The following is a 69,919-nucleotide window of genomic DNA, read 5'->3' on the forward strand; positions in this document are numbered from 1 at the left end:
AGCTCTGTGAAGGCCCAGTGTTACTTCAGAAGCAGAACTGGTCCAGGAGGCTCACGCCTGTAATCCCAGCACTTTGGGAGGTTGAGGCAGGGGGATCACTTGAGCCCAGGAGTTCGATACCAACCTGGCCAACATGGTGAAACCCTGTCTCTACTAAAAATACAAAAAAAATTATCTGGGCATGGTGGCACATGCCTGTAATCCCAGCTACTCGGGAGGCTGAGGCAGGAGAATCGCTCAAACCCAGGAGACGGAGATTGCAGTGAGCTGAGATCGCACCACTGCACTCCAGCCTGGGCCACAGAGCAAGACTCCATCAAAAAAAAAAAAAAAAAGCAGAACTGTCTCCAGATAATATAAGACTGTGGAACTGGATTTTTGTAAACAGCAAATCACACCGATTCTCAGTGCACATCCTGAGTCCTAATGAGCCACTGCTGGCTGGGAAACCTGAACAGGAGCTGAGGCCCTGCTGACCTGGCCTGCCCTGCACACATCGGTATGGCGATGCCTGCTTTGTCTCCATGGTGATGCAGTGACCCCTCAGACAGGCACAGTGTTGTTCCTGTCCCAGCCCTCTCCCCCATGTCATTGCATTTGATCCCCAGGCCAGCCCTTAGAGGGTGGGGGCAAGATGTTCCCATCGATACTTGACCCAGGAACCCCGCTCCCAAAGAAGGGTGACCTGCTGAAGGTCACACACATCCCAAGGCCACACTGGGGCCAGACCAGGCCCTGACCTCTCCCCTAGGGCTCTCTCTTCCACACCCCAAGCCCTGTGGAGGCCCCACAGCCTCTCCTTCTGTCCCACCCATCTTACATCCTCCCCGCTACAGAGAGCCCTCCCCACTCGGCAGCCCCAGCTAACAGGGAGGGGCAAACCCAGGGACATTTCTGTGCAGGGAGTGGAAAAACTGAGCACCTCACAGCATTGTGCTGTGGGGAGTGGAGCAGCTCTGAGGGGGAAAATGTGTATTTATAACCTCCGGAAATGCGATATAACTGTCAAACGTCCATGAGGTCGGCCGTGTACATTATGACTCACAGACATGCAAGGGGTGGGGCGCAGAGGAGCAAGAGGGGCTTCTTTGAGAACTCCCCTTAGCTGTGTCTGACAGGTAGGTCAAGAGGGTGAAACAAGGTTGGGGCTACCAGCCAGGGTAAGAAGCAAGAACAAAGGCATTGCCAGGAACCTGTACTGTTCATGCGTTTAATGGTTAGTCAGTGACTTGCACCCTGCACTCCAAGCACTGGCTAGACTCAAGGATGAGAAATACACAAGGCAAACACTGTCCCTGCCCTCAGGAAGCTGCCAGGCCTATGGCTGAGACAGGAAAGTACACAGGGCACGGAGCTGCGGTGCAGCTGTGTGTCAGGCAGGTGGTAGTTGGGGAGTGGAGGATTGAACCTGTGGCTGCCGGCCGGGGGCAGGGGATATGGCTGAGGTGGGGGTGGGGGTTCTGTGCACAGGTTAGTAGAAGAAAGCCAGAACAGAGGCCCAAGGAGCTTCTCCCAAGGATGAACATGGAGTGGGACAAGACACAGGACAGAAACCACGGAGATGGGGAAGAGTCAACAGGGCCAAAGACCCAGGAGCTGCGGGGAGGTGAGGGCAAGCACAGCCTGAGGCCCTTGGTGACCTCCATGGGAGCTGTGTCAGGGTTGGGGAGCCGTGAGGAAGCCAGGGGCAGTGGGCATGCACAGTGGGGAAGTAGAAACAGTGAGTGTAGACAACTCTTGCGAGTTTAGCTATAAAGTGGTGGAGAAAAATCCAGGCAGAAGTTGGAGGGGACTGTGAGATCAAAGGAAGATTTCCTGTAAATTTGAATGGGATGGAGCTAGTAGCAGGGAGAAGGCAAAGGCTCGGGAAGGAGACAAGACAATGAAAGGAGTAAGGACTCAGAGAAAATGCGGGGTGAGGGGGAGAGGGACCTGTCCTAAACACAGCTCTCGCCCTCTGGGAACTGTTACATAAAGGGAAGCAGCAAACATTTACTTACCTTTGCTATATGCATTGTGCACACTAGTTAACTGGATAGTTGGTGAAGGGAAGTTTCTTTTATATAAATATTCCAAGTAAAAAGATTCAGAAGAGATCATAGAATTAGGCTGTCTTCTCTTTGCAGCTCCTAAGGAATGAGCACATCTAAGACAATGCTCATCAATGGCACAGGAAGAGAGGCAGCCAGACATCTGATGCCTCCTGATGGAAAACGCAACACCTTTGAAATATCCATGCTGTCCAAAGACAGGAGACACTAGCCACATGGGGTTATGAGGTCACTGAACAGTGGCCATCCAAACTGAGATGTGCTATACAATGCACACTGAATTGCAGAGACTTTGTACAGAAAAGCATGTAAGTGATTTTATATAATTTTTATATTGATGACATGTTAGAATATTTTGAATATATTAAGTAAGCTATAATTAATTTCATTCATTTCTTCTTGCTTTTTAAAATGTTACTACCTGAAAATCTAAAATTACATATGTGACTTGCGCTTGTGGCTCACATTATTTACTGTTGGGTGGTACTGCTTTGGATCTAACTACCAGTTTATGGGAAATTCAGAGGGCAGATGAGACTTTAACACCAGGAAAATGCAATCGGAAAATTCCAGACGGTTGGAAACCCCGCAGGACGAAACACCTGGTTTCTCCAATAAATATATTCAAAGAAAAAATACACAGAAGAAGGGAAAACCTATTAACAAGAGACTCAAGAGACATATAAATCAATCCCATTATGAACCGTGTTTGGTTCCTGTAAACTAAACAAACTGAAAAAAAATTAAGGGACAATCAAAATGTAAGCACTAACTAAATATTATATGAAGGATTTTTAATTCGTTTAGGTGCGATAATAGCATTGTGGTTTTGTTTTTTTTAAGTCCTTGTTGCTTAGGTGCATAGAGAAATATTTACAGGTGAGATGCGTCTGTCTGGGATTGGGGGTAGGGTGTGAGTGGGGTGCGAAGGAAACAAGATTGGCTATGGATGATGGGTGAAAGGTGACTGGAGTCCCCTGCGCCTTGTCACACACACCCGGCCCTCCAGCCAGGTGGAAGCACTGGCCATTCCCAGAACGCCCTGCTCCTGTAGCCCTGGGACCTTTGCAGCTGTGATGTCTCTGCCTAGAATGTCTTCCCCCCTAACCCACAGCAAGCCTCTGTCCACCTGCATGCCAGAGCTCAGCTACCCTCCTCTCCTCTTTGAAGTCCTCCCAGACGTCTTCCCCACTCTCCACCCGCCCACTCTCCCTCCTTTGTGTTCCCCCCACTACCGGTCATGCCTCCAGCACAGCCCTCCCTACATATCCCTAAGTGTGTTTCCCTCTGTCACCTCCAGTAGTCCCCGAGCTCCCGCAGGGCAGGCGCAGGATTTAAGGCACAGCTTGTGCTCAAGAAAACTGGATAGATTCGTCCCGGTGTGTTGACTGCCCATTTTACAGAGGAAGCAGTTGAGACCCAGAGAAGTTAGAGTCTTGGCCAAGGTCACAGAGCTGGAAAGTGACAGGGCTAGAACTTGAAACCAGGACCCCTGCGTCATGTCTCTGGCGGGCATCAGCCCAGCGAGCCCCGTTCCCTCCTCCATTCCTTCCTGCGTCTCTTATTGACCGGGCTCCCCCTGTCGGTCGGCACTGGCTGAGCAGCCTTGGGGCGACGCGCTGGGGAACCGCGGGCGCCCAGGAGAGATCTCGGGCAAGCTTTGGGGAGCTGAACTGTAAACTGAGACCTGAGCCCAGACACAACCCAGGCCAGGGCCGAGCGAAGAGCCTGTGCAGGGGCTTGGAGTGGAGAAGAGCACGGCTCCTGTAGAGGAGCCAGAGGCTGGAGCTGGGCGGTGGGCCACGGCGCGGAGGAGGCGCGGGGGCGGGGGGGTGGGGTGGCGATCCGGGTTCCTTAAGGGGTCTACGGACAATGCCCCTCTTACCCGGGGTGTTTTCTGATTATTGTATTTTGTATTTCAGCCTTGAAGATCTTTTTTTTTCTTCACTACCTCACCCCCTCCCAAATGCCCAAAACTGCCTGGTGGTTTTTTGTGTTTTACAAAGTACATCCTGACCCCTCTGGCTGCCCTCATGGACTCAGCTTTAGTGCCCGGCCCATCCTGCTGGCACAAGGAAGCCAGCACATGTGGCAGGGAGTAAACAACCATGTGCAGAAATGTCACCTACGTCCCCATAACTGTCCTCACCCGAGCCTGTTTCAGCTGCTGGCAGAAAAACACTTATCTGGCCACTTCAAGACAACTCAGTCATCTCTAGTCACAGATTATCTTCTATGGGGTAAGTGCTCAAATTCCCCAAATTTCCTGACCTCACCCCTCCTGGCCCAGGTGTGACCTGCCTGGGGTGTGGCTCATCTGGGTGTCAGGGGCCAGCCCCACTACAGAAGCTCTTCCCTGATTCTCACCCTGGGATCCTCTCCTCCAGGGCAAGGTGCACCCAGCTCACTCGGGGCTCAGCCGCCTAGCCCACTTTCCCTCCCTGCCGCCGTCAGGCCACCTGCATGGAGTTCTCCACTCTGCTGGTTGGCTGCCCTGCACCCCGAGGAACGTGGAGGGCTTCTATGAAGGCTGGCCTGGCTCTTCCTGGCAAGCCCTGGGCAGTCAGGTCCCTATTTCCCATTTAGGACCCAGAAGGGGACAGGGACCAGAGAAGAAGTGCTTCTTTCTGGCTACAGAAATCTTTCTAGATCTAGTTCCTGCCTTCCAAATAGTCCCCACTGTAGCTGTTCACACTTTCGCTTCCTCTTTCAAAGGTGAGAAAAGACTCCTACATCATCACCAGTCTGTATTTTTCTCTCCTATATGGCTTTTGTTTGTTTGTTTGTTTGTTTTGATGGTTGTACATTCCAAGTCCTCCAGGCTCTGTCTGGTCAGAACTCACACACCCTCTTCTTGCTCAGCAAAGCCTGACCCTGCAGGGAAAGGCTGGCTTTCCAGACATGTGGTGCTTCAGCTCCCTTTGTCATTCCAGGCTGTATCCATCCACTCTGTCCTGGAGGTAGTAAACAGGGAGATCAGTGAAGGGGGTCAAAGGAATGACCCACACCAAGCTTAAGACCCAGGGATGTTGGGGCCTGCAGCCCAGAGGAGCCCTAGAGATTCAGAGGGACAGAAATAAGTTGTCATTGACCTGCAGTGTGGGCACGTTAAAGGCTGAGGAACTTGCAATGTGGCATGTGGCGGGAGTGCCAGGGTCATGTGATAGAGGGTGATTTAGTTTCAGCCAACTATCATCCACCATGTTAAATGAATATTGCTAATATGAGTTCAGTCAGCTTAGTAGTTTGATGTGGTTTTAATTTGAAAACCTGTTTTGGTTTTACGGTTGTGGGAGAGCTATAGGACTCAGCTTACATTTAGTTTCTGGTGTGTAAAATGTTCTTGGGAGTGAAAATGGAGTGATGGAACAGTCTATAACAATTCTTCTTTGCAATTCGTCATCCCTCCTCCACCCCACCCGGAAAACACAGGACCCAGGAGGAAATGGAAACAGTCTTGGCTTCAGGGTTGGGCCATAGCTGCCCACCCCTGTGATAGGAGGCAGGAAGCCCTGGGAGGGCTGCCTTCACCTGCCCCCACCTTGGTCGTCTTTCTAGGTCCGTGGGTGCCCTCTGTGGCCAGCCCCTCTCCTCTAGACTCTCTGCCTCCTGAACTATTTCCCCGATGCCTTTAACCCCTGGGTTTGCCCCCCTCTTTAAGTTCAACCTTTTCTTGTTTTCAGCCCCTGGAGGGTCAGGCTGTGGAAGGTCTGGCAGTGCACCTACCAGACAGACTCTGGCCATCTGCAGCACCAAGTGGGGGCCCTGCTGGCCTCATCATGCCCAAAGTGTTTCTGTCTCTCACTTCACCGTGGCTGCATTCCCAAATGCCCCCTCTGACTTCTGGCTTCAGTGTGTGCCAGGCTCCAGGAAGGAGGGGGGGAGAAGGAAAAGATCCCACTCTGGCACAGACTTCTTTAGGTGACGGTACAAAGAAGAATCAGGTTTCAACCTTAGGGGGTCTACAGGAATTTTAACCTTGAAATAATCCCTATATTACTTCTTGTATGGTGTTGTAGGTCTCACTAGGGATCTTTTTACTTGATCTTTAGTGCAGTGGGAACCTTTGGAAGGGCTGTAAGCATGGAGAGTGACTAGCATAGGTTTTCTTTTCTTTTTCTTTTTTTTTTCCAAGATGAGTTTCCCTTCGTCGCCCAGGCTGGAGTGCAATGTCATGATCTCGGCTCACCACAACCTCTGCCTCCCAAGTTCAAGTGATTCTCCTGCCTTAGCCTCCCAAGTAGCTGGGATTACAGACACACGCCACCATGCGTGTGTCTGTATTTTTGTATTTTTAGTAGAGACGGTGTTTGGCCATGTTGGCTAGGCTAGTCTCAAACTCCTGACCTCAAGTGATCCACTTGCCTCGGCCTCCGTGTTGGGATTACAGGTGTGAGCCGCCACACCCGACCAGCATAGGTTTTCAAAACAGTGCAGTGGGAGAAGCTTCCTGCAACGGTGGCGGTTTGAAGTGGCTGCATGAGCTGTCCTGCAGATAGCAATTATGGAATTAGACAAAGTATTTTTTAAAAAAGCAAGCATGTAAAGCCCCTGGAAAGTGTTTTAGAAAGACAGAAGACAGAAAAAAAGTTTACTCCTGAAAAATGGCAACAAGAAGAGGTAAGAATCATGGCAGCACTCTCACACCCCCAAGGCTGGAACAGGTGGTGGAAAGTTCAAAACTGTAAGAGCAGCTGGGGCATCAAAGGGGAAATCCTGGCAGTGAGATAACTGCAGAAGGCCGCAGGCCCAAAACCTGAGCACAAACTCTGTCCAAATATTCCGGTGCTAGAGGGCCTGGTGAAAAAGCCAGGCAGGAACCAGAGATAAGCTACCCTCGAAAGACAGCAGCTCTGGACTGGGTAAAATATGTGAGTGTCCTGCTTTTTAAACAGTGAGTGGATTTCCCGACCTGTATACAGAGCAGGCTGCAGAAAGTGGAAACGTCTTACTGCCTTGAGGTATGAGAGGACAGAGTCCAAGCCTGGCAGAGCGGCTGGAAATTTAGGGGAGAATCCACAGAAACAAGAGAACCATCGAAAAATGAGCACCAGATTCTGAATGTAAACTTCCCAGTCCTGGGATGACTGCCCAGTGATAGCTGTAGGGGACCCTTGGGAGCCACGCTGAGAAAAGCAACGAGTGGGAGCTGTAGGAGCGGAGGCTTGTGCCGCTCCGCACCGTGGAGCAGACAGAGCGTGCGGCTGAAACGGGCAAACCACGCCCCAGCAGAAGAAGTACAGCAATCATCAGAGAAGCATGAAAAAACCAGAGTACCAGAATATCTAGTTTCTAAGCTGCACCAAAACAGGAAAATGTGACCCACATTCAGGAAAACAAAAAAGGAAAACAACAGCAACTGACTCAGCGCCACGCATGTTGGATTTAACAAAGGCTTCAAAAGAAGTGAGGGTTTTTTGTTTTTTGTAGATGGAACCTTACCCAGGCTGGAGTGCGGTGGTGCAATCTCGGCTCACTGTAGCCTCCGCTTCCTGGGTGCAAGTGATTCTCCCACCTCAGCCTCCCAAGTAGCTAAGACTACAGGGGCTCACCACCATGCCAGGGGAATTTTTATATTTTTAGTAGAGACGCGGTTTCACCATGTTGGCCACATTGCTCTCAAACTCCTGACCGCAAGTGATCCACCCCCCCTGGCCTCCCAGAATGCCGGGATTATAGGCATGAGCCATCTCACCTGGCTGAAAAAGTGGTCTTAATGAAGGAAAAGAAAGGGATTCTTAGCAGAGAAATATATAAATGCACACACACACACACACACACACACACACACACACACTCCATACACATCATTGAAATGGAAAATTCACTGGCTGGGCTACGCAATAGATTGAAGATGACAGAAAAAAGAATACCTGACTCTGAAGACAGATTAACAGAGATGACCTGATCTGAAAAAAAAGAGAGAGAAAGGATTAAAGAAAAATAGGGGACTGCACTGCCCTGTGTGGGAGCTCCTGAACTTTGGAGGTGGGATGGGAGCCGGGAAAGCCTCAAAGGACAATGATGCTTGGTCTGGGCTGTGAAGGACAAATGACTGCAGGGGTTTTCCAGATGCTGAAAGGGAGGCTGCATTTGTCCTGCCTGATCCAAGTGAACCCCAGACCTGTGGGCAGAGGCCAACTAGAGGCAGATGCTTACTCCATGCAAGGCTTCTCACAGCTGTGGCTGGCCAGGGTGCAAGAGACTCCCCGGAGAGTGGGTGAGCACCTCATCTGTGGGGTGTGGACAGGGGAGCTGGCAGAGGCTGAGCACCCTGGAGGAGGAAGGCGAACAACAGCAACTGACTCAGTGGCACGCATGTTGGATTTAACACAGACTTCAGAAAAAGTGGGTTATTTTGAAAAAGTGGGTTCTTTTTCAGAAAAAGAGAATCTGACCAGGCCAGCCCTGCTCCCTGCAAGATGGGTCCTGGACATGCAGGCTGACCAGGTTCCTTTCCCAAGCAGGCTTCGCTCCTGGCTAATTGATCAGCCACGTGCAGCCCAGCTGCAGAGGCCTGGCAGGGGCTGGGGCCCAGCATCTGCTCCTTCAGAGCCCCTGTTCTCCCGGCCCCACCTGACCCCCTAGGCGCTACCTGCCAAAATGCATCCCCAGACTCTGAAGTGTGTAGAGTTGGGGGAAACATGACAATGGGGGTTCTGAGAGCACAGGTGATGCCTGGGGGTGCCTGGGTCTGGGAGAATCCCTGGCTGTGGTCACACAATTTACAGCCAGAGAAAGAGTGTTGCAGAGGTTGAGCGAGGCTGGGAGGCTTCTTGGTAGACCAGGGCAGATTGAGTTTTGGGAGGCTGAGGCTTGTATGATGTGGAGGGCCCTTGCTGAGAAAAAAAAAATGTTGCCTGCTGTGTCATCTGGAACAGCCGGGCTCCAGCAGAATGGGATAAGCTGGTATTCTAATGCATGGTTCCATCGTGGGATGCGTAAAGCATACAGCTTAGGGCACAGATGTATTTGTTGCTTGTAATGCTGCTGCCGGTTTGCCAAAAACACAGGAATTCCGAGAAGTTGAATTTTGTGTGACTGTTATTAAGAAAAGAGAATAAAGCAAATGGTGCCTTTAGAGTTAAACCTGCAGCTTCACTGAGTGTCCCCAACCGGAGGAAACCTATACATGGAGTGCGCATGGAAAAGAACCAAATCTTCCACTTACAACTTTGCACAACCTGGTGATCGGAAGCCTTTTCCACAGATTAGGGCCTGGCTCTATCCGTTTCATTCCTGGCTTCTTCGCCGCTGTCCACATGCTGCCAGGGCCAGGGGCTGCTGGACATGTTGATGTCCCTCAAGACCTAGGGCTTTGCCCCATGGTGTCATGGTGCTGGTGGCAGGGGTGTTCCTGGAAGCCACTGCACACCAGGGTGGCCAGCAAGAACAGAACAGACATGCAAGTGACTGCAGCCCCATACATACATCCCCAAACCCAAGCCACAGGATCCTCACCTTCCCTCAGCCAGATCCCAAAACTATAGCTGTTCCAGGCAGGAAGGGCAGCGGAAGTCAGAGAGGAGTGAGACTGAGGTCTTAACCCATTGCAGTTACAACATCCTATTCCTGCAGATTTTACAAAGACATAATTGTGTGGACACACAGCTGGGCACTGCCTCTCACCCCCAGCCCTAGGTTTAAGGGGACTCTGATGAGTGCGGGCCTGGAGCCACCCTGTCTCCTCCAGCTCAGCACCTTCCCAGGCTCCCCGACGCCCTCAGGGTAAAGCTGCACTCATGGCCTCTGTGGTCACAGGGCCTGCATTAGCTCCATTTGTGCCTGAGGAGCTGGAGGAGATTTTTGGGGAGAACAAAGTGGGGGAGCCAATGGGCGAACTCTGAGGAGAGCAGGATGACAGGCCTGAGGGGGCACCTACCCCCAGGTGTCTGAGGAAGAGGCTCTGGCACTCTCCAAGGAAGCCTCTGGCACTAACCTGAGAGATGGGGGCCCTTGGGTGGGGGCAGTGCCCACACTCCTCCTCTACTGAGGCCGGTGCAGGGAAGGAATGCTAAGGGCAGGGCCCCATTCTCCTGCGAAATTGCTCTCTTGACCATGGGGGTGTGGGATGGGGGTGGGGGTGGGGGTGAAATGGTGGTGCCGTGGAAAGGACCCCGACCTGAAATCCACAGACCTCAGTTCAAGGTCCTGTTCTGTCTTTTGTTGGCTGTGTGACCTTGGGCAGGTGACTTAACTGCTCTGACTCTGAGTGTCCTCATCTGTAGATCAGGAAATACTTGTTTCCTCTCAGTGCTTTTGTGAGGGGTAAATGAAACGAGGATCAGGAAGGTACCCGTAGGTAGCAGGGTAGCTCCTGGGCCAGCAGAGGACGCAGAACTTGTTTGTTGGTTTTGATCCTGAATGACCCCTGCACCTCCTCAGTAGGTAAAGCAATCGTGTTGACTATTTATTCGCTTCACAAACTCTTATGAGGAGTAAATGTCACTCAGCCCCTTCCAAAGCACCACAAAATCCCCACTTTCCAGCAGCGTCTGCCCCCACATCCCTGCAGTGGGGACCATTTAGGGTGTGGGGGGCACTGAGCAGCAGCCAAGGAGCCAGTGGGGGCTCTGCTCCAGGCCAGGCCTCTGTCTCCCTGGCTGATTGGCGAGGGGCGAGCAGGCCTGAGCCCAGGGCAGCCCCAGAAGCTGAGCCAGCTGGCAGGATCCTGGCCTGGCCCTCTGCGTGGCTATGCGACTGTGGTTAGCTTCTTTCCTCGCTGAGCCTCTGTTTTCTAAGAGGTTAGAGGGGATGCTGAGTTCACGGGAAAGGGCCTTGTCTGCCCTCAGAGAAGGGCCCCTTTGAACAGTGGCCTGGGTGAGTCTGCCCTGAGAAGGTGCCAGTCAGTGCGCCCCTCACAGAGCTCCACGTCCTTCAGAATGAGGTGCCCATGATCAGCCCTCCCAGCATGGCACCACTAGCCCCAGGATGCCCCAGGGGCTCCACCTCTAGGCCTTAGCACAGGAAGGCCCTCCCCGATCTCCACGTGGCCCTGGAAAGCCGCCCCCTCATGTTCTCCCGCCATGTTCCATTTGCATTTTGAACAGCATTTTACAATCTGCAAAGTACGTTCCCTCACCTCTCCTCAAAGCCCTGCAGCACCGCGCATCCTCTGAGGGGTGAATTGCCAGATGAAGAAACTGAGGCTGAGAGAAGGGTGGTGGGTGAGCCAAAGATACCTGGGGAGGGGGGGTAGAGGGCATACTCCGAAGCTGGGGTCTTCTCCACACCTCATGGGGCCTGGCAGGCGACCTGGGATGGAGCAGGGAGCCAGAGTTTGAGCGAGTGATTTGGAGTGCAGATGAGGTGGGAATGACCCAACAGAGCCGCACTTCAAAGGAGCATTTTCAGGCCCCAGAACAAGAGGCATGTAGGTCAGGTCTGGGGTGGTGGAGGCTACAGGTGTTGGAGTTGCTCCCAGCGTATGGCAAAGGCCTCCTGTTGCTGCCTGGCACACAGTCAGGGCCTCAGCACTGCAGGGGTTGGCTGGCAGCCGGTGGGCACGCCACAGAGGCCAGCAGGGACCAGGGGATGAGGGGCTCAAATGCCAGGCACATGACAGAGGCAGGGAAGGATTTTAAGCAGGAGAGAGACCTGAGGCCCAGCCTCCCTGGCAGCAGTCTGAGGACACTGACTGGGCAGAGACCCTTGGTGCCTGCAGTGGGTACACAGCAGGCTGGGCCTGGCCTGAACATGGCCTGGCTGGGAGCTGGACACCTGTGCTCTGGTCCTGGCTGGCTTTCTTCAGTCCCCCTTGTTGCCCCTCCCTGGACCTGGACGCCTCATCTACCAAGTAGATAGTCAGGTTGACGGTTCCTGCCCTGTTTGCGCGGGGACTCCTGAGAGCTCAGAGACAGAGGCCGTGGAGGTCTCCGGGGAGACCGCCTGGTGCTGAGCTCAGCTGGGCCGTCCCGTCTTAGTCTGCGCATGTGCACAGAGGCATCAAGCTCTCCTTGTCCTCCCTCCCAGGGTTGAGGGAGTGAGTGCAGGCGCCCTTTGTAAGCTGAACTGCAAGACTCCTGAGTACCACTGCTCAGCGGGGAAACGGAGACACTGTTCTCTGGATGAGGTCCCCAGGTGTCCTTGGGTTGCAGGGTTTATGGGGCCTTCACTGGTTCTAGTCACTCATTCACCCCTCCAGCCCTCCAGCAGCAACCACGCCCGCCCCTGGAACTGCAATGACCCAGTCTGGGCACTGTGAGGCTTAGAGGTGACTGGGGTGCCACCCCTCCATGTCCACATATGAACACTGAGGTCCAGAAAGGGGCGGGAGGGAGCCCTAGGAGGACCCGAGACAGCCCTGGAGCCTCACACTGCTCCTCCCATCCCCAAGGTGACCTCTGCCCCTGTCCTGGGTCTGCTGGTGTCTCTCCAACTTAGGGTGAGTCCAGTGGGAAGGGGTCCAGGCCACCTTCCAGTCGGGGAGCAACCCAGCCCCTGCCATATAGCTCCCACTCAGGGCCCAGGGTGCGGCCCCCAGGCAGGGGCAGCGGGGGGGGGGGGGGGGGGGGCGGGGGGGGGAAGGTGGGGGTTGGTGGGGGGCTGGCGAGGCTCCGCCCCACGTCGCTCCAGCGCTCATGATATTATCTCTGGCCTGGGCTCAGCCTCCAGCAGGATGCGGCTTTCAACACCTCCCTCCCCTCGGACAGGCCGGGGCTTTTTGAGTTTCTCACACACGGATGGAGGCGCTGGGCCTGGGCAGAGGAGGCCCCCAGCTGAGGCGCCTCCACCCTGAGCCCCAGTCATCAGTCACAGGCCCTCAAGTGGGAGAGGAAGGCTGTGGTGCGTGAGAGGGAGGGGGTTGTAGGCATGGCTCCCCTGCGCGTCTCCCCCGCCCCCTCCCCTCTGCTCTGTTGTCCGTAATCCTGGGCGCCTGTTCAAGGAATTCTCCACCCGTGTGTTAGTGATTTATTTAGACGGCTCATCCCGCCAGCCCGCCCGGCGGGTGACAGGCCCCCACTCCCCACCCCCACCCCAGACCCCGGGACCATTTTCATCTCCAGCACGGCAGGCCTGGCCCTGCTCCAGGCCGCTCCAGATGGTAGGGGCTCTGCTGGACTCTGCAGGCTTTCATGGGACCCTGGAATCTCACTTCTGGAGGCCCAGGTAACCTGCTAACATTTGGGGACCCTCCTCCTCAGTCCTGTTGAGAGCTGCCGTCTGTGTTGGCGATTGTTATTGCGGGGATTTGTTATTAACCCCTCTGGCCCTCCCTGTCCATCGGGGAAGGTGACAGGTGACTTTTAAGAGCAAGAGAACCTTCTCCTCCATCTCCCCATTGAAAACATGGGCGGCTACAGGCCAAGACAGAGCAAGGCCCCAGGAGGCAGTGGGAAGGCCCCAGCCCCATGTCTGGACTGAAGATTCTTGATTCTCTGTTCCCCACATGTGATCTCATCTAAGCCTCAGTCAAACCCTCCCACCAGCAAAGGGTACATAGCCCCATCTGACACCCACACCATCAGGTTAGGAGCAGAGCACAAGCTTGAGTCTGCCCCCATCTCCCTGGCCTCTTCCTGATGTCCTAGGTGTGGCCTCCAGCTCTCAGGGCTGGGCTCCCTGCTCTGTGTGACCGGGATTCTGTCCCAGCTGCAGGCCCCTCCTGCTGGGTGTGCCTGTGGGCACGCACGCTGCACTGTGGGGGCAGGTAGGGTACTTCTGTTCCGAGCCTCCAGCCAGCCACAGCTGCACTCCTTCTCCAGGGAGCACCAGGCTTATGAGCACTGTGGGTTGGTGCCCCCCCTGCCTCTTGCCCCTCAGCCCCTCCTCCAGGCCTGGTGAGCATGAGGAGGGAGCTGGATCATGCTCCCACACCACCTGCACAGGGAGAGATCCAGGTGGGGTGGGTGGGGGCTGAGATACTCACCCACTGCCATGGCCTGTGGCTGCAAAGGGGAGCAGTGAGAAGCCTCCATGTTTCCAGCTCCTCTCTGAAGTCCCCATCCCAGCTGACCTCCTGCCGGGTCCCCTTTGCCTGCTGGGCAGCGCTGTCTGCCCTACAGAGGCTACCGCAGCCTGGGAGTCTCCACCTCCACATGGGCCTGTAGAGGCTGCAGAGCTTTTGGGTCAGGTGCATCTGTGTTTGAGTCTTGCCTGAGACAAGTTATAACAGATTAGGCTCTGGCCGTCACAGAGCATCACTCAAACCCAAGTACTACACTTAAGAAGCTGTGTGGCAGTGGGCAAATCCCTTCCCCTCTCTGGGCCTCGGTTTCCTCCTGGGTAGAGTGGAGTGAAAACTGGGCTAAGGTCATGGGGGTGAACTGCAGAGGGCATGGCCCAGCCGATGGCGTGTTGAGAGCCGCCCGTCTGTGTTGGTGATTGTTATTGCTGGATTCCTTATTAATCCCTCTGGGCCGTGGGCTCAACTTCATGGGGTGAGATTCCTGATTTAGGCCTCACGAGGCCCCTTATCCTGGGAGTGGAAGGGAGCCTGGCTGTGCCTCTCCTTCCCACAGTCTCTCGGGGCTATTCCCCGAAGGCTAATCTGTCAAACAACAGGGGTAACCGGTCACAAACTGGAAACACACATGCAGGTACGTGCCTATTAGTTCAGGGGAGGCCCCTTGGAAGCCGAGCTGTTCACGGGCAAACCCAGCCACCAGCCATCCATGGAAAATCATCCTCTCCCCACAGGATGGCTTGGGGCAGGCACTACAGGCTTCCAGGAGGAAGGCGGGGTTCCCCCAGGGCAGAGGGCACTTTTGGTGGAGGTGCTGGGTCCCAGCCAACTCACACGCAGGCCCTGCACCCACAATGCATTGAGCCTCTGTCCCTAACCTCGGCATGCCAGGGCCTCTCTCACCAAGGCCGCCTATGGGGTTGCTCCCTGCTCTCCACCTTCTCCCGGGCAGACCTGCCGTGGATGGTGTAGGTTTGGGGAAGCCTAGGGTCTTGCATGACCCTCCCTGTTTGTTCTGGGTGCTGGAAGCAGGAGGAGGATCCCACCCAAACTGTGCCAGGAGGTGCTCTGCGTCTGGGGTAGGGGAGAGCAGGGATGGTCCGAGGTGGGCCTGCACCTGGTGGGTTTGAGTCCCCTCAGGTCCCCAGAGCCCAGTGACATGCTCATTAAGGGAACGAGAGACTGATTGAGGCAGTGCCCACTGGTCCACCGTGTTTTTAAGGCCCCTGCAATTGCAAACTCGCCTCCTGGAGCTTCATCCACCTGAGTGGGGAGGCCGGGGAGTCCCCTCCCTCTTCCAAGCCAGCTTTGCTGTCGGGGTGAGGGGTTGGGAGAATGCAGGAGACCACACGATGGGAGTGGGGAAAGGTGTGTACGCTGTTTGCCAACACCAGGCTGGCCGCTCACAGGAGGGCCTAAGGGAGCAAAGGCAGGAGCCAGAGTGGTCCAGGCCGTGAGATAAGCCTGTCTGCAAAGATGAATCCCTTTCCCAGGGTCCCAAGAGAATCAGAGGTCCCACCCTGCAGGGACACCTCCGTGCAACCTGAGCTCTGTAGCCCCAAAGGGAGGACACACGCACAGGTAGGACACATGCACGGGGAGGACAGACACGGGGAGGACGCACGCATGGGGAGGGAGGACACACGCACGGGGAGGACAGATACGGGGAGGATGCACGCACGGAGAGGACAGGCACGGGAGGACACATGCACACAGAGGACAGACACGGGGAGGACACATGCATGCATGGGGAGGGAGGACACATGTACAGGGAGGACACACGCACGCACAGGGAGGGAGGACACATGCACGGAGAGGACAGACACGGGAGGACCCTTGCATGCACGGGGAGGGAGGACACACGCACATGCGCGCAGCTAACACAGCCTCACTAGCCAAAACCTGGTTCTGCATTTCCTCCTCTCTTTTATGAACAGGAAGAACAACAAAGGAAGAGGTGCTGACACCCCGGGACCCCTGAGAGGCTGCGAGGGGCCTGAGGAGGGTGGCTGCCTCCACCACAGTTCTCGGGAGCTCTTCGAAGGTTTGTTGACTACATGAATGAAGGAGATAACAGGGCCAGACTCCTCAGTATGGGGGCCCTGTGAGGGCCTGCTGGCAGCCCTCACCACTGTGACCATATGACACGTGGGCAGCCCCCTGAGCCAACACCCGTCCACCATGGTCTGATGTGGTGGGAGCACAGCTGGAGGCCTGGCCGGGGTCTCCTTCCTTCCTGGCCCCCCTAGTCAAGTTCACTGCGAAGAGAGGAGGTGAGGCATCCAGCCCGCCCTGGGATCCCCAGGGGAGCCCAATTATTTACTGGAAACAGTGAGGGATGAATTTTTGGCAGCTTCAGTCTGTGCGAAGCAGACACGGCTCAGCACCAGTCTGGTTTTGATCAGTTCCAACTGAACAGAGAGCTTGTTAAACCTGAGCTGAAGGCCTCCCTTCTGGAACCCCTGCCCTGTCCTCCCCTCCCACCCCAGGGGTGAAAGGCTCCTTGAAGAGCAGTGGGTCCTGCCCACCCATTTTACAGATGGGGAGATGGAGTTCTCCAAGCTGAACATCTTGAGCCAGAGACGTGACCCTGGCTTGCATGCCTCCCATCCGCCCGTCCCTCCATCTCAGCTTGCCAGCATCTCTCACAGATCAATCTGGGTGCTCCCACCAGGTCCTCTATCTAGAGGACTAGATAGAGACCTCTGGGCCTTCGTGTCCTGATCTGTAAAATGGGTTATCATGATGTGGGTACCCAATTCAATGACAAGGGCAAAGCCCTGCCTTAATCTGGTGCCCCACCTTAACCCCTCCCTCCGTCCAGCCTCATCCTCAGGCCCCTTCCAGTGCCCTTTCCCAAGGCCTGGACCACCAGCTGGGATCAGCATGGTCAGTGGGCCTGGCCCGGCTGTTGGCCTCACCCTCAAGGACCTTTGATCTGCTGCCACCTCTAGTAGCTGGAGCCTGGGGTGGCAGGGCCAGGCAGTGATGGATGTGCCCACCTGGCATCCCATTAAGAAACACTTGTCCACTCATGCAGGTCCTGGGACCTCTGCTTGGCATTTGAGCCCCCAGCCCCGGCCCTCACGGCTCCCTTGCCCACACCCAGCCCTTTTGTCCACTCAATGCCTTCATCTCCCCCGCCATTGTCTCTGCTCCCACCGCCTCCCCCTGCAGAGCCCTCCAGGCCAGAGCCAAGTTCATGAGTTCCTGGCCTAGTTCACAAATGGCTTTCACGTGTGGCCCCTCACTTTATCCCCACCACTACTTATGAAGCAGGTGCCATTGTGATGGTCCCCATTTTATGAGGGAGCTTGGAGAGACAAAGCCACTGGCTGCCGTTGGTGAGCAGGGAGTTAGGCTGTGATCTGTATGTTCACGAGCTGCAAGGCTTGGCCAAGAAGCTCAAAACATCCTGGAATCAGGGCTAGAAGGAGTCTGGGGAGGGGGTAGCATTTCCTCCAAACTCAGGAGATGACTAACACTCAGAATCTTGGAAATGCTCTGTCGGGAAGGACTCTTGCTGGCCACTGAAACCACCCACCCCACCCAGCAGTAGCCTCCAGCCTTTGCTCGGACACTCCCGGGGATGGGAAGCTCACTCCCTCCCACACGTGTCACTGCCTGCCCATGTGGGACTGTTGTGGCTGGAGGAACACCTTTCCTCCTACAGAGCCAAGAGTTGTGTGCCTCCCAGGCCCATCAGAGTCTGGAGGCCACTGTGGAGGGCCCCTGGGTCTTCTTCCTTCCAGGCAGGCAACAAGAGAGGAATGGGGTGAGGGAGACATCTGGGAGTGGGCTGGAGCGGGGGGTCCCAGCTCAGGTCACAAGGGCAGAGCAGGAAGTCCAGCCCCACCTGCCACTGATGTGTGGCCCCCACAAAGCCCCTGCCCCTCTCCAAGTCCTATTTCTCCATCTGGAAATGAGAGAGAGCAGCTGAGGGGCTGACAGGCTCCCAGCTCACGGTGGGTGCTGCGGTCTAGGGGCTGTGGGAATCTCAGGTGACCTTTGACTGCCCTCATTTCCCTGAGCTGGGAGAGGGGGTGCCGCACCGGCGGCTTTTTCCAAGCATTGATTCACAGCTGTGGAGCACCTGGTGGGCAGATGTGGGCTCCCGTCCCCCCGCTGGATCCTGCTTGTGTGCAGGCATGAGTGTTGTGTGTGTGTGTTGTGCACAAGCGTGTGTGAGAGCACGCTGGGAAGTGAGGGCAGCACCCAGTCAGGTGGGGGGAAGGTGCTGGCTCTGCTGACTCACAGCGGGACTCTAGGACGTCCCTGGCCCATCACGCCCAGCCCTTCCCAGGCCCCAAGCACTGCCCTTCAGAGTGGAGCCTCCACTGCAGGCTCAGGGCGCTGGGGCTGTGGGTGCAAATGTGCCTGCTCTGCACCGACCTCCACCTGTGCCAGGCACCGAGGCAGCGAGTGCATCTGTCTCAGGAGGATGCAGCCATGCAGGGCATTTTCTGAGAGCAAAGTGAGCCTGGTGTCTAGGTTGGGCGGAGGGGGTGAGGCCTCGCTCCACCTCCCAGAGTCTGGTTGGAGGTGCAGGGAGAAGGGCCACTGGCTTCCCCAGAGTCAGCCCAAGCAATCTCAATGGCCCTGTGAGGTCAAGGTTGAATTCCCCATTCCACAGAAGAAGAAACCAGGAACCAGGGGACCCAGCCAAGGTCTCCCCGGCAGGGCTGACTCCTCAGCCAGCACTTGTCCACAGAGGACTTCGGGGAGGATTCTGCCGGGCCTGGGCAGCAGGGTGTGGCTGGGGTGCTCTTTGGCCTCCCAGGAACATGGGAGTGAGAGAGGCTCTGGGCAGGACCCTGTGCCCTGCAAACCAGCATCCACACCTCAGGGCTGGGCTTGGTGCTTTCCAGACTCCAGCTGCGAGGAGGTCAGGCTGCAGGAGGCGATCTGGGAATGATTTGGTAATTAGGCAAGAGGCCTTGACAAGCATCCTCCGGGGGGTGCATGCGGGGGGCCTGCGGCCTGTGGTGAGGCTGGCCACTTGCCAGCCCCATCCTCACTGGTCCCCCATAGCCCCTCCCCTCCTGCCCCCCTGCCATCCACCTTCCTTGCTCCTGGCCCCCAGCAGCTCCTGCGAGCACCTCCATGCACCAGTAGCTCTGACCAAGCAAGCAGCGGTTGAGTGCCTCATCCCGTTCGAGCCTCAAGTCACCATGGACGGAGTTCACAGCCCTGTGAGGCCGGTCCTTCTACTGGCCAAAGGGAAAATGAGGCCCAGAGAGGGGCTGCACTTTGTCCAAGGCCACACAGTGAGGCTGGCTTGGGCCATCTCTCTCTGCAGCCCCAGAGAGGCCACAGGGCAGGTTGCAGGTGACGGGTGTCAGGGCTACAACATGCTGTGCCCCTTGCTGGGAGGCCAGGGGCCTGAAGAAACAAGCTATAGAAAAAAAGCTGGGGGACCCAGACCCCCGAGTCAGGACAGGAGAGGGCATGGGGATCAGGCAAGTGTTAAGGCTCCGTCTCTTTGCCGTCACTCTGGGAGGGAAAGGACTGAGACGGGCTGTGAGGGGTGGGCAGACATCATCCCACCCTCCCCGAATGCTAGAGCCCTGGAAGCACCCGAGGGTGCAGGGAGCTCCCTTGGCCTCAGCTTCCTGAGTCCTGACCAGCTGCCTGGCATCCCTCATCCTGGTACCACCTCACCCCTGCCCTGAAAAGCTCTGGCTCTGAACTGCCATCCATCCTGGTATTGAACAAAAAAAGAGATGTGCGGGCCACCCCAACCCCTCCCAGCACCCAGGGAGGAGCCCTCCCAGCCGTCCTGCCCTGGCAATGAGGATGGCAGGTGGGAGGTTCTGCAGGGCGTGGTCATCAGGGCCGGACCCACTGAGGCTGTGCTGACCACCGGTGGTGCCGGGTCCTGTGCTGAAGCCTCACTTGCTTTCTCATATAATCACTCTCAATGGAAGCAAGAGATGTGGCAACCAGTGTCCCTGGCTCAGCCTCGGCTCAGAGAAGCTTCAGACATGCTCAGGAAGTCATCGGGTAGGTGTGGCAGGGCCAGATGGTCAGTAGGCCCCTCTGACCCCGAATCCGTGTTTCCTCCCTCCCCACAACCCCCACTCATGCTGCCCCCCACTGTGTGGTGTGACCTGGAAATGAGGTGTGGTGGGGGCAGGTGCCCACAGACAGGCCTGGGGCAGGGGATTCCATCCATTCTGAAAACAGGTAGGCCTGAGCAAAGGGAGTGGCTTCCACATCCAATGCAGGTGTGGAAAACAAGGGGTGGGGAGTGGCAGTGGGAGGAAGAGGAGGAGGAGGAGGAGGAGGAAGAGGAGGAGGAGGAGAGGGGCCAGGCCTCGAATGCCGGGGTGAGAAGGGGGTTGCATTCAAGACCAGTGGCTCCTTGAGGCCAGGGCGCCATGTCGTGACACTGCCCCCCACAGCTCAGAGCCCCACACCGGACAGGCGCTCCCCAAATCCCTGAAGTTTGTCCAGGCAAGAGCCACTTCTCCAGGGGGCCCTATGAAGTCACGAGGCCAAAAGGCCCCCAGCCCGCTTCCTGGCTAAAGCATTTGGTGGTGCTTGTGCTGGTACCTGACCAATGGGGGTGGTTGGGTGGGAGGCAGTCAGGGTTGAAGGGGATCTTCCTTCTCTGGTGGGCACCCCCATCTTGTGCTTGCCTCTGCTCCAGCGTCAGCTCCAGAACAATCCCAGATGCCTCTGGCACCGCCAGAGCCTTCAGCGTGAAGGAGGCCTCCTCCATCCCTCGGAGCTTCTGGCCACAGCATGCCCTCCATACCCACCCGTGGTCAGACCCAGGGCTTGCCCAGATCTTCGGGCAGCCGATTTGTGTTCTTCCAACCTTTCATCTGGTAGCCAGATCCTCTGGCCTGGGTAGCAGGGGTGGGGGTTCCTCTCCTTTCTCCTGAACCCCTTCTTGGCCCGGTAAAAACATGGCTCCCCGGTGTTTGAGCCCGGCATTTGGAGCCCTGGGCTGGGCAGCCAACATCCAGAGCCAAGAACCACAGGCTCGCCGGAGCGCAGGGCCCGGGAGCCGCTCACCCACGGAGGTGACGTGGAATCCGTCCGTGCCCCACTCATCGTGTGTCAGAGTGATTTATGGGTAGATGCTGAGAGAAGAGGCTGAGGAAAATAAACAGGCTCGGGGCATGTCCCTTCCCCTCCCCTCCTTGCCAGCTGCCAACCTGCCACAGACTGGGAGAGAGAGAAAGGGTGAGCTGCTTCGTGACCTCTAGCAGGTTCCTTCCCTCTCTGGGCCTCTGCTGCCTCTGAAATCGAAATCTGAAAGCCGGCCCCAAATCACAGACTTGCCAGAAGTATCAAGTGAGAAGTTGGCCGTCAAGCCTCCAGCGCAGAGTCTGGCATGAAACAGATTATACCCCTGCTCCCAAACCTGCAGTGGCTCCCACGTGCCCTCAGTCTGACCCTGGCCCCTCACTGACATCATCTCCGCCCCCATGGCCCTGGGGTTTGCAAGAGCCGCCATCTGCATTGCGAGATCTTCCTGGACCATGGAACTAGACCACAATCCTTCCCCTCCTACCAGTACCCTCTACCTGTTAAGGCTGTTTTTGTTGAGTTTTTCCTTAATATTGGCCACCATTTGGTTAAACAAAACCAAGTCCCAAGTATTACTTATGCTGTCATTCTTCCCAAACACAGTGTTAGTTCCATGGGGTCAGAGGATTTTATCTCATTTATTTACTTCAGAATCCCTAGAACAGAGCCTAGAACGAAGTAGATGTCCCAGAAATGTGTAGATAGGCACGAAGCAGGGAGAGGCATTGGGACTTCAGGAAGGGAATGTGTGGGTGGCAAAGCCAGGGGACTGTCTGGGGGAATGGCATCTGAAGTTGGGGTTAGGTAGCAGACACCTGCCTATGGCAGGCAGGGCTGAAAACTACAATGTATTCCCCATGTAATTTTTTAAAGATTATAGGTAGCTTAAAGGAAAGGATGCTATAGTGGTCTTAAACAATATCCTAGAAAGAGTAGGAAGTGGCTCGTCAGCCACAGGGTAACCTGTGTAACAGCTGTGATTAAGATGAAGTTTAGCTCTGAACTTCCTAGAAAGCACAGCAATCCAGGAAATAACGATGCGTCAAATACTTTGCATTTTCTGCCGAAGAAGCCATGCCAGCTCTTTAGGAAAACCTTCCCCAGTGCCACACCTGCCACCCTGATGCTAAATTCTAAGTGTAATTTATCAAGTGGTTTAGCTGGTAGAGAAGGAAGAGGGGAAGGCACTGAAGGAGACTCTAAGAGTCAGGGGCTGTTCTAGAATGATCATTTGCCCATCACATTGTAGGCTTTGGTGATGGGTCCCCTGTTACTGTGGATTTATCAGCAAGATGTGGAAAAAATGGACTCAGAGATGTGAAGTCACTGAAAGGCAGCTAGTAAGAGGAGTTGCTCAGATTCAAACTGAGGACCTTGTATCCTGAAGGCTGAGGAAAGTGGTAGTCATGGTGGGGTGCCCAGGGCTGAAGGAGGGGATGAGATGATGAATAAGCAGTCTTGGGCTAGGCAAAAGGTGTCCATGTGGTGGGGCTCCTGGGGCCATACTGCCCTGGGACAGCTGAAAGATGCCTCACTGCAGATCCTCTAAAGCCTCTAAACTGTGGAGAGGGACCAAGAGTGGTAAAGGCAGGGGGCAAGACAAACACTTTTCTGGAACCAAGGCGTGGAGGGCTCAACTCCCTCCCTGGAGGAGCTGCTTGTGGCTGTTCTGAAGATGCCTTTCTCCATTGGGATGGGAAGTTTATGTAACCGCCTCATACAGATTTGGATAACTTCCCTCCTCTGTTCCAAAGCCCTCCATGGCTCCCCACTGCCCTCAGGATCCAGTTCAATTCCCAGCTGGTGTTCCAACAGCCAACACAGCATGGCATACTCAGACCTCTGAGTGCAAGCCTCAGCCTGCCATCTTCTCACTGTGCGACCCCAGGAGAGTTACTGCATCTCACTGGAGTGCCACAGCTTGTCCATCTGAAAAACAGGGATGCAAATAGTATCTACTGGGAGGCTGAAATACACTGCTACATGTAAAGGGGTTGGCACCTGCAGGCAAGTGCACTAAAAGCACTGGGGGTGGTCACTTTTAACTGCACTGCCTTCCTCCTCAACACCTCCATCCCTGTCCCCAGTAGGAACAGCATTATGGCTGGCCTCTACTGACCTCTCCTGGGCTTCCCCTCCTGCCCCTCTCCCTCAGACTGGACCACTTAACCTATCTGGAATGGATTCATTCATTTCTCATTCATTGTCCAGAAATTCCCCAAAAGCCTCTCTGAACAAGTACTGGACTGAGTATCGGGGACACAGATGATCCAGACCCCGTCCTATTCTTGGAGAGTCCCAGTCTGTGCTCAGCTCCCTGAGACAGAAAAGGCCAGGGATGGTAGAGGCTTGGTGGAGGCTCTGACCAAGCTGGGAGATCCAGGAAAACTTCCAGGGGACTTCGGGTAACACTTAAATAACATCCATCCATTCATCCAACCACCCATCTATCCATCCACTCGCCTAATCATCCATCCATCCATATGCCATCTACTTCCCATCTGCTCTCCATCATTCATCCATTCATTTATTCATGCACCCATTCACTCAACCTCTCATCCATCCATCCATCTGTCCGCCCATCCACCCATCCATCCATTATCTGTCCATCCAATCATTCATCTATCCATCCATCCATCCATCCATCCATCCATCCATCCAACCACTCATCTCTCCATCAATCCATGGAAACATTAATTTTTCCAGGTATCAGTGTGTTCATCCACCCATCCACCCATCCATGTTTATCCATGCATTATTCATCCAGTAGTTCTGCCACACACACCTCAAGCAATTTGGAAAAACTAGGCATGAAACCTCCAGCCCAGCAGTTCAACTTCAAGACCAGAAAGGATGACAGAGGTCATGTAGTTGGGCAGGTGACTTGAAATCTCAGAGGAGATGAGCCCCTTCAAGAATCTCCCTGACCCTCCTGTCTGTGGACCATCTGGATGGCCACATCACAGGTGAGAGGTTGGAGAGTGAGACCTCATGGGGAGTGATCAGGGCTAAGCCTGGCTGTGTGCACAGACCAGGGGCAGGTGGGAAGAGCAGGGTGGGCCTGGGTCCGTTAATGAGGGGCTCTGAGGAGTCTCCCAGGGAACCTGTAGTTCTTCTGGGCAAGAGCCTGACTCCAACAGGAGCAGCTGTGAGGATGGAGCTCCAGGCAGGGGAGCCTCAAGCCTGGGTGCAGGAGGGGTTCCCAGAGCTCTCAGGTCACACTGTGGACCGGGGAGCATCGAGCCTCTTTGCAGACAGTAGAAAGGAAGAACTGGAACACCAGTAATGTTGAGGAGAAGAATGGGCCCCTTGGCCAGGAGGGCATCTGCTGTCTCCAGCACCCTGGCACAGAGCAGATGACAGTCTGGGGTGCTGGTGGACAAGACAGACGGCCCTGCTGTCACTTCACATCTGGGTTTCATGGGGCTGTTACTCATGAGGTGTGCTTGGCTGTGGCCATGTGAGAGGAGAGGAGACAGAGGTGCAGAGGGGCTCAGGAACACACCTGTTTCCCAGGATCCCCACCAGGTCGACCTGGGCCCTGTGAGCGGGAAAGGCTGGTGGGGAGCTGGCTCCCCCTGGCTCCCCTCCTCCCAGCCAGGCCAGTGAGGGATGGCTTGGACCCTCCGCAGGTTCAGCTGTTTCCCCAGCATCATTCTCCACCCCATAAAATGGGCCATGGGGCTGGGGGCATAGGGGACACCTGGCTGTGCAGGGACCCAAGTAGGTGCTGGGGTCACCATTCCTGGGGTGGTATGAGAGAGGCAAGTGGACAGAATGGGAGCCCTGGGGTGAAGGGCACTGTGACCTTGACTGAGGGTCCCCCAAGCTGCAGCAAGGGGCTGCCTCTGCCCTCCCGCCACATGGAGAAACGGAGGCCCACGGGGCAGGAAGGCCCACAGCGAGGAGGAGTGGGAGGACTCACAGATGATCTAAACCAGCTGGGCTCAGTCTGGAAGATGCAGCCCCTAGTCTCTGCGGCCTGACTCTCGCGTTCTTTTCATCTCGGCATTTACTGAGGCCTTCCCTGGGCCAGCTCTTGTATGAAACTGAAACAAGCAGGACCACACAGGGTGACTAGAGCTGTCCCAGAGGGAGTCCAGGGTGCTGTGGTACTGATGTGGGGCCTCTGCCTGGAGAAGTCAGGGAGGACGTGCCTGAGACGGAGGGTGGTGAAGGATCATAGACGTTTCCAGGCTGTCCAGGGACAGGCAGGAGGGATGGAGACATGCAAGAAGATAACCACGTCAGAAGTGTGGGGTGCAGGGCAGTGGCTGGGAAGGAGTGCAGGGCACATGGGTACAGAGAGGAGCAGGCTAGGAGGGGAGACCCCAGAGCAGGTTGGTGGCCAGACCAGAGGGGCTGTCTATGCCAGCCTGGAGTTGGCTTGATCCTGCAGGCAGTGGAGCCACAGAGGGTGTCGGGCAGGAGGGCAGTGAGGCCAGGGCCTGTGCTCCAGTTGTGCCGCTCAGTCTCTGGCCTGCTCCCAAGAGTTTCCAATTCTGTAGGTCTGGGGTGGGGTCTGAGGATTTGCATATGGGGACCCTAAGGCAGGTGGGGAACGATGGGACTTCCCATTCATGGAGATGAGAACCCAGAGGGGCTCAGGGCTGGGGATGAGGAGAGGAAGTTAAATCTGAGGACCCCTTGGGAGGCCGAGGCAGGCAGACCACGAGGTCAGGAGATCCAGACCATCCTGGCCAACATGGTGAAACCCCGTCTCTACTAAAATACAAAAAATTAGCCGAGCATGATGGCGTGCACCTGTAGTCCCAGGTACTTGGGAGGCTGAGGCAGGGGAATTGCTTGAACCTGGAAGGCGGAGATTGCAGTAAGACGAGATCACACCACTGTACTCCAGCCTGGCGACAGAGTAAGACTCTGTCTCAAAAAAGAAAAGAAAATCTGAGGTCCCCTGCAGGAATCAGATCCCTGTGGTGTCAAACTTCCTCCAAGCTTGAGGCTGGGGAGGGGTCTGGCTATAGAGGAAATGAGGAAGAGCCTGGGATACAACTGGTCCCTGCCCTAACCCAGGAGGGCCCCCTTGCAGGCCTGCAGCTGATCTGAGCCCCAACTCTGCAAAGGACGGCTCCCTCCTCCAGGAAGTCAAAGGCACCACCACCCCCAGCTGCCACTGCCTGGCGGGGCCAGGATTGAGACCAGGACTCTGCAGTCAGACCTGGACCTGAGTCCAGTCGCCTACTGTTCTCTGTGACCCTGGGCAAGTCCCACCACCCCTCTGAGCCCTGGTTTCCCATCCAAAGTAGTGATAACAGTACCTGCCTTACCAAGCTGTTATGAGGGCTGGGGGATGGGTGAGGCCTGGGTTAACTGTACACCTCTGGATACACCTCTGGACACACCTCTGGATACACCTCTGGACATGCCTGTGTTGCCATTATTATTATTATTATTATTATTATTATTATTATTGGGAAAGGCCGCCTAATGGGGAGAGATGATGTCTTAACCCCAAGGAATTATACATGGTGGCATTTCTGGCACCATAACAGGTTTGTGCAAAAAATCATTTGCAATGGGGGCCCTAGGACACAGGGGGGCTCATGGTCGTCTGTGATGTGGCTCCTGGCACAGGGCCTGAGGCTGGGGCACCAGGCCGAGATCTGAGCTCTGCTCCCTTCCTCACAGACTAAATATTTGGGTTGCTCCTTCCCTAGCCTGTCAGGACCCAGGACCCTCTCTGGCAGGGAGAGGGGAACACCATGCCTCAGGGAGCAAGGCAGGGGGTGGTGGCGGGATTGATTACAGCAGGGCCTGCTCAGCCCAGACCCCAGCACCTGCCAGCCCCTCGGAGGCCTAAGCACAGCCAGAGAATCTGCCTCTGACACACAGCGGGACCAGGGGCAGCCCTGCCCCCCCATGGGGCCTCAGTTTCCCCATCTGTAGAGTGGGGTTGAGGCCAGGAGAGTTGGACAGGCTAATTCCAAAACCTTCTGGTTTTCTCTCCAGTGACCAAGGCCTCCTTGAGCCTCCAGCCCTTAGTGAGCAGGCAGAGGGGACCTGCAAAATGGGACAATCCCTCCAGAGCTGGGAGGTGGGAGGACCCAGGAACAACACGGGTGGACGATCTCGGGAGGTAGAAAGTCTTGGAGAGGTGGTGTTACATGGAAGTATCCCCAAATGCCACTAATTCTCCCTTCTGCCCACCGTAATATAAACTGTGGCCATTTGTAAGCACCTGGCCTGTGTCTAGCATTGTGGCAGGGGCTGTCACAGGAGGCCAGGCCTCCAGCTCCCCAAGGAGTGGGGGTCCCACAGACACAGCCTGATGGGACCAGCCACGAGTGTGGGCAGAGCTGTGCCTGAAGAGGAGCCCAGGCACCAAATCCTGGCATCAGGAGCTTCATACTGATCATTTACAATACCTCAGCTCTGCCTCAGGCTGACCCAAGCCCTTGACCTTACGTGCTTCTCTCAGCATCCCAGAGCAGGGACGACTGGGCTGTCCCCATTTTAAAGATTAAGAAACCAAGACACTGCTCACCCAGGGATGAAGTGGTGGAGTTGGGCCTTGGTCTGGCTCTCGAGTCACCCACAGTACCTATCTCTTTAGTAGTAATGATGCCACGGCCTACTCACAGGGTATGTGAGCGTCTAGGCTGGCAGGAGCCCTGTGTGCCCTGTGCGTAGGGCCTCAGAAGCACTCGGTGAGGGCTGATGTGTGTTTGTTAGCACAGCAGGGGCTCAGCTGCAGGCCAGGGGCCAGGTTTCCATACTCCTGGGCAGGTGAGTCTGGGGCTGCTGATGTGAATGATTCTTAATCATTGTGCCTTCCGGTAGTGCCCGTTTGCAAGCTCCTGCCAGGAGACAGCCATCCTGCCTCCAGCGGCCAGGCCCTTGGGGGGAGCCTGGTCCCCAGGCAGAGGTGTGGGGCTGTGGCCTGCTGGAACCCCTCCCTGGGCCCAGGGCCTGGAGAGCTCTGAGTGAGCCCCCAATGCACACACGCACCAAGCACACAGGCAGCCCCCAGCACACGGGACATGCTCGGGAAACACCGACATGGCAGGAAGACCCTCAGCACAGGGCCAGGCATTGCCGTGGGCCTCTGAAGTTGAACCGCCGGGAGCCAGCACCCATCAGGAACAGCCTTCTTGTCCCGGTTCCCTTGTCTGTAGTAGGGCTTAGCCTGCGGGAGGATGGGGCCTGGGGGCCCACCAATCACCAGTGAGCAGTATCCTTCACGAGGCACACATGCTCCACCTAGAGCCTGGGCCTGGACCCAGCCTCAGTCCTAGTGGGCCACCTGCCCCTCTGGTACGGGCCCTCGCCACCTTGGGCTTCTGCTGCATCTGTGGACCAGGTCTGGGTCGGGTTCTGGGGGGACAGCAGGAACAGATGGGGTCCCCAAGGGCCATGGTCAACCGGCATCTGCAGTCCTAGGACCACGTGAGGGACGGGTGGGGAGCTGTGAGGGACTGAGGGGCTAGATGGTGGGGCTGGGCCCTCTCAGAGGCCCACTGCCTCCTGAGAGAAGGGCTGCAGGGCTTCATGAAGGACCTGGGCGAAGCCTCCCTCTGCTTGCTCTCCATTCCTGCTGTCAAAGGAGCTGTATGGAGGGCGGGATGGGGCTTCACCCCTGCGGAGCCCTCCTGTGCTACTCCCCTGGGATCCCACAGAGCTGTGCTTTTCCAGAAACCTGAAGGCCCCTGCAAGTGTGTCCCCCGAAGAGACCTTTCTTCTCACCCTGACCTTGGCCACACTGTCCTCTGCCTCGGTGTCCACCTCCAGTCCAGCTGGGCACTGCTCCTCCTCCTTCTGTATCCAGCTGCAGCACCCACGGGGCCTTCCCTGGGAGGGCCACCTTGACTCCATCCCCTTTCCCCTTGCCCCAGGCCCCCAGCCCACTTTGCTCACCCCTCAATTATAGTCTCTTCCCCAGACTCTGGGGGCTTTGGGCCCTGAGGGCTGGAGTTATTTAGCCTTAGCTCTTACGCCCTAGCATTTGCAGAACCTGGCTCAATGGAGGTTTGTTGACTGACTGTGTGACTGAATTCTTCTTTAATCACAGTGGCTACCAGTGGATAACTCTTACTATCTATCCGCTGAGTGCCTGACGTACATTACCTAGTCAGAGCCTTATAACAGGACAAAGAGGTGGGTGCTGCCACTGATCGTACGTCACAGATGAACAAACGGGAACTCAGAGGGCTGAAGTAACTCAGCCAGCAAGGGCAGAGCCAGGAGCCACAGTCAGGCCTGTGCTCTGACACATGGTGCTCCCTACCCTTTCCGTGGCAGAATCCTCCCTCCTTGGTGCTCCCTCACCCCACAGCAGGTGTATAGTCCAGGAGCTGGGGCTGACTTCCCTGTGTCCCCAGCCCGCAGCACAGGACAGGCATGGAGCCCAAGCTCAGGGGAGCTTTGGGACAGGAAACAACCCACCTACCTCCAGCTGGGTCTGGGCAGCCAGGCAGGGTGCTGGAGGCTTTATACACTTGACTTCTTTCAAGTGTGAGGACAGCTGTGTTCACCCCATTGTACAGCTAAGGAAAGGGAGTCATGGGTGCTGTGATGTGTTCAGGGTCACTCAGCTTGGCGGGGGGCAGTGCAGGGTTAAAATCCTGCCTGTGTGGCTCTGACAGGCCATGCCCCTGCCTGCTGCCCGGGACGGCCTCCCATAAAGTTCCTTCATTTCACGTGTGTTCTGGAGAGAGAGAGGCGGGGTGGGCGGGTGTGGGGGGTGTTGGTGTGGGAGGTATGCTGTGTATGTGGGGGAGGTGGTGGGTCTGTTTTCCTTTGCTCCTACCTGGATTTTACACCAAGTCTAGGCTTTGGCCTGCACAGCAAGTGTTGACCATCATTCCCAAGAATCTGGTTCAGCCCCTGGTGCTGACAGTCTCTGTTTGCTGGGAGAGAAGCCCCCAGGGGCCTGCAGGTCCACCCTGAAGACAGGAGGAGGGAAGGACAGCACCTGCCAGGAGGGAACAGCCTCCAAACTGACCCAGCTGTCACCTGGAGCACAGAGCCCCGTCACAGGCCCGAAGGAAGACCATCCAGGATGAACGGCCAGGCCCCAGGAGCTGGCTTTGGATCGGAGGGTACCCCTTTACCCATCCTGTCACCCAGGGTGTCCAGGGGAAGGCCAGGGCTAAGGAGAACGAGGGTCTGCATGCAGCAGCCTCTGCCTGCTGCTCCCACTCCGCCTTGGGCCAGATGGGACTGGAAGAGAGGGCAGCCCCGGGTGAGGGGTGTGGGGAGGCAAGCACTGTGCAGGTGCAAGACAAAAATCAATCTCACACTTCAGGTGCAGAAAGCCAAGGCAGACAGCTCTGGAGTCCTCAAGTCTTAGGCACGAGACTTGTAGTGTCTTGAGTCGGGTGTCCTGAAATCCCAAGGCCATGGAATGGTTCACAATGGAGGACCAGAATCTAGGAAAAATGGACCCTGGGAATCTTGAATGTGAAGGAGCCTCCGAGGTCATGACATCAAACGGGCTGTTGTCCCTGCAGCCCTCAGGCAGTCTTACTCCACCGCCTTCTTGAGGACCACATGCTCTTATAGATGCGCAGACAGTGGAGATGGAAACACTTTGATTTTAACTGCATCTGTGCCCCTGCCCAGGAGCACTGGAGGCTGGGCCTCTGGCAAGCCTTTGCCCATCTGCCAGCCTGAATGGGGGTGTCTGGGATGCTTGTCCTCATCAGCCACATCTTCCTCCTGCTCCTCCCCTATCAGCCACCCCTGGCTCCCGGCCCCAGCCCTTCTGCCCCTCTGCTGGCGCCCAGCAGGTGAGACAATGCAGACCAAGGGGCCAGTAAGGAGACTGTCTTCAGCAGCCGCGAGCTGGGGAGCAGAGCGGATATTGATTTGGTATATGGGAGTGAAGGGACCTGTTAAACGTGCAGCTGTTAAATTGCTCTGCCCAGAGCCAGCCAGCTCTGCGGGCGGGCGGGTGGCCTGGCTGGCAGGCAGGCAGTGGTCAGACCAGCCAGCTGCTAGTGCCCTGTTGGGGGTGGTCTTGGACATCTGGCAGAACCTGAGGCAGCCTGGCTTGGACCCTTGCTGCCCTGGTGCCCATAGGCCCCTGTGCTCCAGCCATATCCACCTCCTGGCATCCTCTGTGCATACCCTGCAGCCATGGCTGTTCTCACACAGACCCCTCCCCATCACCTCCTTCTCCATCTCTTAAAAACCTACCCCACTTTCCAGACCCAATGCAAATGGTACTCCTCCATGAAGTCTTCCCGATTTCCCACTCCCTACTCCCAATACCCAGAGAGGAGCAGGCTTTCCTCTCCAAATCCCCAAAGCCCCAGGGCTCTGCCTGTCTTCGGCCTCCGGTCACCTCTGCTATAATAACTAAGAGTTGTGGGTCCACTGAAAAGAACACCTGAGCTTCATGTGCCCCTCTCCCAACACACACACAGGCAGGGCCTGGGCGGCCAGGCACACAGGTGATGCTGAGCAGCTCACATGGGGAGGACAGGGCGGGAATGTGCTGGCTGAGCCACGGCCTGATCCTGATGGGCGCCCCTTCCCGTGCAGTGCGCCTGGACTGCACTTCCCAGGTCCTGCAACAGATACTAGGAGCTGCTCAGTCTTGAATTGTTCCCTGTTCCTCTCTTGCAAGGCCCTCCAATGATCCCCAGTCAAAAATCCCACTCAGCTGGGCGCGGTGGCTCACGCCTGTAATCCCAGCACTTTGGGAGGCTGAGGCGGGTGGATCACGAGGTCAAGAGATCGAGACCATCCTGGTCAACATGGTGAAACCCCGTCTCCACTAAAAATACAAAAATTAGCTGGGCATGGTGGCGCACGCCTGTAGTCCCAGCTACTCGGGAGGCTGAGGCAGGAGAATTGCTTGAACCCAGGAGGCGGAGGTTGCGGTGAGCCGAGATGGTGCCATTGCACTCCAGCCTGGGTAACAAGAGCAAAACTCCTCAAAAAAAAAAAAAAAAAATCCCACTCAGTCAGGGGCCACCTTCATCCCTGGGATGCCCATTGCGGAGGCTGAGACCAAGCCCAACCGTTGCAGCCACGCAGCCCAAATCTGAGGTTCTCTGAGCCTCAGTTTCCTCATCAATAAAACAGAGATACTGGGTCATATCCCTTACAATGGTAAGGAATATGAATTGGACAAGACAACTGCTGAAGAGGCCCAGAGAGGGTCAGTGGTTGCCTGGAGTCACACAGCAAGAAGGTAGAAAAGATGCACTTTTTCTACCTAGGTAGAAAAAGGTAGCACTCCTACCTCCTAGCCCCAAACTCCCCTTACCCCGTCCAGCCTCCTGGGTCTGGGTTCTGGGCTGAACAGCCTGCATTGTGCTGGGGCCTGGTCTGTGTAACCTGGTGGCTGGTCTCTGCAACCTCAGGAACCACAGACTAGCAGCTTGCTCAGAGCTGGGCCTGGGCCCCTGGTTGTTCCTCTGGCCCGGCCAGGCCTCCTCACGGGGCCTTATCTGTACACTCTCTCCTTTCCCACCAAACTAATCTCTCCTTCTTTTCAGGAGTTCCTGTTTCCGCTCTGCCGCCTGCTTGTCTCCCTCCTCAAGCCCGTCTCTCCTGTGTCTCCAGCCAGCCTCCCACACTTGGTTCCGAGCCGCCTCGGAGTGGCTGGTGCTGTCATCACTGGGGAGTCTCCATCTTTTGGGGGCTCTCCAAGCCTCACAGAGCCCTGTCTGGGACGGCTGCCCCTTACATAGGAGGGAGATGGAACAGGGCCTGGGAAGGGAAGCCTGCTGGGGACAAGAATCCTGACACCCTCAGATCAGTACGAAGCCGTCCAATTCTTCGGGTTGGGCATTGGCCTAGAGGTTTCTACAGGGCTTGCAAGGCAGTGGTTTAGGGCTCCTATTCTACAATTCCTGGGTACCAAGATTTGACAGTTCTAAATCTCTGAATACGATGAGATCCTGAGCTACCAGAGCTCCGTGGTCCTGGGAGCCTCCAGGCCCCTGTGATGCACCTGGCGGAGGCCCGAGCCTCCATCTCCCCGGAGCAGGGCTGAAGCTGGTTGCATTCTCAGAGCCCTGACCTGGGGGCAAGGGGCAGCACCGGGACCAGCTCCCACTGCCGCTTGGTTGTCCAGCTCCTGGCCTGCCAGAAAGATTCAGGGCTTTGTCACAGAGGTGGGGACTGGCCACTGGCCCGTTGAGTCAGGGACCCCCAGAGTCTCCTGTCCTGAGCTTGAGGGCTCCCCTCCCAGCCCTCCTCAGCTCTCCACGGAGCTCCTCTGCACCTGCTGGGAGTGCGGATGCATGAGCAGGGACGCACCTGCGCTCAGAGCCTTGCTGTGCTGGGAGCTTTCCTGGGGGCTGGAGCGAGCGCCTTTCCTTACAGAGCCTCAGTTTCCTCCTGCGTCAATGGTAACAATACTCACTTCAGAGGGCTGCTGTGGTGACTTGGGCCAATGTTTTTAGAAAGTCACACAGCAGGTGCACAATAAATGGTAGCACTTAGCTCATGTGGCCACCCTCTCTGAGAGCCATTCTGGGTCCCTGGTCTGGTTTCCCCATTTACTTGTCCTGACAGAGGTCCAAAGAATACTCCCAAATCCAACATTTCAGAGGTATGATTTACACCCAGACCTGTTGTGCTGCCCCCCAGATCCCAGGGCCCATGGGTGCACAGAGCTGGTCCCAGTTCATGAAAAGCCCACAGACATGTGGGGGAGACGGATGATATGACATAACACAGGCCTCTACAACACCTTGGCTCGGAGAAGAACTGGAGGGAGCACAGAGGCTGTGGGAACCCAGCGGAGGCCCCTGGTCCAGGCTGAGGGTAGTTGGGGAGGGCTTCCTGGAGGAGGCAGCCACTTATCTGGCTTTTGCAGAAGAGACCATTGGCTGGCAGCTTGAGAAGGAGGGTGATGGCTGCTTTAAATGTTCAAAGGGTTGTGGGGAGCCCAAAGAGGGGGAGATCCTTTCCACCCAGAGCACTGGGGAAGGTTTTGTGGAGAGGGCTGTGAAGGTTGTGTGAGATTCCAGCAGGGAAAACAGCACTCCCGGCCAGGGAAGATCAACAGATGCCCAGAGGCCAGGAGGGCTGAGCAGCTGGGAGTTGCAGGAAATGCTGTTATAAGAATCACTTGTGTCTATGGGGACGGGCCTTGTGTTCTAGGCAAGGAACCAGGGATTGGTTTTGTGGACTGAGGGGTTTGCTGAGAGCTGTGAAGCAGGGGAGCCCTGGGCCTGGAGAGTGCATATTCCAGGGGCTCCTTCCAGGGAGGCTGGGGGTTTTCACCAGAGAGGCTGGCAGGGGCCCCACCCGGGGAGGCTCCAGCTCCCCCAGCCCATTATCAGCTCTGCGACCACAGGAAGGCCCTTCCCATCTCTGAATTTCCTCATCTGCAAAACATACCAGAAGACTTATCTTGAGGTTCCTTGCAGCTGGTGACTGTGGCTCTGGCCACCCCCCCCCCACCCCGCCTGGAGAATGGCCACAAAAGCCCTCCTTCTTCCCACTCAGGACTAGTCCAGCCCCAGAGTGGTCATCCATGCCATCCCACCCCTGTGGACGTGTCTTCACTTCTCCAAAGCCTGTGCAAGGCCCCGCTCTGCCGCAGCCCCTCCGGCTGGAGTCTCAGTCCTCAGCTGGCTCCAGGGAGGGAAGGCACTGGCGCTGAGTCTGGGTCTCTCCCATGCATACAGAGATCCAGATGACAACCTCTTACACCCTTTGCCTTGTGTGGTCACCCCCCAAGCCACAGCAAGATCCGGGTAATGAACCACTGCTTCTGTTTTGGCTCCATCTGCCCTGGCCAGGCACTGGGGATACCCCACTTGCTCATCTGTTGGTTACTGGTGCTGCCCACATGCAGGAAGTGACGCTGAAGCTCAGGGGACAGTAAGTTGCCTGCGGTGATCCTGTGCATCCTGCCTTCACTTGGCAATAGCCAGGACCGCCAACCTCCCTCCTGTCTCCCTGGCCATTCCGTCTGTCTCCTGCGTCTCCTCTAAGCTTCATCTCCCCAATCTCCAAGACAGGAGTGCCCCAGGCCCAGGCTTTGGTCTTCTTTACTCACCCACTGTCTTAGTGATGATGCCCAAATGTGGATCTCCAGCCATGGCCACTCCCCAGAACTCCAGACCCAAATATCTGCCCATCCACTCAGTATTTCCACTAGGAGCATAAACAGGCCCAAATCTGAACCCCAGGTCTCTCTTCATGTCAGCATTCAGCCCCTCCAGCCTTCCAAGTGCTCCAGCCAAACCCCCAGCAGTCATTCTTGGGCCTCCTTCCCCTCACACCCCATATGCAAAAAGAGAACAAATCCTGTTGGCCCCACCTTCAAAACAGAACCAGAATCCAACCACTTCTCATCACGTCTGCTGCCGCCAGCCTCCAGGCACGAAGCCTTTCCCAACCTCCAGCCTTCCTCCCCACCTCCCACATTTTGCAAATGGGGAAACTGAGGCTGGCAGAGAGCCCTGCCTAGGGTCATGCAGAAAACCCACCAGGGCTAGCTACAGCCTGGATCTGCAATACCTCCCCAAAGTCTGCGTCCCAGCTCCCCAGGGAGGGTTCTCCCTTGAAGTCAGCTTAGCAGGCAGGCCTGACAACATGGCCAGGCTCTGAGCTGCGCCTGCATGTGTGTCCCTGAGGAACAAAGACGCTGCCAGCTGGGTTTATGTTTCAAGACGTCTGTCCTCGCCCTTGACCAAGAGATCTTACAGGGAGATCGGGGCCAGGGCCTGGTGTGGGGGAAGTGCGGGGGGAGAAAGGACATCAATCGGAAGCCGCCTTGCCTGGAAACCGGAGAGTTCCCCCACCAGCCCCAGGGTCTGCCCAGTTCACTTGAGGAGGCCGGGAACTGCAGGGGCAGGCTGGGGCTCACTCAGCATTTATTTCGTACAGCTGCTTAGAAAGCTTGTTTTAAAATAGAGATCATTATATATATATATATATATTTATATATATAAAATATATAAAGAGGAATCAAGAAGAGCCACCCCAAAGAAAAAGCTATGTTTTATAAATATTTCTGTAGCTTCCACATCCCAAAGGAAGAAAAATCAAAAAACCAAAGAAAACATTTACAGCCCAAGCTAGTGGTTCCATGTGGCAGGCCCAACAGGATCAGACCCCAGGGTGGGCCAGGGGGTCCCGCAGAACATTCTGAAGAAGGCGGGCAGACCCCTTCCCAGAGGCTGGTCTCTGTGGCCCTGAAAGGTCAAGTCTGTATCAGTCTCACCAAATCCCATGCCCCGCTCCTTAGACCAGCCTGTGGGCACTCCAGGGCCTCAGGCTGCCAAGTTATTTTTAATCTTGTTGGTTTCCTTTGATGTCCCGGCCCTCATTCCAGGGTGGCCAGGCCTTCTGTTCCTGGTGGCTTCCAAGTGAAGGCAAAGCACAAGCCTCCTCCCATGCCTGGCATCTGGAATTCACAAGCAGAGATCCATGGGGCGTCTCCAGGCCCCTGGCCCCAGCTGCTGTGGGTCCTTGAGCAGAATCCTCACTCCTGCGTGGGGCGGAGGGCAGGGCCTCACTTGCATACATAGCGCTCCACGGTGCGCTCACACCTGCGGCAGGTGACGTAGCAGCACCAGTGGTACTTACAGTGGCACCGCTCGACCACGCGGTCCGTGTAGGGGTTGTAGCCACGCCCGCAGCACATAAGGTCGCAGCTGTCACTGCCGTTGGATGTCTTGTTGCACTGCCTGTTGTGGGGTGGGAAGGAGGTCAGTGCATGCCTTGGTCACCACCTCCCCACACCCCATGACCCCCAGCCAGGCAGCCGACAGCCTCTCCCATGGCCACCGACTCAGCCCTTCTTGGAAGTCGTCTTGAACTTTCGGGAATTTTAAATAATCCTCTTACCTAAAGGTACTTCTAACTTTTCCCTGTATTTCTAATAAGAGGTTACCAAAATGATGGGGTTGTTTTGTTTCCTTTTTTTTTTTTTTTTTTTTTTTGAGACGGGGTCTCACTGTCTTGCCCAGGTTGGAGTGCAGTGGTTGTGATTATGGCTCCCTGCAGCCTTGACCCCGCCCCCCATCTCAAGTGCTCCTCCCACTTGGCCTCCTGAATAGCTGGGACTACAAGCATGCGCCACCATGCCTGGCTAATTTTTTAATTTTTATTTTTGTAGCAATGGAGTCCCATTACGTTGCTCAGGCTGGTCTTGAACTCCTAGGCTCAAGCAATCTCCCATCTCAGCCTTCCAAAGTACTGGGATTATAGGCATGAGCCACTGTGCCCAACCTTGTTTTGTCTTCTTAGAGGTATCTTTTTTGTTTCTTCTACTTCTAAATACTGGAAGGAGCCTCTAACCAATCTAATAATCCTATCTTTATGTGTAATCTTTTTTTTGAGACAGTCTCGCTCTGTGGCCCAGGCTGGAGTACAGTGCTACAATTACAGCTCACTGCAACCTCTGCCTCCTGGGTTCAAGCAATTCTCCTGCCTCAGGCTCCCGAGTAGCTGGGATTACAGGCATGCACCACCATGCCTGGTCATACTTAATCTTTTATTAAATATTATGACAGATATAAAGATCACTTGATTTTTAGAATCCTAGGATAAATTCTGAAATACTCGAACCCCCAGTGGGCATCAGGCATGCTGCTCGTGGAGGAAGGGATCTGTCAGCCACGTGCCTCCTGTGGGCCAGACCCTCCCCCCAGTGTTTTATCTTAGTGGGGGCCCACAGGGCCCTTGGGCTAGTGAATTTATGTCCATTATGCAGATGAAAACAGGCTCAGCAAAGGGCAGAGGCTTAAACTCGGATAAAACTAAGGCCCTGGCTTTCTCTCCCTACCCTAAAGGGCAGGGTGTGGAAGCCAGCAGGGGCTGCATTTCTTCCCAAATGTGGTAGGAAAAGACATTGAAGTTCCCTATAAAATGAAAGCATCCTTCTGTTGCTCTCAGTTCTTCTGTCTAGTGACAAATCATCTGTTCAGACTAGTGGTTCCTCTCACTGGGCTGAGGCTAGACAGGGAGTGTTTTCATGAGATGCAGTTGGGGACAGAGCAGCAGGGTTCTGGGGTACTGACAGGGACAAAGGGTCCCCACAGGTGGATGGAGGAATCCCAGAGTGTCCAAGATGGGCAAGTCCTAGAGATGACGGAAGGCAATCCTCATATTTACTGATGGGGAAACAGACACAGAAGGGGGAGGAGCCTTGCCCGGGGGTGAGTACAAGGCCTTTGAGAGTTCAGGAGGGCTGAGGTTTGGAATATTGACTGTAGATTAGGCCTCGGTTTCCCCAGGTTAGATTTGAGGATATGGCAAGGTGTCTTCCCCAGCTAGGGAGCCAGCCTCTAGAGATACCACCCGTGCACACGCTTTGCACAGTTCACAAAGCTCACTTACATTCAACCTCCAACCCAATCAATCTCACATTTCTCCTCCTCTAGGAAGCCTTCCTTGATGTCCAGGCTGGGTCAGGGACCCTCTGGGCTCCCCTCACTCTGGGCTTTCTTGTCACCACCTGAGCCCTTAGGGATCCCCACCAGCACCTGCCAGAGCCAGGCAGAGCCACAGCTGACCTGCAGTCTCAAGTAACTGGTGCAAAAAATGTTTGTGGTTGTAAACTGCTGAGAAATTGGGGGTGTTTGTTACTGCAGCAAAAGCCAACTAACACAGATGCCTGCAAGGGCCCCCCCAGGGAAGTACTGGCAGCCACAAGCCGGAAAACTGTGGGGGCTGCAAAGGAAGCCAGGAGGGTGGGTGGTGCTGTGGGGCTTCTTCATCAGGAGTGAGGGGGCTCTGGGAGAGTGGAGCCTGGCAGCCTGAGGGCACATGGGGAGGGGAGACTGCCAGGATGGGAGGGGGAGGGGAGATGCTAGGTAAGTGTACTTGGAGATCACTGCCAACCCTGTGAGCGGTGGAGTGCCCTCCCCACCCCACAGGACACAGGCCTGAGCCTCAACTCAGTGAAGGATGTTTTCGAGTCCCCCCACTGGGAAGCTGTGCCCTCGCTGACACACACAGAGCACACAGATCCAGGAAGACCCTTTCTTCACTCTTGGGTCCTCCGTGGGCCTCCTGTAGCCCTCCGTGTTCTAGAATCCTCCTCTAACTCCCTGGTCCCCATGTCCGTCAGCCCAGCCTCTGGCTCCTTCCTGTCTCCCTGGCCTGACCTGGTTCCATCTTCCCTCTGCCGATCCCTGCAATCTGGCCTCCAGATGGGAGCCTGGGCCTCCTCACAGAGCCTGCTGCCCTGGCCTGTGGGGATGCAGCCCCCCAGCCCACCCCTCCCTCTCCTGGAGATAGGAACGTGGGCCGTGGAGGAAGTCGATGCTGGCTGTGCACCAACAATGTGCCAGACACGTTCCCAGACACCCACTCTCTGGTGCAATATTCTTTTAACCCCGAGAACACGAGTTTTGTGGAATGCTATTAGGGGCTCCTTAATAAAAGAGTTCCATGGCCAAACACCTCTGGGAAGTACTGGCTTAAACAGATCCTTCATCGCAGATTCCTTGGAGCTTTTCGTACGTTCTAGTGCCTTGTGAAGCGCCAAAGAGAATTTCCCAAATGCATGTGACGCCAGAGCTCTTTCTCTCATAGGAGATCGGGACCAGCTTTCGCCAGCCCCGTCTTCTGGAAAGGCTGCTTGTGCAGCCCCACCCAGTATACAGTAGGTCTGCAGTCACCCCTGGCTCCCTCACTCTCCTTTCCTGAGCTGGCTGCAGCAGCTGTGACTGGGCCTGTGGTAGGGTTCCAGGATAGGGGTCCCCAGGAGGAGATGGGAGGAGCAGTAGGCCAGGGGCAGGGCTCACAGGGGTGGGGACACAGGAGCAGTATCGCTGCACGAAATGCAGGCAGACCTCACTCTCCCTCACTCAGTGGAGGCTGTCTCCACCTCCCCTGGCACCTCAGTCCCTTTTCTGTGCACCAAGCAGGCTGTATGGCCTTTACCCCTCATCTGTTCATCTGACAAACATTTTCTGAGCACCTATCTTATATTGGGCAGCCTCATTCCTGTCCTGTCTCCCAGTAGTGGCATTGTCTCTTCCCATCTGTCTCCCCAGCTGGGGAAGGTGGAGCAGGGGCCTCCCATCAGCCTCCATTCCCTGGGCCCCTGCCAGGCAAAGTGCAGAATGCTCCTGGCAGCTCTGCAGGGGACCCTAGGACCCTGGCATCTCCAATCAGCATTCCTGGGGCCAACTCCCTTGACTGAGCAGGGAGTTGCTCAAATGCCAACTGAGACCCTGCTGTGTGTGTGGCTCTGAGCTGGGGAACAGTGTGTGCAACCTGGGTGACCCTTTCCCGCCAGGGTGGCGGCCGGCCTCACCTGTCTTGTGTCCCATGGGAGCCCACCTTCTCATTCTTCATGCAGAAGTCGGGTGAGCTCTGCAGATAGACGAGTTCTGAGTCCTTCACGGGCCGGATATCCAGGTCCTTGGGCACCAGGTGCTTGCGGGTGCCCATGGGACGGTGCACTACCTTGGTGGCCGACAAGTATCGGGTCTTGAGATCGGCAGCCACATCCTGCAGCTCCTGCAGCCCCTTCCAGCAGGTGCGGATGGAGCAGGAGCCAGACACCCCATGGCACTTACACTTCATTTCCAGAGAGGCGCGCAGAGCCTGCGGACAGGGGTAGGCGTCGGCTGGGCGTCCGGAGTCCCCTCCCTGGCCTGTCCTGGGACCCCCATCCCACCCACCCGTGGCTGGGTGCTCTCGGGAAGACACTGCCTGCTGGAGCCTCAAGTGATAGAGCTTTTTGCTGTGAAGCTTGGAAGTGGTGTGGGTCTTCCTGCAACCTGGGGGGCAGCTGAGGGGCAGCAATAAAGGCATTTGCAGGGATAGGAATGCAGTTATTGAGCACCTACTATATACCAAGCACTCTAACACATAATAGAGGTTGACCATCACAACAGCCCTTCGGGGGAGGTATCCTTACTCCCCCCATATTAAAAAGAAGAAACAGCTCAGAGAGGCTGCCCAAGGTTGCAAATAGGAAATCATGGAGCTGGATTTGAACCCAGATCTGAGGGTGATTCCAAAAGTGGTGGCTTTTAATTGTTCCATGCTTTTTCTCTCACTAACTGCTTGCTGGAAAAAAGAAAGAAAAGAAGAGAAGGAAGGAAGGGAGGAGGGTAGGAAGGGGAGAAGAGGCAGGGGTAAGTGCAGGAGGCACCTCCCCACCGCCTGGCTGGCTGTCCCCCCACTGCCAGTGCTCCTGCCAGGTGACCCTCAGCAAGCCACATCACCACTCAGAGCCTCTGTCTTCTTTCGTGCAAAGCGAGCACATAATTCCTGCCTTGCAGAGAGCTGTAAGGATGAAATGAGATGACACACACAAAAGGGTTTTGTGAACCACAAAAGTTAAATCAATACTGGTTTTGAAAAATCCATTTAAGTAATAACTATGGTGGAGCCCCTTGGGCTCAAAGGCTTGGGGAGATTTTTGCCCTGGCTTCCAAAAGGACTCTGGCCCGCCAGCTTTCCTGGGCCTCAGCTTCCCCATTTATACCTGAGGGGCAGAAGTTAGATGCCTTCTAAGGGCCTTCCAGTTCTGCCTTTTAAACCCTTCTTTCAAAACAAGACTCGGATCCCCCTGCCCCAGCCTGCCCTCCTGCCTGTCCTGTACAGAGGCCAGCAAGAGTCATGGGAAACTGGGCCCATCCCCTGCATCAGAGAGATGGGGAAACTGAGGCACAGAGTGGTCAGGCCTTGCCCCAAGACAAATGAGTTAGTGGGGGAACTGACCAAGGTCCCAGGGCTCCTTCCTCTCGCCAGTGCCAGGAAGTGAGGACCCAGGGAGTGTGTATGGGCATCAAATCTGAAATTTGTGAGAAAAGTCTGTGGAGGTCACAGGAATGAAGTCAACAGGACTGCAGGGCACTGCGGCACTGGCGAACCATCGAGGGAAGGTGAACTAGGTTCTGCTGCTCAGCATAAGTTGGGAGAAGCGCCTGGTGCTTCCCGAGGTACTAAACCCGTGTTGGCGATCTCATTTAATCCTCATGAAGCCCTGCAGCTTGTGGGGATACTGGTCCCTTTTGCAGATGGCCTCAGGGACAGGCCTGATTTGCCCCGAGGCTGAGGACACTCTTTGGACTGCATGGCAGGGAGGGGAGGGCTGTGCCCCTGGCAGCAGGTGGTGCCCAGCTGGCCTGGCCATGGTGATGGGCGTGCAGGCTGCTGGGAAGGGCTCCCACTGGGTTTCATGAGCAGGGGTGGGGGACAGGTTGGCAGGGCCAGGAGGCAGGAGTCCTGAGTTCCCGGCCAGGCTCTGCTATAGACCCACAGTATGATTTGGCCTCAGTTTCCCTAACTGTCCCAAGGATGACCTGGACATCCAAGAATCCTCACACAAGGGAGACCCTTGAGAGCAGGTGAGACCACAGAAGCCCTGGACATGGGAGTGGCACAGGCCTGGGCTCTATAGCGCTGTGGGGCTGACCCACTGAAGTGCTTTCGGTGTCACTCAGCGCCTCTGTAAAATGGGGCTGAAGGGTGCAGAGAGGAGCTGATGAGATGCCAACTGCACACACAGCTCTGGTGGAGTGGCCGTCCTGCCATTCACAGGCCTTTCCCCATCTGTAGAAAGGGGACAACAGGGCCTGCCCGAGTTGTTCTGTGACCACAGGACAGAAACATGTGGAGCACCAAGCACTTGTCTGCAACATGGATTGGTAGAAAGTTCATTCACTTACGGGTCCACCCACCCCAGCCTTTTGGGCAGTGAGGTGATGAATGAATGAAAACCTGCTAATAATGAATACTGGAGAGAAACTGTTCTAGAGGCTGTGGTGGGTATGGGTGGGAGTCCCTGTTCAATCCAAGCAGATGACCCCTTAGGACATGCTTCTGTCGACCACAGCCCTCTCCACGCACTGGAGGGAGGGACAGCAGCAGGTCACCCCCACCATTTTATAGATGGGAACAGCTGAGGCTAGAGAGGCAGTGATTTGCCCAATGTTCCTAAGAGAGTTTAGTGCCAGAGCCAAGGCCAGGACTCAGAGCTCCTGACTCCTAGTTCAGTGCTCCTTCTGCTTGGACAACCCAAACCCCAGTGGATGCCCTGGAGGAGGAAAGCAAGGCAAGCCCCGAGCAGCTGGTGAGGGAAGGGCTGAGGACCAGGACAGTGTGAGGCACATCAGGTATGGGCCAGTCAGGGCCCGTCCCCCCGCACCCCCACCATCGGGGCACACTGGGTGGCCCTTTTCCGGCCAATGGCGCAAGCACAACTATCTGGGGGTGGGTGGGGTGGGTGGTTACCTGTCTCCCCACTTCACTGTTGTGTAGACGCATCAGTTTATTGGCTTGGGATCCTGTTTTTTTCACCTTCATAGGAGCATCGGAAAACTTGGCCCCCATGAGGAGCCCGTAGCTGAGGTTGTCCGCACATCCTCCCCAGCGGTTCCCGGGCCCGGGTGGCTCACCTGGGACAGGGCCGCAGGAGCAGCCAGGCAGGTCGCCGGAGGTGCAGGCCCGGGCGATGGTGTGGCTGATGGCGGCGGCCGACAGCGCATACACGAAGGCCGACTCCCGGGTCCCTGGGGGTGGGAGGGGAAGGTCAGCCGGCACCCATCAAGGGCTAGGACCCCGCCCAGGTTGGAGGTCCTTCTCCTTTGCCCACACCCTGCTGTAACCCGGGTGGTGCTGGCAGGGGTCAGCACTATGGCCATTGGGCTGTCACCTCTGCTTCCCCAGTTCCCTCTGAATATACCAGCTGACAGCCACACTCAGCACCCTACACCCACAGGCACACCCTCGCCCAGTCCTCCTACTCACACACAGTTCTGGGCTTCCACCCCCTCGCCCTGCACTGGCGTTAGGGGATGCTTTACAGAAGTGAAGCCCAGGCTCTCAGCTCCTGATGCACAGGCGAATGCATGAAGGGCCTGCTGTGAGTGGACCTGTGTTCCCCACGAAGGATGTGTTCAAGTCCTAACCCATGTGCCCGTGAGCATAACCTTATGATGAAGTGGGGTCTTTGCAGCTATAATGGGCTGAGATGAGGTCATACTGGATCAGGGTGGGCCCTAGGCCAGTGGCTGGTGTCCTTATAAGAAAAGGGAATTTCGGATACACAGACACACAGAGAGGGAGCTTGCTCTGTGATGACAGAGGCACAGACTGCAGTGACGCAGCTGCAAGATAACACCAAGGATGACCGGCTGCCACCAGGAGCCAGGGACAGGCCAGGAAGGATCCTCCCTAGCACCTTCAGGGGAGCACAGCCCTGCGGACACCTTGGTGTCAGACTTCCAGCCTCCAGAACTGCGAAACAATACACATCTGTTGTTTGCAGGCAGCCAGTTGTGGCCCATTGGACAGCAGCCCTAGGAAACGAATCTGGCACTCAGGAGCCTCCGCTGCGGGGTCCTGGCCGTGGGTCTGAGCCCTGGCTCCGTTTCTTAACTAGCAAGCCACTGCCCCTTCTCCAGCCTCAGTTTTCTTAACTGCAGAATACGGGTGATAACACCTACCTCACAGGCTGGCTACAGAGTTCAAATAATTCAGGAAGGAAGGTTTGTCAAACATTAGCTTCTACTATTTAGGACCCACAAGAAAAGTTGTTACAGTGCAGGGGAGAGATGACACCTACTGGGGTGCTTCTGCCTGTCGGAAGCCTCCCTATTATATATAAGTCCCCCCAGACCCCCCATAGAAGCCACCTCCTCCAGGAAGTCTTCGAGATGTTCTGTCCCTACACCACTCTGTGCATGGCGCAACAGTTTCAGCAGCCTGCTTCAGTGTTACCTGTGGCACACCTGTCTGCCCTGAAGGTTTTCTATATAGCATTCTTGTTTCTTTTTTTGTTTGTTTGTTTGAGACAGTCTCAATCTGTCGTCCAGGCTGGAGTGCAGTCTTGCGATCTCAGCTCACTACAACCTCTGCCTCCCGGGTTCAAGAGATTCTCCTGCCTCAGCCTCCTGAGTAGCTGGGACTACAGGTGTGCACCACCATGCCCAGCTAATTTTTTGTATTTTTAGTAGAGATGGGGCTTCTCCATGTCGGCCAGGATGGTCTCGAACTCCTGACCTCGTGATCCACCCACCTCAGCCTCCCAAAGTGCTGGGATTACAGGTGTGAGCCACCGTCCAGCAGCATTCTTGTTTCTAGACTCCTCTCCCAGGGGCCTCCCTGACATGTGGCCTCACATATGGCAGGCCACAGCCTTGCGTCATTCCTTCATTCATGCATGGGGGCACACAGGTATGTGTGCTGTCCTTCAGGCTCCACTGCGCTGATAGTTCCACGCATCTGTGTTTACTCGATGGTGAATGCTTGCCCACCCATACCTATGATTAATTCATCCACCCATATGCCCATCCAACCATGCCTGTATCCACCCATCATCCATCCATGAATCCATCATCCACCCACCCATGAACCCATCCCTCCATCTAAACACACACAGATCGATGCCTGAATTCCTTCGCCCACACCCACACATGTGTTCAGCAGCCTCACTAGCTCCTACCTCTCTCCAGGTCAAGCAAATAGTTGGGGGCGAGCTCGATGGAGGAGCAGTTCCAGCGCATGTCGGCGAAGGCCCGGCGGCAGGCCTTCATGACCTCGCGGGCAGCGTGCACCACCGTGTGCATGAGCTCCAGGTTGCTGCGGCACAGCTGCACCTGCGCAGACACCAGGCCCTCCAGCTGCTTGCAGTGTTGTGTCTGGTTCAGTGCCAGGGCCGCTGGTGTCTTGGACAGTGCCCTGCACATAGTGGAAAGGCCGTGACCGATGGAAGGAGAGACAGTGTTGTCAGGGGCCACATGGCCTCCACCCGCCCCAGTGGCTCTAGCCTTTCCACCTTGCTCCTTCCAAGAAAGGCTCCCAAAGTGCCGGCTGGCAGAGCAGTGGATCCCCCTCCCACCCCTGTGTGACCTTGGGCACGTTACTGTCCCTCTCTGGGTCTCAGGCCCTATTCATAACATTAGATCACAACCCCCAGCCTACCTAAGTTTTATGATAATTATACTAATGAAACAGCTGTACAGTTCACAACGCTCACATCCACTGCCTGATTTAGTTCTCACACAGCTGTGAATTATTAGTCTTTATGCAACATTCATTCAACACTGAGCAGCTATGTTCCAGAAACCATGAAATGCTAGATTCTTATAATCACAATAATTGTCCATACTATTAACTGAAGCCTTACTAGATGAGCAACATGAGTTAGGAGTTTTCCATCACTGCTTCATTTGATTACTAAGCCCATTTATTATGTTGTAAAGTCCCATATCCATGCAAGGAATTGCTAATAAAGGATTAAAGAGCCGCTCAGTTTTGTGATGACCTGGAACTTGGAAAATTTAGTGTCTAATCCACACGTGGCCATTAACTTGTTGTGTGACCTTACACAATTCATTGCCCCTCTTGGGCCTCAGTGTTTGTACTTGTCAACTGTATTTCCTAGAATGGGTTCCAGTGAGACACTCTGACAAAAGGGATCCATTTGGGGAACACGATGTACTGTGTCCCCGCTTGGAGAGTCGGGATGCACATTTATATTTTAAAGGTCCTCAGAAGTCCTGCAGCAAAGCAATAGGCTTGGTTTTGTTTAGCTTGGGGAGTCTGTTGAGCGTACTGAGCACAGAGCCCTTTGCTTAGGGCTGCTGACCTCATCCACGCTTTGGGAAATGTTGGCCTAGTGGGTCTCTGTGAACCCTGGTGATGTCAGGGAACCCGAGAGCCTCCCAGATCCCAGCTCTACGCACCTGGATTCCAAGACTCTAGGACCAGGACCCTCCTGGATCTGCTATTCTCCCAGGCCTTCTCTGAGGGGCAGGCTGCATCAGTGGCACTTCATCTAAGTGCAGGCTAGAAGGACCCCACAGCCCTAGAGGACTCCACATGGATTCACTCCCAGTGCCCCCACCCACAGCAGGGGCCATCTGGAACCCAGAGCCAGCTGGCCTTCAGCAACCCAGCAGAGACCCAGGAGGGACAGAGCCAAGAGGGGTCAATCTACAGCACTCAGAAGTTCTGAGTGCCCTGCCTGCTGTGGCCCCAGCGGTCCTCACCCAGGGTCAGGGCTGAAACCTGGCAAGTTGGAGATCCCAGAACCCCTGGGCTGAGTTCTGAGGGAGGCAGCCCATTGCCAAGGGCACTGCACAGGCTTGGGTAGACTCCAGGCTGTATCGCTCCCCTTGCAGCCTTGAGCAAGTCACTTAACCTCTCATTTCCCACCCACCTCCCAGTATTAACTGAGGGCTTAAATCAGACAATGTGCATCACACGCTCTGGCCCAGGGCTGATGTTCTGTGCTCAGAGATGGAAGCTACTATAATTACCACCTTGGTGGTCTTTTCCTACCTGGAACTGCCTAGTCAAGGCCAAAGGCTGTCACCTAACATTCAGGGCCCCTCAAAGCCTGGCCTCCCAGCTCTCTCCAGGCTCCAGTTCTCATCCTGACATCCAGCTGCAACAGGTTCCTGACTTCTCTGAAAGGAACTGTCCTGCCACCATGCCTTTGCCCAGGCTTTTCCTGATGCCAGGAAAGCCTTTCCTCCTGCTTCTGCACATGAATGAATAAACGAACTTGATCTACTTGTGGAAGAAACATTTACTAAGCACCAACTCTTCCCAGTCTCATTTGGTAATGAACATGACATAGATCCTCAATTCAAGGAGTGCCTAGTCTAATGGCTGGATAAAGCTATCAACAGTTATAAATCAATGACCCAGCTGTTCTAGCTCCTGGCCTGGCCCCAAGAAGAGCAGCACAAGTTTTGGACACCAGCTGTGTGACCTAGGTAAGTTGCCCAAACTCTCTGGGCCTCATGATCCTCATCTGTTATAAAGAAATGATAAGGCCAGTTGAGATGGCTCACACCTATAATTCCAGCACTTTGGGAGGCCAAGGGGGCAGATCATCTGAGGTCAGGAGTTTGACACCAGCCTGGTTAACGTGGTGAAACCTTGTCTCTACTAAAAAAATACAAAAATTAGCTGGGTGTGGTGGCACATGCCTGTAATCCCAGCTGCTTAGGAGGCCGAGACAGGAGAATTGCTTTAAACCAGGGAGTCAGAGGTTGCAGTGAGCTGAGATGGCGCTACTGCATTCCAGCCTGGGTGACAGAGTGAGACTCCGTCTCAATAAAATAAAATAGAATAGAAATAATTACTACTTCAAAAGGCTATAAGGCTGGGGGTTGTTGCTTATGTCCATGATCCCAGCTACTCTGGAGGCCAAAGTAGGAGGGTCCTTTCAGGCCAGGAGTTCAAGACCACCCTGGGCAACATAGTGAGAGCCCCCGTCTCTACGAAAAAATTAAAAAATTAGCTGGGTTCTGTGGTATATGCCTGTAGTCCCAGCTACTTGGGAGGATCACTTGAGCCCAGGGGTTTGAGGTTACAGAGAACTAAGATTACACCACTGCACTCCAGCCTGGGTGACACAGTGAAACCCTGTCTACTGGGAAAAAAAAAAAAAAAAGGCTATGGTGAGACTCAAATTAAATAACGGAATGTATGCAAAGTGTTTAAAATATTCCTAGATGAAGCAGAGTTCCCCCGCTTTTTGCCTAGCAAGTGTTGGACCAGAGGGAGTGAGAAGACCTGAGTTCTCACTCAAGCTCTGTCCTCTATGAGCTGTGCAAACTTGGGCAAACTGTTGTCCCTCTCTGGGCATCAACTACAACGTGGGGAGCTCTCGGAGTCTTGCCAAGGCTGAATGATATGTGCTACAATAAGTACTCAATAGGCTTCTTCACTTCTTCCTGTCTCTCACACTCTGCCATGCCCCACCCACCCTATAACCCCCAAAGATAGAAACCTTCCTAGAGACCCAGAAAGCAGGGCCTGGTGTCTGTGGTTAGCGTGGCAAGACTCACCCTGTGTAAGATCAACTGTGGTGTCCAGGGCAGTCTCCCCTCCCTGCTACCCCCTAAACTATGAGCCGGGATGTGTTTGGTGTGTAGACGCCAGCATCCGGCATGGGGTGGGCCACACAGCAGCCCTCAGATGTGGTTTCTTGACCTAACTGGAACTGCTCTGGCCTACCATCGCCTCGCCCTCTTGGAGAACCTGTGGATGAACCCTGCTGTACTTTCTGGGTGGGCTCCAACCACTCAAAGGCAAATGTCATCACCTCGGTGCACTTCCGGTTGTCACAGCCCCTCCACCTCCACCCAGCAGATGCTGTCCCTGTGTGCAGTGCGGTGGCGGTGGTGGAATTACAGCCCCATGTGGGCACAGCCTTCCCAGCTGGCACAGCCTCTCACGTCACACCGCAGAGGGTGGCCAGGAGGGGCTGATCATCCCTACTTCAGGGGCTGTGCTTGTCCAGCACCCCCCAGCAGGCCCTGCCATCCTTCTTGGTGAGGCTGTCAGTCCCTACGGGCGCTGTGGTCATTTCTCTCCGGGTCTCCACTCTGCTTTGCTCTGGGCAATCCCCACCCAGCCTGTCTGAGCCTGTTCTGCCGCTCACCCTCGCCCAACTCTCCACCCCCTTCTTCTGAGCCAGCTTCCTCCCTTTACAAACATGGGTGACAGCACATCATCGCATGGTCCAGCAGCAGGCGCATGGCACATGTGGGAGTTCAGGCTGCCGAGGCAGCCTCCCGTGTCTTTCCCTGGGCTCCTGCTTAAGCCACAGGGTAGGACAATGGGGGCTGAGCCTCTTCCCAGGGAGCAGGGTGCAGACAGCTTGTGAGTGCTGGGTGCCACAGCTCTCAGGGAAGGGAGCTGGTGCTCCCAGTGCCTGGGTCTCCTTAGCTGGGACCCTGGGGTGAGCCCCAGAGCCATCCTGGGTCTCAGTCTCTCCATCCTCCCTAGAAGGCTGAGGGAGAAGGTGCTGTCAGAGCACCTTCCAGACAAGGCTCAGACTCCCCAGGCGGCCAGAGGGTAGATGAGAAGACAATCCAGAGGCCCTGGTGGGCGCAAAGCAGCGTGGAGGCTCAGGGCCCGCCGTGGAGGCTGAGGCTGGTACGGGAGCAGCCAGCCATGCATGCCAGGGAGGCCACCCGCCCACCAGGGCTGCAGGCAGAGATCGGAGGCGGGAGGCAGCAGATTCCACTCCCGAGGAGGGCCACGCGGTCATCTGGTAATTAGTGGTAATGACCGTTTCCAAATAAATCCCCCTTGGGGAGGTAATCAAGGATTAGGACGGGAGGCGGGGGAGTTCTCCTTGTGGACATCTCGCTTGCTTCACTCCAACAGACCCCTAATTGGAAACATTTCAGTTTATCTGGGGGTGGGGGCCTGGGGGAGAGGGTGGAAGAAAGGACAGGAGGGAATGCAGAGTTCACAGGCGAGGCCCAATCTCAGGGCCCTACCGGGGTGGCGAGGCCTCCTCTCATTCAGGAGTTGGGGGCCTTGCTAGAACTGGCTGGGGCAGGGACCTGGGTTCAAGCCTGGCTCAGTGTTTTCAAATGAGAAGGACGACGTGGGTGGCAGCACATGCGACCTTGGGCAAGTCACTGTCCCTTGCTTCACCTCGATTTCCCCATCCATACTGCTCAATGTCCAAGAACAATGCAGGCTCTGACATTGGTAACACAAGCTGTCAAATGACTTCACTGAGGTGTTTCCCTGTGGTGCCAGCAGCCCCACCCTCAGGCTGCTCTAGGGGACCAGGCCCGGGTAAAGCACCTTCCAAGAAGGGCTTCCCTCCTGGACCTGCCCTTCACAGCATCCCTCTCCCTCTAGGCACAGGGGTCAGGTCACAGGATGAATTCTAGGCCAGAGACCTGGCAGCCGGGTTCGGGCTCCTTTAAGTGCCCTGGGCCCCAAGGTCCCTCTCTGCAGTTCTGCAGCCCTGCCACCCACGGTGCTGAGTGGCATCGCCAACCTATTTCCGGGTGAGGCTTCAGCAGAGCTGGGCTCAGAGGACCTCAGAAGGCGCCCCCAGCAGCACCACCCAGAATGTAGCCTGGCAGCTGCCCACCCAGGGGGAAAGATGGGGTGAGGTCAACAGGTGGCCGTGGGAGAGACCCTGATGCCCACATCTGTGCTTCTGGGATGAGGAGGATGCTGGTCAGAGCTGTGGGCTGGCTTAGGGTCTCAGTCTTGCCCTAGAATCCCCATGTTTCTGCATCTGTGGACCCTGCTGACCCTGAGGTGGGAGAGCAATGGAGTTGAGGAGACCCTGTTCTCCCAGCCAGACCTTTGTCCCTCCCCCTGCCCATGTCCCTTTGGGCTCTCCTGGGCCCCACCGCATCCTGGTGCCCATGTGGCAGGGAGGATGGAGCAGGAACCGGGGCTCCAGGCTATCCAGGCAAGCCCCGCCTCTCCCCAGGCTTCCGTCTACTCCCCTGGGGCAGCCTTGGAGAACCTCTCCCTCCATGACTCCCCAGTTAACTCCTCAATTAGCTCCAGGTCCAGGAACCAGGGTGAGGTCTAGGAACCTCGGAAGTGCCCCTTCCTCGCCAGCCACCCCAGCTTGGGGCTGCAGCTGGCCGTCCAGGAAGAAGAAGCCTCTGGGGCCCCACAGCCTGAGAGTCCTCCTGTTCCCTCCTAGGCTTTGTCCCAGGGCTCCAGAGTGAAGAGGGACCAGTCCAGCCCTTGACCCCACTGTACAGAGAAATGGAGGCTGATGAAGGGCCTGGAGCCTGCAGATCCAGTCCTGCCTGGAAATGACAGAGTCCCTTCACACCTGACTGCCCAGACCTCAGAGATGGAAGCCTGTCCCCTTGGCCTCATACATGCTGACCCACCTGTGCAGTACACCTTGTGAGGAAGAGCCCAAACAGGCCTTGGTCTGACACTTCTCAACCAAGAAGCCAAAGGGCAGCTGCCACAGCGTCACCAACTCCCACTAGGCAAGTGGGGAAACTGAAGCCCAGAAAGGCAGGGCTTGCCCAGATCTGTACACAGCCAATCAGAGGCAGAGCCAAGCTAGACCCCCAGGCCTCCCACATCCCAAGGTAGGGCTCCTTCTATTCCTATCTTAGAGCTGAGGAAACTGAGGTTCAGAGAAGCTGAAGCGATTGGCCTGCAGAACTCAGGCTGGGCCTCCCACTCCCAGTCTGACCCTCCTTCCACCCTATTCTGCAGCCCAATGGCGCTTCTAGAGCTTCCTGGCCCCACCGCCGTGGGAGCAGCAGATGTGGGACTGCCCAGGGAAGGGGGCGGCCTTTATGGGTGTTCCCAGCCACCCTGGGCCTTTCCTCTCACTCACTGCCCCTGCCCCCGTGGTTCACAGGAGGGTGGGACTCTCCTTGAACCCTCCCCTATCCAGGGTAGCCAAGAAGTAGGGAAAGCCCAGACCTGGGACCCTGAATACTTGTGGGGCAGGGAGCCTTCAGGTGCTGGGCCTGGGAGGAGGTAAGGAGGGAAGGGTCTCCAGGTTATTTCTGGGCAGGTGCCTCCATAAACAGCCAGGTTCCGATCCCCTCTCCCCAGCCCCCATCCCACCAGCTCAGCCTGCATCCTAGGCGCCCCCCAGCTGAGCATTCCAGGCCACTCAGCCACACTGGATTTCAGTTCCTGTGCCAAGTGCCCCTTTCATCTCCAGCTCACTCTCCAGAGCTCAGGCCAGCGGAGGCTGCTGGGTGAGTCCCCGGCTTTCCAGGCTCACTGAGCACATCCCCGATCCCAGCTGTGCTGGGGCTCCCTGTGCCCAACAGTCCACAGAGCCAGGTAGCTTAACTCAAGCCCTGCCTCCACTACCTCCGAGCTGTGACACTCTGCTAGGTAGAGTCCCCCATGCCTCTGTTTTCTCTTCTGTGCAATGGGGGTAATGGCAGCACTCACTTCACAGGGTAGTTGGCAGATTTAAATGGAACAATATACATAAAGCACTTAGAACAGTGCCTGGCATGTAGCGAGGCTGTGTGTGTAGACATATATGTACATATACATACATCTATCCACACGGCCTACACACCTGTCTATATATACACATACACACATGTACACACAGATAACTGTTATTCTTAAACTCCACCCCTTCTCCCTCTTCTCCCTCTATCTTCAGCAAGCCTTTAACCTTTCTTACTAGACTATCACCTTCTCGCTGGAGTGCAGTATGGTCTAAATTCAATGATCCAAGCTCTCGGAGCAGCCTCTGAGGCAGTTAGGAGTAGGCTCTTGTGGTGCCTAGTTTCTCCAGGTCTCCCCACACGCACTGTTCGGCCTCCAGGCTTTTGCTTGTGCTGTGCCTCCTGCCTGGGATACCTGCTTTGCATTCCATCTCTGACCACCCAAATCCTCTGTCCTTCCAATCCTGGCCCAGGCTCCTCCCTTAGGTAGAACTGACCACGCCTTCTCTGGACTGGGGTGCCCCCTCTGCTAGAACACAAGCCATAGTCCACTTTGTATTTCTGTGTCCATCTCCCCCAAGAGGCTGGGGGCTTCTTTAAGGCACACAATGAGTCGTACCAATTTCTGTGGCAACCTAACTCTGCCATGGGGACAGAGGACATGGATGTCAGGCTTAGCCAGCCGTCCACCCCACCACATGCCAGCATGGAGACTTGCATGCATCAGGCCCTTCGTGGGGCCTCAGTTTTCCCACTGTGGAGCAGGGATGATGGCAGTGACCCTACAGCACTCTCAGGGGCAGCAAATGCCACCCAAGCCCAGTGCAAGGCCTCTGATGCTCCTGGTGCCCTTTGGCCAATCCTCTCCTTCTCTGGACCTTAGTATCCTTATCTGTAAAATGGTGGCCGTGGAGGAGAGAGCTTGGACTCACAAATCGGAGGTCCCTGCCAGCTGGAACAGTGCTGGGTACCCCACCGCAAAGGGAAGGTGGCTGGTTTCTCACAGAACTCCTCAGCGACAGCTGGGAAGAGCTAGTGCCCAGGGCCAGCAGACCACTGAGATCAGGCTTCTTATAAACAAGAAAGGCAGGAAGACATGGTCCCCACCTTGAATCAGCCATTAATCAATAACTTGGCCCCAGAAGGGGCAGGGCCAGTGACCTCCAGACTGTTTGCTGGCGGCGCAGCCATTATCGCCGTGTCTTCCAACTAATTCGCAAACCGTCTGCAGGGCCCTCCCCAGCCCCCTCAACCTGTCCCCTGCTGTCTTATCTGCAGGCTCCCTGCCCCAGCCCCGAACTCCAGACCCTTGTCCCGTCCTAGACTTGCCCTCTGAGGGAGCCCCTCTGCTCACAGCGCCCTCCTCTCCACTGCTCGCACTAGCGAATCCGGGCAGCGCTTCAGTCACTAGGGGTACAGCCCGGGGAAAGTTTCCCAACGTCTCAAATCTGCGTCCCCACCAGGTGGGCTTCCTTCCTCTAGCCCCTCGGAACCCCGCTCTGGTTTCTCCTCGGGCACTCGGACACTTGTGGAGTTATTTACAGCCTGGGCTTATCTCTCTCAGCTTAGAGGGCAGCCCCTCCAGGAAGGGGCTGGCGTTGACTCCTCTCCTCACCACCCCCGGCCCCCTGAGCAGGCACTCCCTTGTGCTCGGCACCGAGCCTCCCGCTCCCTCCTCCCGCTGCGTGAATAATTTCTATCTAAATGAGTGCCCTGCACTTGTGCGCAGCGGCATCTGACAGCTTCTGAGGTCCTTTCAGGAGACTTTTATCTGATTTGAGTGAGGTGAAGAGTCGCACCCTCCTGCGACAGAGGCGGACACGGAGGCTCCAAGCAGTAGAGTGACACAGCCCCAAGGTCACCCAGGTGGAGGGGCCAGGAGTGTCTCTGCGGAACTCTCGCTAGGGTCAAGGAAACTGACTGACTAGGAACCCTCCTGGGCTGGCCCCTCTGGATTGCGCCCCCTCATCAGGATGTCTTTTTCCTTCGCCCCTGCGGAGGTGGCAACTCCGTGGCCTTTGCGCCACCGTTAGCTGTACGGGACCGGGAGCTTCCATCGCCGTCCACGCCTGTCTCGCTCCCTCTTCGCAAGCCCCCAGGAGATAGGGACGACATTTTACAGAGGAGGAAGCGGAGGCTTAAGGATGACTTGCCCACGACCGCCAAGCCAGCTTGGGCTCCCGGGTCTCGGCTCGCTCGCCCCATACAAGGAACCCAGTAACGCCCCCCGCCGCCTCAGCCCCGGGCCTGTGCGCGTGGACGCGGGGTCCCCCTACTCACAGCCACTTGATGCCATAGCACACGCCGGTCTGGAGCGCCAGGGCGAAGAGCAGCGCCTCGCAGATTTGCGGCCGCGCCCTCATCGTCGCGCGGCAGGCGCGCCCGGGGTCACACCCAGTAGGAGCCGCGCCGAAGTCCGCTTGCTCGGCCGCCGCTGGTCCTGCACGCCGCCTGCAGCCGGGGAGTGCAGAGACTGCGGGTTAAGGAGGCGCGCGGGCGGGGGAGGCGTTTTATTCAAATTACAAAGGAGGGGTCGGGGCCCCGGGAGGCCAGGCGCAGCGGGCGTCCCCTCCTGCCCCGCCCTGCCTGGGGATGGGTCCCGCGCCTGGCTCGAATTAGGTGCGGCCGAAGGCGTGTCCGCCAGCGCGGCCCCGGGCCCCGACGCACCCTCCGGCCCCTCCAGCCCGGGCAGCCGGAAGGAGGGACAGGAGGCGGCAGAGCCGGAGACCCCCGGAGAGCGGACCGACACAGCGAGAGGGAGAGGAACGCTCAGAGGACAAAGCTGAGAGCCACGGAGGCAGAGAAGAACCGGACAGACGCAGACCTGAGATGGAAAGGAGAGGAATCCGGAGTCCGGGCGAGGTAGCAGAGTCGGGGCCCCGGAGCCGGGCTTATCCCGACAACATGGATTATTAGTTATTAGGGCCTCGGCAATTCTCCTTCCCAACGGTGCCTCAGTTTACCTTCTCGGTACGCTGGGGCAATTCGGGCACAATTCAGCTTTTATAAAGAACGTTCCCTAACACGATCGCCTCTGCTCCTCCCGGCACCCGGTGAGATAGGCACTATCACTGCCCCATCTCACAGATGAGGAAACTGAGGCGCAGAGGTGGGGTTGTTCAGCTATGGAGCGGCAAGCCGGGTGTCCGGCGAGATCAGGAAATGGGGCTTGCTCCAGACCCCGCTTTCTCGGTGTGGGAAGGGGAGGATGGGAAACAGGATGGTAGAGTTCTTCGTACAGTGAGGATTCCGAGTCTCCAAATCCGTCTTTAGCCGCCCCACTTTGGAGGGTAGGGGTGGGGCGTGCGAGCCGGGACTGGGCGGCCTCGGCGAAGCTGGGAAGCTCGCGGGGCTGGCGCAGTGTTGCCTCTGGCCTCCAGGCGGCGCTCTCGGGCCGCGGAGGAGCAGTTGCCCCGCCCGCCAGCAGCCCGCCGAGCCGCTTTCTCCGCTTTTTTTCTCCTTCCCTTCATTCTCACCTCATTAACTCCCTTCCCAGCTTCTCCCAAATTTACCAACACCTGGCGTTCGCCCGGAGTCAGAAACAGCCCCCAGCTCCTCTCTCCTCGGGAGGAGCAGAGACAAAGAGATCCCTTTCTAAGGGTTTGGGGAGTTGGAAAAGGAGGCGCCCACCGTGGTGGAGGCGCTGGGGCGGAACACGGGCGTTCTCATCTGGCTCTGTGAGCTTGGGCAAGCCCTGAGCCACCCCAGCCTCGGTGTCCCCTTCTATAAGAACGAGGAGCGGGGTTTCACCGTGCGTCCTTCGAGGTCCCCGCCTCCCTGCAGCCTGCGGGACTCAGCGCACCTCTGCTGTTTGCACCGCGACGCCACCTGCGTGTTGCGTTCCTGCGCCTGGGCAGTCAGCGCGCACAGAGGGGAAGCCCCACGGTTTTCCGGAGCCTGCCGGCAAAACCCACAGGAAGACGAGTTAAAGCCTGGATCGCACAGTTCTTTTCCTCCGTACAGCCCCGCAGCTAGCGCCCAGCTCAGGAGCGCCTGCGACAAACGTGCACTCAAGGCTGGCGTTCCTAGCGGGGTTCTAGGTGTAACCGAGCCCCGTCCTCCCACCTTTGTCTAGTCCTGCAAGTTTCCCGCACTTCTCAAAACGAGAAAAATATACGTTGGATATGGAGGGGGGAAAATCAAAATTCCAGTCGCCGTCTTCCCCCCTCCTAAAGTGCGCCCCCCTCAAGGCACCCGGCATTCCTGGCTGGGGAGGGGGCAGGGGCTGCACGAGGACGGAGGCGGGCCGACTCACAGCAGGGGATCCATATCCAGCCTAGTCTCCCAGGGATAGGAGTCGCCGCCTAGGTCGCACAGAGGACTGGGACCCAGGCCTCCAGCCCCTCCCGCCTCTTTCGGAGCAGCCTCGGCTGTCCCAGGACTCTGCCTTCGCTGCCCCAGCTCCTGGCGCAGGGAGGCAGCGCCTGGCCAGAGCCTCTGAGTCCTGACGGACTGTTGCTGTCCCTTGTACGAACGCCCCGGACAGCCGCGCGGGCCGCGGAGTCAGCCTCCGCCTGAGACCGCAGGTCAGGGTGAACTCGCCTCCCGAAGCCCCCAGCCCGCCAGGGGGCGCTAAGCCGGGGCTCGAGGTGGGTATCGCGGCTGCCTCCCCAGTCGCGGGCTGGGGGCAAGTGTCCTGGGCCCCCGCATCCTCGTCTGGGGATGGGATGAGGTGTCCAGGTAGTGCCCCCCGGGTCCTGGTTGTTCTATAGGACACTTGCGGTGGGCCGCCCTGACCTGCCCGACCCCTTGCTTGGGGCCTTGCGCGTAGCGGGCCCCACCAGGCGCAGAGACTGGAGAGCGATCGGTCCCCTCCTTGAAGCTGATCCGAGCTACCCTGCCTGCAGCGGGCCCGGGAAGGCGGCCGCCTGGGGCTGTGCACAAGCGGGCACCGCGAGCGCGGCACCGCAGTCCCGAGCCACCAACAGGTGGTCATAGGCCTGGGCTGTGGAGGGCTCTAGAAAGCCTGCCGCTGGGATCAGGCCACGCAGGCCGGGACTTGCGGGACCTTCCCTACCCCGACGCTCTGCGGGCACAGCGAGCTGGGGTCGATTGTCCGCGAGGCGCGCAAGGTCCGCACGGGCAGGTTCCGAAGCCTCCAGCAGCGCAGCTCACCGAGCGGACCCCGCCAACCAGGGACACCTAGCGACGGCTTCAAGGTTACCTGCGGGGCGGGGCGAGGCCGGACTGGCCACCCGACTTTGACCCAAGCCTCGAGGCTTTCGAGAGACCCCTGCTCGGCTGCCGACGCGGCGCCAGGTCACCCGGGAGACCGGTTGTTTTGGAAGTGGGAAGGGTGGGTGGGGGGCACTTCGGGATCCCTCCCGCTAATCCCCTGGAGCCGGACCCTGAGCGCCCAGGGCCATGAGGGACACCGAGGCACTTCAGCCCCAGGGGTGGGAGGCGTGGAGTTCGTGCGCGAGCTCAGCCAGATGTTCGGGGCGGTTCCAGATGTGCCGTGGGGCCGGCGACAGGATTCTCCTCCTCCCCAGCCCCAGCCTGGAGCTCAGGTCAGTAAACAAACTCTGTCCTCTTCCTCCCTCCGCTGCCTTTAGGACCCGTTCTCAAAGCTAGGCGTTCGCCCCCATCCTCAATCTGCTAGGCGCTGCCGCATTTCTCTGCCTTTTTGCCACCCTCTCCCACACACCTCCCCACCCCCACCACCACACACACCCTCTGCCGCGGGATCCAGCTGTCCCACCCTGGAGGTGGCTTTGGCAGGACCTCGTCCGCGGGCAGACTGGGAAGGTAGGGGTCGGCTGGGGTGCGGGGGAAGGAGATGGGGAAGGGCCAGGAAAGTTTGGGGAGGGCCGCAGGAACTGCACAACCCAACCCTGTCCAGTGTCCCCCCTAAAGCCCGCGTCGACGGGCTCCAGCTGCTGCGCTCAGCAAGGGGGAACTCTTCGGAGCACTGGGAGGTGAGGTATGGAGGAGTGCTTGGTGTGCTTACCCAGGAGCGGGTGCCCTAGGGGGTCGTGGCGGGTGCGAGAAGCGTCGTCCTCCTAGGACTCGGGCGCTCCCAGCCTTAACGGGTCCCTGCTGAGCGGCTGCCGGTTGCCGGTGACCACTGCTCACCTCCCGGGGCGCTCGCCAGGCGTGTCCTGCGTGCCCGGGTGCCCCGGCCTGCCCAGGGAGCGGCGAGCGCGGTTTCTAGCGGGCCCGGGAGCACTCCGGCTGGGCGAGCGGCGAAGGCGCCCTCTTCTGAAGCGGCGAGAGAAGGACGCCAGGGATCCTGGCAAGCGGCGGCCGGCTCAGGACCCGCGCGGACCCAGGCGGGGACTCCGGCGCGGACTCCGGCTGCCCTCGGCTGCGCTCAGCTCCCGGGGCCTGCGCTCGCCGCTTGCTGGAGCTCTCCTCCTCGCCCGGCGCGATCTCTGGCGCGGGCCTCCGAAACTGCTTTATAAGGCGCCAGCGGCCGCTTTGATCCGCCCACGTCAGCGCGCCGCAGCCCCACCGGGTGGCCCTGGCCGCGCGCGGGGGACGGGGGCGGGGTCCCCGCGGACGCCACTGACCTGCGGCGCTCGCCGCTCCAGAGAACTTTGCACTCTGTCTAGTTACAAAGGGGGACTCGCTCACTACAGCTGGTGTCTACTAAGCATGCGTGCTGCGTGCCTGGGACACGCGTGGAGTAAGGCCCTTCTAGAATCGTCGCAGCAACCAGGCAAGGAGCCTCAACCTGCCAGAGGGAAGTCAGACTTGGGTCTCAGTCATGGAGCCAGCATCCTTAGTTGTTGGTCCCGCGGCGTGATTACTATAGGCGTCGGAGTTCCCGAAGCTTGCCTTTCTGTCCTAGTCCTGGCCATCTCTTCAAGCCTCTGGTTCCAGTCGTGGAAAACGAATCAACGATCCTGCAGGAGAAAGAGACACGAGGACTTGGCGCTGCAAAGCCCGCTGCTGTAAACCTTAGGTGTGGAGCTGGGCAGCTTTCCAGCCACTGGGGTGACTGCTGGGGAGTGTTCTGGACACACGGAAGCGGAAGCAGAGGAGGACCGGGTTTCGGAAGCCAAAGGGGCCTAGAGAGGCGCCTCCTGCACCGCATAGCCCAAGCGTGTGGTGCTTCTGGGACCACTTCTCCTCTCACTTGGCCTTCCCTGACCAGACCAGCTGCTTACCCCGCAGCACCACTATGATTTTCAACTGCCCATTGGGTGCTATGGGTTCATTCGTGTCTCCCCCTCCTTCTAGGGACCTCAATCCCAGGACGTTCTCAAGGATAACTAGTTCATTAGCAGAAAGGGAAATGGAAACTTAGTGAGGACACGGAGCCTGTCTCAGTTCCCCTCAAAATGCATGACATTCTTTTCCCCATTCCTTGCAGCTGCAGATGAAATGGCACTCCTAGGCTGCCCCACACCCAGCCACTGCTACCTCCACATACAACACAAACATCTGGGCCCACGGTGCCCACAGCAGCCTCCCAGCCACACCAGTACTCCCACACAGCCAGTCTTCACATACAGGCTGGGGCATATCACCTCACAGATGGTTACTGGCACTTGGGAGATACCAAAACACATCTTCTGCCCTCACACACAGTAGCACAGAGGTGCAAAATGGCCACACACACATCATGAAGGGAGGCAGCACACAGACCACCTGTGCCCAAAGGGTTCATGGACAAACATTCATGAGCTTCCATGCACACACAGCTCCCAAGTGTACAATGCCAAACATGTACTCCTGCACACAATCACAGGAATAGCCTTTGGAACATACGCTGGGACACCCCCATCTCTTATCCCAGACCACTGGGGCAATCTGATCAAAAAAGCAGTGGATGTGAGGTGTGGTGGCTTACACCTGTAATCCCAGAACTTTGGGAGGCCGAGGTGGGTGGATCATAAGGTCAGGAGTTTAAGACCAGCCTGGCCAGCATGGTGAAACCCTGTCTCTACTAAAGATACAAAAAATTAGCCGGGCGTGGCAGCGGGCACCTGTAATCTCAGCTACTCCGGAGGCTGAGGCAGGAGAATCACTTGAACCTGGGAGGTGTTGGTTGCAGTAAGCCGAGATCATGCCATTGCACTCAAGCCTGGGCGACTGAGTGAGACTCCATCTCAAAAAAAAAAAAAAAAAGAAAAAGAAAAGAAAAAGCAGTGGAAAGACAGTGGGGCTTGGGGCATTGAGGAAGGGGAGAAGACAAAGGCTATTTCACCTAAGAAGTGGGGGAGGGGCAAAGGCCTCTGGGGGCCCAAGATTGTCCTTAGCTCCCCTGCCACAGGCCCCCTGGCCACCTCAGAACCATTCCAGGTGGCCTCTGTCTGATTGGGATGCGCACCCCTCTGCTCAATTAAGGCTCAGTCAGTTGCCTCCAAATATTTGCAGCTGTCCTGCCAGAAATCTCCTCTGGCTTCCTGCTAGAGTAGAAATGGAAGCAATCTGGAGTCAGCCTGCTAGAGTAGAAATGGAAGCAATCTGGAGTCACGTGAACTTGGATTCCAATACAGATTTTGCCCAATTTTATTTTTAGCTGTGTAACCTTGAGCAAGTTGCTTAAATTCCCCAAGACTTAGTTTTCTCACCCACAAAATTGGAATAATGCAATCCCATGGAATCCTCTACTTCTCCAAGATCAGGATTAGTATTCCCATTTCACAGATGTGGAAGCTGAGGCTCAAAAGGGAGCTGATATTTGAACCCAGATCTCTCTGGCTCAGTGTCCACTACCACTGGTGGCCCCCAGTGAACAGATGGGGGAAGGATAGTGACTTTCCATTGTCTTGTGGGGAATTGAGGGAAGCCAGGAGAACATCACAGACTCCTGAAGCCAGCCCTACCCCTTCCTGCCAGCTACTCAGCTGTGTCCTGTGGATCAGGACCCAGGCATCAGCCAGGGCTGGAAACCTGCCTGGGGGTGGGAGTAGGGGGAGAGCTATAAGAAGTAATGCCAAAAGCTTGCATTGAAAGTCAAGGGAGACTTGGGGTGAAGGTCTGCCCCTCCCTTCACCCAAGCCTCCCTTTTTGTATAACAGGCAGTACTTGAGAATAATTTTGTTTTCATCCTTAGAACCAACTGACCTTCCCTGCTTCCCTCTGTCCAGTCCTCCTCGAGGGCCACTGTGTATCAGGCCTGTGCTGGCCACCTGGGCTGCAGGCTTCTCTTCAGCGGGGACGAGGCCCCATGCCCCTGGCTGTGGACGTGGACGTGAATATATTTTTCTTCTCAATCAGCCCAGGCGATTCTGGTGATCTGATCGCCCAGAAATGCTGGGGGCTTCCTGTCAGCTGGCTTCTCAGCCCCTGCCTGACTGCCATTCGCCAGGGGCACGCCCCTATCCCCCCGCTCCCATCCCTGCACCCGCCCTGCCCAGGGAGGCACCCAGGCTGAAAGGACATGGAGGTGAAGGAGGACACAGTTCCGTTCGCCATGCTAACCTCTAGTGACCCCTCTGCCCACCTCAGCTTCCTTTCCTTGAGGCCAAAGCCTTGATGGAGATGGTAGAGGACAGTCACCTGTTTCCAGGGGCCCCAGATGGGGGTGCAGGGGAACTGGTTACAGTCCTGAGCCTCATCACTAGTTTGCTGTGTGATGGCAGGTAGTTATTTTGCTGTATCTGAGCCCCAGTCGCCCATCTGTAAGTGAAGGATTGGACAATATAACCTCTAAGGGCCACCCACATATCTTGGGGCTCCTGACTTAAGGATGCTGTGTGACCGCAACCCCAGACATACCCCAAAGCCTTCTCTATCTTCCCTAAGCCTGTACCCGTACTCAGACCCCAGTACTTTATCCTTCCCACAACAACGAAGGCTGGTCCGGAGAAAGCTGAAACCAACCAGTAAAGAGAAGGGTCAAGATCACCCACGCTGGGCCATGACTTTGTGGTGTGTGAAGGGGGATGTGTCAGGGCCCCGCTCAGCTCACTGCTGTCACCTCACCAAGGGAATAAAAAGAGAGTGACAGCTAGGCATGGTGGCTCACGCCTGTAATCCCAGCACTTTGGGAGGCCGAGGTGGGTGGATCACTTGAGGTCAGCAGTTTAAGACCAGCCTGGCCAACATGGTGAAGCCCCATCTCTACTAAAAATTAGCCAAGTGTAGTGGCACACACCTGTAGTCCCAGCTACTTGGGAGACTGAGGCAAGAGAATCGCTTGAACCTGAGAAGCAGAGGTTACAGTGAGCCAAGATGGCACCACTGCACAGCCTGGGTGACAGAGAGAGACTCCATCTCAAAAAAAAAAAAAGGAAGAAAAAAAGAGCAAAAGTGTTTTGCTCCACTTTTGCTGCATACAGAGTCTCTGCTACATCATCCACAAGCACACGCCTCTCCCTCCCGTGTCTGCAGCTTGGCTGGGGTCTCATGGATCCCAGGCTCTAGGTTGGGTTTGGACCTGCTCCATAGATCACTCCTTTTAGCCTGGAACCAGCACTCCCTGGGCCATGTTCTTCTCACCACCAAGTCAACCTGTGCCATAGGACCAGCCATGAATGGGAATGAAGGAAACCCACAGGTAGTCCCCTTCTCCCGACCCCAGGCCACCTGGTGGACGCTGGCTTCCCAGAGCCATTTTTTGAGATCCCTCATCCTGGTCCTGGACACATCTCAGAGGAGGGCAGGGCAGGGCAGAGGCTGTCCTCACCATTTCCCATTTCTCATTGGTTACAATGAGACTAAAGGGCACTGTTTCCAGCACCAGGGTGCTTTTAGAAAGGCCTCTCTGAGAAGACACATGAACGGGGGGTCTCAGCAGAGTAGACCAGCCCAGCTGTTTCTGGCATACCCTGTGAGGCCAGATCTTCCAGGCAAGGGTGGGGTGAGGGGACCAACTCACAGCAGGCCTGTCATCAGAGCACCTGGGCCTGGCCATCAGACTCACCTCCTCCACTTACCCACCGAGGGACTCTGGGGAAGTCACTCAGCCTCTGGGATCCTTAGTTTCATCATCTGCAAAACAGAGAAGCTACGAAACCACCCCTTCTCAGTGTTACTAAGAAAAAACATTAGAAGTCATACTGGTTGAACGAGCACCTACTGTGTGCCAGGCAGTTTCTGTGCCTGTGGACGAGACAGGCACTTCTCTGCAGATGGGCGCACTGCCAAGCCTGGCAGGTCATTCATGCAAGGTCTCTCCATCAGGTGGTGGGCCTGGCTGCAAACCCCGGGTCTGTGGCTGCTGGAACCTCTACCCTCTGCCCAGGGTAGGGTATGTCCTCCTCCTCCTCATCTGTTCTGTCAGGGGAGGTATTGTTGTTTTACAGGGCTCAGGGAGCAGGCCTGGGGGAGAGACGGGAGGCGTCTTTCCTGGGTGCACGTAACAAAATGCCACCTGTCATGTCTGCTGAAGGCGTCATGTCTGAAAGGCTGCTTTCAACTCTCAATTGTTGAATCATGGTGGTGGCTGCTCAGGAGACAATGTTTGAGTTTCTCAGGCCTCTTTCACCTCCAGGAGAGAAGAAACCCAACCCCAACCAGCTTCAACATGAGAAACTGACTGGCTCCGGCAGGAGAAACTAGGGTGGCTAGTGGCCCTACTGCACTCAGGAGGGCTCAGGGCTGGCGCTGGGCCCTGAGGACGCTATGCTGTCTCAAACTCACTTCTGCTTCTTCCTGCTCTCTTTGAACCCACCTGGGCCTCATTTCTCCCCATTGGGATGTGGCCACCAACAGCCTCAGTTAGAAATTCCAGTCAAATGAGACCTCTGTCTCCTTGGGCCTCTGAATCAGTCCCAGGGAAGGCAGCTGATTGACCTTGTTTGGGTCATGTGCTCTCCCTTTGATTGACATCTGTTATTGCTACAGGAAAGGGGCTCTGGGCATGGCTGGGAGCAGTGCCTGTCACCAAAAGAGGAAGCATAGGAAGCAGTGGGCCATTTGTGTCTGGACGGCAGTGTCTTCTACGGTTGGGCTTCGACTTCTCTGGTATGTGTAGAAGTCAGCGACTCTGCACCTGGGAGAAGAGAGGAGGCATTGTCTGAGCGTCACCCCAACACACACACACACACACACACACACACACACACACACACACACACACACACAGGGTCAGAGACCTACCATGCTCAGTGCCCCCACTGTGCACACGGAGAAACTGACGCTGAGAGAAGGGAACAATTTGTCGCACGTTACTTGGTGAGTGGTGCAGAGACAGAAATCAGGTCCCCTGACATCCAGGCATAAGCCATGCAGTCACTTGTCACTGGTTCTGAACCCTGTCTGAGCAGGCCAGTGAGGCAGCTTTTTAGTGGCACCAATTTCTCCCAGCCCAGAACATAAAGACCCTTTGGAATGTGACTCTATGCAAAGGCAAAGGCTCTGTCCCCACCCCTCCATCTGTGCTGACCTCCTGGCTTGCTGGACGAGTAGATGTGGCCTGCGTTCTGCTGCCCAGGACTCGGGGCCTTACGGCGTCTGCCTTCACCCTGTTGGGGCCCAGTCCAGCTGCAAGGTCAGAAGCCCAGGCTGGGGCAGAGAGAGGCCTTGCTGCCTCGGCTGGCCCATCAGTCAAATGCAGCCATATGAGCGAGCCCAACAAAGTCAGCAGAGCTGCTGGGTCAGCCCACAGAAGCAGGAGAATCAGTCATGGCTTTAAGCTACTAAACCTTGACATGGCTTGTCATGTAGCAATAGAGACAAGAAGCAGCCAGGCTTAAAGTGTAAAAAAGCAATTATTTGTCTAATGTCATTCAGAATCTTAGAATCTTACAGTTGGGCCACCCCCTCTCATAACCCCAAGGTTCTAGCCACCAGAGCCCCTGTAATGCCTCCACTGATCTGGGGGCGGCAAGTGGCCAGTGATGGCTCTTTCATCCACTACTATGTCCCCAGTACTGCACCAGGGCTGGACAAACAGTAATTGCTCCAAAGTTGCCAAATGAATGGAAGAATGTGACCCAGCCTCTGTTTGCATACCCGCAGGGGTGGGAGCTCACTCCCTCCAGGACGATGTCTTCCATTATGAATGGCTCTGTCTGAAAGAAGATTCTCCTCCATCTAGAGCAGAGACCTTTGATTCCCTCAGGGGTCCTGGCTATCTTCCTAGGGTCCCCTCTTCTATAGGACAGCCTTGGGCACATCACAACAGTCTCTAACATTACAAAGCAGCACAACCTCGCTTAATAACAAGTATTTTTAGGTATATGGTGTCCCCAGCCACAGATATAACCCTAAGGGAAGTGCTTCCACCAGGCCCTGAAACAAGCATGGGCTCTGGATCACATAGTTCAGGGTTCAACTCCCACACAACTTTTGCTTGGCCTTGGAAAAGACACTTCATGTCTCTGAACCTCAGTGTTCTCACCTGAAAAATAGGAGAAGTGAAATTGACTGCCTGGGTTGCTGTGGGGCTTAAAGGGAGATGATGTATGTAAAATGCTCAGCACGTAATCGGTCCTTGATAAAGGTTAGTTCCTTTTTTGCCAGGTACATAAACAGTTCCAGATGGAGGGCTCATCTGTACTTAGCGTTCATGTCTATATAAATAATGTGCAGGTGGGAGAGGAATTGTCAGGTGGCCGGGGAAGGGGGAGGGTGTTCCCAGCAGGGGAGCAGCGTAAGCAGAGATAAGAAGGAGAAGTTTGCTTTCAGAGAAGGGTAAGTGGGTGGTTCAGTGCTGCTGGCACGAAGAGCATCAGGAGGGAGAATAACGGGAGAGGAAGCCAGGCCCACGCCACGGGGGGCCTTCAGTGCTGGGCTAGGGAGCTTGGGCTTTGCCAAGGGAGACATGGAGGCAGTCTGAAGAGGGTAGGGTAAGGTCAGGTGTGGGATTCAAGTCTGGGGTTGGATGGGGAGGTGAGGGGAGACCGAGCTCCTGGGAGCCTATCAGGGGAAAGTTGGGGTAGCAGCAGGAATGACTTGGGCCAGTGGATGGGAGGGACAGCCTGGCCACTGGGGCAGCAGCTGAGCCATCTGCATGGGGACATCTGTTGTGAGAAGCAGGGCTCTTTGTCCTCTGGTCTAGCACCTCTGCCCTGCATCTTCAGTGCCAAGCCCTGTTGGGAAGAGCACTTTTTCTGTCCTTTTCAATCTAGGAACAGACTATGAAAGGGGACAGGGGAGAAGACCTAGGCTAGATCTGTAGCCAGAAGGACGCAGGGTAGACCAAAGGGGAACTAACTTATCTATCTGTCAGAGAAGTCCCTCTCAAGGTCCACTTGCTCATTTTATTAACCATCCCAGACCTCAAACCAAGCTTTCCAGTTTCCTAAGCCCTGCCACAGTTATGGGCAGGCTCCTTTGAGCCTTGCCACTGGCTTGAGGGAGAGGCTGGGCAGAGGGGATTAGCTCTGTTGTTAAGATGGGGAGACCTAGGCCCAGAGAGGGCAAGTGACTTACCCAAGATCACACAGCAAGTGCATAGCAGAGCTAGCCTGGAACCCAGTTCTCCTGCCTCCCACTCACATCCTACTCCCTTGCCACAGCACTGGGGGACAGGCAGGACGTTCTCACTTACCTGCTCTGGGTGAAGAGTGAGGAGAACCAGAGAGAGGTTGACAGCCATCAGCAGACAACACTTAACCCAAACTGACAATTTAATTGTGAAAATGTGGACGAGGTATAGTTATGTGCAAGGAAATCCAGACAGTCTGGGACCCTGGGGAGCCCCGGCCAGCACCCCAGTTGCCGGGGAAACGGGAGAGGGTTGTGGATGATGTCACTAGGATTCCAAGGCTGAGGTCTGGGGGTGGGCTCTCCATCTTTGGGGCTGTGGGCTCTCATCCTCATGTTTAACCCCTTCTCTTACAGATGGGAAAATGAGAGCTCTAGGGAGAGGTAGTGACTTGCCAAAGGTCACACAGGGACTCAGTGCCTGAGCGATCCTTGTTCAGGGGCCATGTTGATTCATCTAGCCAGGCTGCAGCCCCCTGAGGGCAGGCTGAGGCAGAGTCACCTATGAGTCCTCAAGCCCAGCACAGGGCCTTGAAAGGGCAGATGTTCAATGCTGAGGTAAGGGCTGCTTGATCCCTTTAAAAAACAGGGAGTGTGGGAGGTGACATGCTGACTTCCTAGCAGCCTTAGATGAGCGCAGTCTTGCAGAGCAGCTGTCACTGGTTCAGGGATCATTGCATACCCCCATGGATGGGGGGAGCTCAGAGAGGGCAGGTCACCAGGCCCGGGTCACCCAGCAGGTTGGGCAGTGCCTGGCTGACCCTGAGTTCAGGACTCCTAGGGGCCAAGTCCCCTCTCATGCCCCACAGATATCACATCTTCTTCTTCTTTTTTTTTGAGACAGAGTCTTACTTTGTTGCCTGGTTTGGAGTGCAATGGTGTGATCTTGGCTTACTGCAACCTCTGCCTCCTGGGTTCAAGCAATTCTCCTGCCTCAGTCTCCTGAGTAGCTGGGATTACAGGTGTGTGCCACCATGCCTGGCTAATTTTTTTTTCTTGTATTTTTAGTAGACACGGGGTTTCTCCGTGTTGGTCAGGCTTGTCTTGAACCCCTGACCTTGTGATTTGCCCATCTCAGCCTCCCAAAGTGCTGGGATTATAGGCATAGGCCACGGAGCCCAGCCTGACATCCTCTATAATCCTTACCCGGGAGGAGACACCTCTGTCACTGCCATCCACCTTAATGCTGGTACAGGGGTCTGGGTCTTGAGAAGCTCCCATTGTCTGAAGCATTTTCTCAGAATTCCTAGCTTCTGACTTGACCCGCCCAAAGCATCAATAACAATGATAATTACCACCCTTAGCACAACCCCTGTTGTGCGCTAGGCTCTGGGCTATCGCTCTACTGCCCTCATCTTAAATATTTACAACTCTGTAGGCTGGGATTGTTGCTTTCACTTTGCAGTCCGAAAATGAGGTTCTGGGAGGTCCCTTGCCCACCTGCACACAGCCTGAAAGTGAAAAGGCTGGGTCTTGAACCCCAGGCCACTCTGCATCCAAACACTATGAATGCCTTTTCCCCTGGCTAGCAGCTCATTCCCACAATGGCCTGAGTGCTTATGGGAGGGGGCAGCTCCTCCCTTCCATCCCTCACTTTATAAGGTTCTGATGAAGCTCTCAGTCACAGAGTCCAGTTCCCTCATAGAAGGCCTGGCCTTGTGGAGAATTTCATCTTCCTAGCCACCTAATTGGCCCAGGAAGAGTATAGGGCCCAACTGGACCAAATAGAGCCATTTCCCTGGGATGCATAAATGGATTCTGGGAGAAAGCAGTCAGCCCCACCTTGGAATGGAAGCTCCAAAGGTGTGATCCCAGAGCTTCCTACCCTGTATTCCCTGCCATGTGAGGAAGAAAAGGAGGATGAGGAAAGAATAGAAGAAACAGGTAGTGGGGTGGAGATGGGGTGCGTCTGAGTCCCTGAGCACGCCCTATCCTTCTCAGATAGGAGGCCAGTGAATCCATGTTTCTTTAGGCTCATCGGAATAGGCTTTCTATCTACTCTCTTGCAATTGGAGCAATCCTGTTTCCACCGCAATGTGCTGAGTCCTGTGCTGTTGTTACAGGGGGTGCAAAATTAATAAAGGTTCCTGTCCTTCAAGACTTAACAATCTAGGCAGGGAACAGCGGGTTGGCAGTAGCTGTGGGTTCTAGTCCTTGCTCTGCCTCAAACACGCGGTGTGATCTTTCCCCTCTCTGAGCTATGGTTTCCCCATCTTTATCATGGAGGTATGTGGGAGCAGGGAGCAGGAGACACTGGGCTCAATGTTCTGCAAGACTCTCTCCAGATCAAGTACATTTCTTAAAAAAAATTTGAGACCAGGCGCGGTGGCTCATGCCTATAATCCCAACACTTTGGGAGGCCAAGGCGGGTAGATCACCAGAGGTCAGGCATTCAAGACCAGCCTGGACAATATGGTGAAACTCTGTCTCTTCTACAAATACAAAAATTAGCTGGGCATGGTGGCAGGAGCCTATAATCCCAGCTACTCGGGAGGCTGAAGCAGGAGAATCACTGGAGCCCAGGAGGCAGAGGTTGCAGTGAGCCAAGATGGCAGCATTGCACTCCTGCCTGGGAGACAAAAGCAAGACTTTGTCTCAAAAAATAAAATGTATATTTGCAAACTATCCATCTGACAAAGGTCTAGCCTCCAGAATCTGTAAGAAACGCAAACAGATCAACAAGCAAAAAGCAACCTCATTTAAAAATGCGCAAAAGGCTGGGCATGGTAGTTTATGCCTGTAATCCCAAGCACTTTGAGAGGCCAAGGCGGGAAGTATTGCTTGAGCTTAGGAGTTTGAGACCAGCCTGGGCAACATGGTGAAACTGCACCTCAGTTTTTTCAAACTAATAATTAAAATTTTTTTTAATTAAAAAAATGAGCAAAAGACATGAACAGACACTTCTTACAAGAAGACATCCATGTGGCCAACAAGCATACGAACAATGTTGAATATCACTAATCATTAGAGAAATGAAAAGTAAAACCACTATAAGATACCATCTCACACCAGTT

At 56.1% G+C, this 69,919-nt stretch overlaps 1 protein-coding gene across 2 annotated transcripts; it reads right to left on the reverse strand.

The window, feature by feature from the left end:
• Positions 1 to 35,774: 35,774 nt before the first annotated feature.
• On the reverse strand, positions 35,775 to 58,965 carry WNT11 (Wnt family member 11). Of its 2 annotated transcripts, XM_032259115.1 has the most exons (6): positions 58,528 to 58,965; positions 54,858 to 55,028; positions 45,347 to 45,582; positions 43,135 to 43,412; positions 40,202 to 40,494; positions 35,775 to 36,620 (listed from the first exon to the last, which is right to left on the reverse strand). In XM_032259115.1, exons 2-6 carry the CDS (start codon positions 54,938 to 54,940, stop codon positions 36,446 to 36,448), a joined length of 1,065 nt encoding a protein of 354 aa, XP_032115006.1. In that variant the 5' UTR covers positions 54,941 to 55,028; positions 58,528 to 58,965; the 3' UTR covers positions 35,775 to 36,445. The 2 variants fall into 2 exon arrangements, with proteins under 2 accessions (XP_032115006.1, XP_032115005.1); XM_032259114.1 differs by lacking the exon at positions 58,528 to 58,965 and having other exon boundaries at positions 54,858 to 55,055.
• Positions 58,966 to 69,919: the final 10,954 nt, after the last annotated feature.

This window comes from Sapajus apella, unplaced genomic scaffold (assembly GCF_009761245.1).
Source record: "Sapajus apella isolate SASKATOON/1434 unplaced genomic scaffold, GSC_monkey_1.0 scaffold106, whole genome shotgun sequence".
In the NCBI taxonomy this organism is placed as follows: Eukaryota; Metazoa; Chordata; class Mammalia; order Primates; family Cebidae; genus Sapajus; species Sapajus apella.

Coding starts and splice junctions, on each gene's coding strand:
- WNT11 (XM_032259115.1), bottom strand. CDS start 54,940: ATGAGGGCGCGGCCGCAAATCTGCGAGGCGCTGCTCTTCGCCCTGGCG. Junction 43,413..45,346: donor TTTGCTTGACCTGGAGAGAG/GTAGGAGCTAGT, acceptor TCCCACCCCCAG/GGACCCGGGAGTCGGCCTTC. Junction 36,621..40,201: donor TCCCATGGGACACAAGACAG/GTGAGGCCGGCC, acceptor ACCCCACAACAG/GCAGTGCAACAAGACATCCA.